Source organism: Callospermophilus lateralis, chromosome 15 (assembly GCF_048772815.1).
Source record: "Callospermophilus lateralis isolate mCalLat2 chromosome 15, mCalLat2.hap1, whole genome shotgun sequence".
In the NCBI taxonomy this organism is placed as follows: Eukaryota; Metazoa; Chordata; class Mammalia; order Rodentia; family Sciuridae; genus Callospermophilus; species Callospermophilus lateralis.
Window position 1 is genome coordinate 21,816,076 of NC_135319.1, and position 53,551 is coordinate 21,869,626.

Consider the following 53,551-nt stretch of genomic DNA (forward strand, 5'->3'; position numbering starts at 1 on the left):
ACTAGGCCATTTCACCAGCACCGTTAGGCAGATACAGTGCTAACACAGTGTTCCAGAGGCCCTGCTGAAAGCTGTGGCCACTGAAGTCACTGCAAGCATGGGACACTGTAGCACGCTGCCTGAGGACAGCTTTATTTATGCTCTTGCCGAATGTACAAGCGGGCCTTGTTTTTCTGGGCCATTAGGGAGCATGCTGGCTCACACAGTGTCCATGATTCTACATTTAGAATTGTGTCTTCATTCACATTCTTTCCATGCAGCTCACGGCTCCTGGACTGGAAGAGAGTGGTCACTTTGCCTGGGCCAGGCCCCAGGAACGATGCCAGCTCCCCACTCTGCAGACCCTGAGTCCCTGGTCTAGAGCCCAGCTGCACTCTTCACTAGGGGTGGTCCATGCCAATGTGCCCACTGTAACTGTGGGACCCATGACTTGGGGAAGGCGGAGGCATTTTCCAGGGGAAATTGGATTCTGCAGTGGTCAGCTGGGCTTAGGTTAGCTAGATGGAGCCTTGAGCCAAGCTCTGAGGGTCTTGCTGGGACAACTGTGCTTTCTTGTTCCATCCCGACCCCTCCTGCTGACGTTATTGACAAAGCTGCCTGCCACTGCCCAGCCCCCTGAATGTTCCTTCCCCTGGTCACCCTCGAGATTTTCTTTTCTCCGTCAACAGCGTGAGACAAACACCACCAGCTCCAGCTGCACGGCTCACCGGTACTAGGATCCTAAACCAGACATGAGGTCATGCTCTCCACCTGTGAGGAATTAAAAGTAAGCTGGGGAAGAAGGAAAACTGAGGCGGGGAGGAAAGCGAGTTGAGAAGGGGCCTCCCTGAGTGTGGCAGCTCCTGTCCCTAACAGCCTGTGTGACCTCTTGCGTAGAATTCAGTAATGCAAGATTTCCTAACATCTGGGACAAGATGATTTGAGTCAGACACAGATGACATAGGAACTGGCTATAAAATTGTTTCCATGTTGTAATAGGGGGGAAAAATTAGGCACTGTTGTTTTTCAGGTTTTATTGTTTACCATAAAGCTCTGTTCAAAAGAAAAATTGACTTAAATGTTCTTTAAAGGACAATAGTAAGCAAATGATCTTACAGGTGGTTGAGACTGCAGCAAAAGTGGTGAAAGACAATAAATAAGTGGCTAACGTTTGGGAAGCTTTGTAATACATGAGCATATTTGTGTTCATGAGCAACTGTGACTCTCAATCCCACAGAGCCTGGGCACCCCCTCGACTAGGGTAAACTGACCCTCAAGAGCTGAAGTGATTTGACTGGTGCCAAAATGCTAGGAAATAACGGAGCCCAGATTCCAAATCCTATGCACTATTTTTTAATATTGGTTCATGTCTCAAGTTGGCTAATGTTTGTTTTGACAAGCAGGGGAGGTGGGTGCAGTGGGTAACATTAAGGGGTTCACTCTGGGCCTCTCTGAGTCATCTCTGAGTGCTGAGCAGGGAGCAGGTGCAGAAAGGCAATAGACAAGCCTCGCAGGAGGAGAAGGTCTGTACCTTCCTGGGAGATGGGGTGGGGGGGGGCCTGACACCTCAGTCTGCAAGACAATGAGGAGCTCTTCTTTCTGACTTGATTCAAATAAAAATATATAGACCAGGGTCTCTGTGACCCTGGCCACCAGCAGGTTTAAGACTGGAGGTGGTGGCAGGTCCCAGTTGGGGCTGGGACAGAGGTTGCTGCCCTTGAGGAGGCCAGAGGAGCAGGAGGGGCAGTCCACAAATAGATCCAAAGATACAGTGTGCTGCAGACTTCCAGGGGCTTTGAACACCACATGGAGTGGGACACCTGGTAGGGACTGGTCGCCTCTGCTTTCTCAGGCCACAGGGAAGGGGAGCATGAAAAAGAATTTTTGGAAAAAAGAAATAAAAGAAGAAGAAGAAGAAGAACTTCTTGCATTAAATCCTGACAGTGAGTGGATCCTTACAGGGCAGTTTGGGGAGGTGAAGGAGGGTAACCTGGGAGATGGCACAGCACAAGCAAAAAGCATGGCAGATAGAAGTTTGGGGTTTGTGGGCAATTTGGGGGACTAGTGGCCCCAGGCCAAGACAGAAAGCATCCATTGAGAAGGCAGGCAGCAGTTTGTCTCAGGGTTGTAGAGTTAGCTGGGCTTAGGTTAGCTAGATGGAGCCTTGAGCCAATGGTCCTAGAGATGGAGAGGGGAGCCCTTGCTTGGCAGAAGGGATTTGTCCTCTGACACTCAGGCCTTACAGACCAATGGGCTTGCGGTGGCCAAGCTCCCCAAGCGAACACTTACCTTGCCTCTTCCCCGATTATTTCATATCCTTCTGCAACCCTCACCCTGAAACCCAGCCTGGCCTTCCTCCAGCCTGCAGCTGGGCAGATTATTTTGCTCCAAAAGCACGGCAGAGTACGGCTCCTTACTCGAGGAATGCAGGCTGTGGTCGTCCAGAGCCGATGATGAAACGGGCTATTTCTGCTCTGGGACATCAGCAGGCCTCCGGGCGCTGGCTCCAAGGCACACACTATCGTGTTTTTACTGTTTCCCTAGACAAATGCTTTCTTTCCCACCTTGAGACATTTTTATTTGAATCTAGCTGCTGGAATAGCTTTAGAAAACATTGTGGATTGAAGTTGGAATCGTGGGGAGGGTCCAGCTAATCGGCAAGCAATTTCTCACTCCCCAAGTTATCTATTACCCGTGGCTGATCTGGATGTAAAAATAGCCGCTGAGGCTGTTTGTTTAATCTGACTGTTACTTGACACCACGCGGGTGTTGCAGTGTGGACTGTTCGCCTCTTCCCCACCAAGAACACCATTTGGTTTCCCCCGTCCGGGTCTCTATTTAGGTAAGCTTCTCAGACTTCCAGTGTCTGGCCAACTTCTGGTCACTGATTTTCCTCAGGTGGGCAGGTTTGTGAGCCATAGGAAGATTGGGTCTTCAGTCCACTGTCCTCCCATCTCCGGGCAGCCCAGCTAAAGAGAGAAGAAGAAGTTCAGGCTGCTGGGCAGAGCCCGACCCCTCTCCGTTCCTAGGGAGGCCTGAAGAGCAAGCAGCTGAGACACGCGGAGAACGGAAGGTACAGTCCACGCTTGCCCGGCTCCATGGCGTAGGCAGGGAGTCTCCAGCTCGTGGCAGGAGGAGCATTTGCTCTGGGAGGGCCGGTGGTGTGTTGGATGTGCAGGGCAGTGTGGGAGGCAAGGGCATGCTGAGCGCTGGGGTTCCCAGCATGCTAGATCGTACAGAAGAAGTGGTATATATATATGCATGATTTTGCCCTTCCGTGCCGGCTGTCGGGCACTCTGCTCCTTCATGGCTGAGGGAGCACATGCCTGTGGATGGGTCCCAGTCCTTGTATTGTATGGCAGTTGGAGATGGAGGTGGTGGCTCGGCTCCCTGGTCTCCCCCAGTGCTATGCCAGGCAGGATCATACCTGCTGTAACAAAGAATGACAGTGGTTTTTGGAATATTCTGACCTGTGGACCCTGAAAGCACTTGTATGCCCAACCCAAAGCCCTCCACCTATTGCCTGTCTTCACGCACTGGGGCCCAGTGTAATATTATCCCATTTTCTTTTTTCTTTGTTGGAGAATTGGTGTGTGAAAAGAACAATTTTGGATATGTGTGAAAAGCTAGATAGCCTTAAGAAAAATTATTATTTAGGACTTTAAAATACAAAATTATTGGAATCCCAGGGAGTAGATTAAACAAATGTGCATGTACAATGAAGTCCAGATTTCCAGCATTTGAGAATGCTTTTACAACAGTGGTTGGTGAACTCTGTATGCCCTCTGGGCTCGGTGCCTGGTTTTGTAAATAAAGTTTTATTGGCACACAGCCATGCTCCTTCATTTACATATTGTCTCTGGCTGCTTTTACACCATACCTGCAGAGACCATATGGTCTGCAAAAGTGATATCATTTTCTATGTGGCCTTTTACAAACAAAGTTTGCAAAATGCTGTTATACAAAAAAAAAAAAACTTCTTGAGATAAGTCAATTTATACACTCACACCTCCAGCCCCCAAATAAAGCAATAAGTTTCTGCAGCCAGTAAAGCCTGTGAAGAGGACCCTTCAGGACCAGTGGCTGCCTGGCTCTCAGACCTCCTACCCCTGGGGCCTGTATTTCAGGTGTGGTGGCTACAGGAAATATTCAGTCTACTCTAGTGGCCCTGGGAGGGTAAGCTGTGCAGTCACCAGACGGACAACGTGTCTGTGTGGCCCAGGCTGAGCAGGGCAGATTGTGCTTATCGGGTAGTTTATAAATAGACACCTCCGGGTGACCCAAGTCCAACCAGCGTCTGCCCCTGGGTCCTTGGGTTGGAAACAATTGTGCCTGCTCTTGGTAACCAGAAGCTCGTTGGAATGAGAGTGAGCATGCTGGGGAAGAAGCGGGGCTAGTAGAACGCTGTGGCTTCCTGGAAGCAAAAGGGCTCCCGCCCCCTGGAAACCCAGGGAGCCAGAGCTATGCAGGGGAGGCAGGGAAAGCTCGCCTTCCATCCTTGGAGGAAGAGTGCATCCGTTCTCCTGCCTCTTCCAAACAGTGTCTTGGTGTTCCCTGTCCCTTTGCTTCTGACCCTAAAGAGACCCCGGAGACCTTTCCTGAAGAGGGGAAGCCCCATGTCTTGAAATAGCCTGTTCCTCCAGTCTGCCAGTGTCCGTAACCGAGACCTGCCCAAGGCACCAAGTCTGGGCTGCCTTCCTTGTTGGCCCTTGGGGTTTTGCTCTGTCTAGGGTTAATGGAGAGATGCAGAGGGCTCTGAGGGAGGGTACCTGGTTAGAGGCACACAGTGCTCACATTCACCAACAGGGTCCATGGAGGCTGCTGGGTCTTGTTTTGATTTGCAGTTGAGGATTTAAAGCCCATTTCACCAAACCAACGAATCCAGAGCCCTATAGCTCAACTTAAGTTTCATTTAGTTAGTTGGAAAACCCCCCAAAGCCTCTTAGTTTCTGCTTGGTTCCCAGGGGTTCTGTGACATGAGCTGATGGGAGTGGCCAGAGGCAGGAGGCCAAGGGGTCAAACAAGGATCACAGATCAAGACCTAAAAGTGGAGCACGCGGAGCATAGGCTGATGCTGAGGTGTGGCCGCCCAGCGTAAGGCATGCTATTGTGGAACACAGCTGGATGTATGAACGGTGCAAAGTAACGCACAGCTCCTGAAGTCTGGTGGAGGGAGAGGGACATTCTCTGGGAACATGGCTCATGAGAGTGGGAAGAAGCTTTCCATTCTCTGCTTGGCCAACCCTTGAGGGTCCAGCCCAGACAGGACTCAAGCACAGCTCAGACATCCAGGCCCCAGTAGGGCTCCCAACTCCAAAAACCATGGAACTTCTTCAATGGGGGTCCAGGGCTTCTTTGAGCCTCATTCTCTTCTTTCCCTGCAACACCCCTTCTCCATTAGGCTCAGCTGCTGGGGACAGCAAGGCAAGGCTGAGGAAAGGATTTCGTCTCAGCCATCTCCCATCTCCAAGTCTTCACCTGAAGCTGGAGGAAGGCAGTGGGTAGGGAAATGCTTAGATTTGCTTGAAACGCCTCTCGAGGGGTGTCTGAGGCCCATGTCACTCTTTCTCACTCCTTACCATGTCTGAGGCTGGTTTCAGACCTGTTACTGCTAAGCCCTCTCTGCAAGGACCTGGTCACACTGGTGCTGCCCCTTGGCTCTGTCCTGGGGCCCCTGGGCCACATGCAGCCCCACCAGTTCATCCCCTTATGTGACCCTGTCTGGCCCTCTGAGAGGCAGATCAAGCCTGAAGGCTGCAGAAGTCAAGGGAGCAGAGTTCAGAACAGGGTTAAACCCACCACATCAGAGCCATTTCTTGCCCTCAATCCCCCGCCCCTACCATGTCCATCACAGCAGTCACTGACTACATTCCTCCTATGGGCAAAGCCTTAGCATGTCTAGTTTTATTTTTGAGGTTATTCAGCATAGTAGGCTTTGTGATACTCTTCACAGGGGTGGGCACTGGCTCAGAGAGATTAAGTAACCTGCTCAAAGAAGCACAGCTAGAGAGAGGCTGAGATTAGAATTGGAGATGTGAGTCCAGAGCCTGTATCTTTCCCAACTGCCTTCCTAGACTAGAGCTCACAGCAGCACCCAACGGGCATGCTAGAGAGGAAGCCATGCCGCTCATCCAAGAGTCAGAATCTTCTTAGAAAAAGCCAGGTGTGCCTAGGAAAACACACAGGCCTCATCCTGTCTCCTGTACTTCAGAAGCTGCCCAGGGCAGAGCAAGATTCCACACAGTGTCTCCAACGCCTGTGCTGGCTGTACAGGGTCACAGGACAAACAGATCTGAGGCACAGGCCAGCTCTGCCTCTTCTCAGCAAGACTCCTGAGCCTCGGCTTTCTCCTCTGCAAAATGCAAACAATACCAGCCCCCATCTCAGAGGCACCTATGAGCATTAAATGAACAAATGCATGAAAAGCACCAGCCACATGAGAGAAGTTCAAGAACTGCTTTCTGCCCCCAATTGTCCTTTGGTAATTTTTTTTTTCTCCTGCTTAAGCTCCAGCTTGGATCTCCACCTTCCAGAGGTCACCCAGGAAAAATTCTGATGCTTCAGAATTTAGCTGATTCATGCTATTGCTCAGCTGGTGAGCAGCTGGAACCAGGAAGGACTGACCCCATATGTCCATGGTGACCACTGGACATTTGCACACAACTATCCATAATTTCCTTCCCTCTGGTACTAAAGAAGGTCATGGATCTTTGTACCTTCAGTACATGGGATGGATGACCTAGTCCTAAGTGATCATGATGTTCCCACCTATGTAGCAATGCTTCAGAATACACAGCCATCAGCCAGGATACCCTACTGTGCCCCCAACATCCACTCCCAAGGACAAGAAGAGAGTTAAAACTTCAGGGTCACATTTACAGAAGTTGAATCTTAAACCTGAAGAGTAAGTGCAGTAGTCTGCATTTTAACTGTGCATACAAGCTTTCCTGACGTTGGTTAGGTGATCACCTAGGAAATTCAGACATGCATTTCAAGGGGAGCATCATTCTAGATGCACACATAGGGGTCACTGAGCCATGGAGGAGGAAAAGTGTGTTCTAAGCAGTGAGGTGGATGAATGGTTCACCAAGACAGAGGAACCAGACCCCAGAGGGCAAACCCAGGAGGAGCTTCCAAGGCAGGAAGCCCTCTAGGGCTCTAGTCAGTCCCAGTCCAGGGACTTTTCCTGGTTTCTCTCTTCCTTTCATGTGGGGAAAGGCACAGCTATCCCTGCGACTCTCATGACCCCCTTGGCCCTGGATTAACTGTGTCATATGATGATAACAACAATGATGTCTATTCAAGAGTTGCTAGGAGCTTGTCTACTCCACAGACACAAGGATCCAGACACCTCACCCTCATGACAACCCCATGAAGCAGGTGCTATTTTTAGTCCCACTTTGCAGATGAGGAAACTGAGGCGTACACAGCTAGTTTAGCCAAGATCCAAGCCCAACAGGGTCTGGCTTCAATCCAGGTCCTTCCCACTAGGTTATATTGTCCCCATCTGGGGTTACAAATGATGAGAACTGACATTTGGTGAGCAGTTACTATGTGCTTCATACACATGAGCTCCTTTGACACATGTGACAATCCTGTTGGCAAATGTTATTACTGCCATAGGAGATATGGGATTCTTCCCTGCGCTGTCTGCTTCAAAAACCCTCGTCTATTCAGGCTGCAGTAACAAAAATACCATCAACTGGCAGCTTTTTTTCTCACAGTTCTAGAGACTGGGAAATCCAAGATCAAGTTGCCAACAGCCCCAATATCTCATAAGGGCTTGTTCCTCATAGATGGTGCTTTCTTGCTGTGTCTTCCCTAGGTGGGAAGAAGGCAAGAGAAAGGAACTAATCCCGATCATGGGGGCTCCACCCACATGACCTACTCACCCCTGTAAAAGGCTCTATCTCGTGACACTTTCGTGCTGGAGAGATTAGGGTTCAACATATGAATTTGGCAGGGGACCATGTCAGACCCCAGCAGTCTCTAACCGGGGAAGTTTCCATATATCAAGTCCTCACTCTGCGAAAGTCTCTCTGGGTTCTTGTCACTTTTTACTTGTGTCCTTCACAACTACCCAGGGAAGTAAGTACCAATTACCACAGATGAATGAACAGAGGCTGGGAGAGGCCATATGAGGGGCTGCCCAGGGCTGAGAGGTAGGAAGCTGCTCTGATTCTAAGCTTCACACTCTTTCCACCACCACCCTCTGCCCTGTGCCCAGGCTGGGCCCCCCTGAGTGCTTGTGCACAGACTGGGAGCTAACACTCTCCCCTAGCTCCTACCTGCATAGGAACAAGCTGTCCCATGAGTCCTCTGTCCTTCCGTCCTGTGGACCCCTTCTAGAGCACAGTCCCTCAGAGAGGGAGGCATTTCTAATTCATCTCTGCACCTCATGTATACATTCTCTACCCTGAGTCAGGCACAGGACAAGAGCAGACAGGGCACAAGCCACAGTGGACAACAACCACTGCACCAAGTGGCCCAAGCAGCTATGACCAGTTCAAGTTCCATTGCTAGAGCAGCTTTCTTCAGGTGTGACCTCAGGCCTTGCAGCAACTTGGCCCCTGGGACTTACTGGAAATGTGAATGCCCTGGCCCCACCCAGAGGCCCTGGCAAGGCCCAGCAGTTTAACAAGCCCCCAGGGCCTGACCTGACCCCTGCCTTAAGAAAGGAAAGGGGACAAGTTTCTGTTGTTCTCCAGTTCAAGAGAAAACTCTCCAAGGAACTTGTTCACATCAGGGGGGACTACTGTTTTAAGTTACTTACCTGTCTTTCAGTTTAAAATCTTAGGCAGGCAGGCCTGGGTAGCCATGTCTGAAAGCTTGTACCTGCTAGGAGAAAATCCACAAAGAAGACAGATGTCATTCACCTCTCATGGCCATGTCAGTTACAGCTCTGAGCCCCTTCCGCCGCTTCTTTTACCCCACCCAAACCCACCCTACCGTCACGATCACACAGGTTGAAGAAGACAGTCACCATCTACCCACAAGTCCTCCGCCATCTCCTTCCCAGCCTCCAGCAGGGAGGTGAGAGGCTCTGACCCTGTGTGGAAGGGTTAGAAATCCCCAGAGGTGCTCTGGGTAGGGTCCCCTTCTCCTCATCCCAGAGATGCACAGCTTCTAGGGGCCAGAGCAGCTCTCCCATCCATGGGAGAGCCAGGTCCAAAGACACCTTCTCTAGCCAAGGCTCCTGGTGAAAAGAATAACTGTGGGAGATAGAAGAAAGGAGGTGCCAGGAGAGAAGCTGCCACCCACTCCCTGCCCTGTGTGAACAGAGCAAGCACCCACCGACTCTCTCGACCTTCCCTGCAATCAGAGGGGCACAGCTATGCAGCCCAGAGACCTGGACCTGAATCCTGACTCTGCTGTTCTTTGCCTGTGTGATCCTGAGAGAGTTCTTCAACCTCTCTGATCCTCGATTTTTCCACCTAAAATTCCTTTGGCACCAGCCCCGCCTAACTTCCCACTGTTATACCTTTGAGTGAGATTATGGATAACGGAGTGTGAGATGGGGATCAGGAGGTCAATAAGCAGGATGGATACCTGGGAGCACCCCTAAGGTACTGATGCTCAATGACAGATCTTCCACCTCTGCTTCTCTCCTGTCACCCAGCTCTGGGAGCCGTTTCTCAGTTGGGGGAATCAAGTCCATAGACAGTGTAGAGAACTCTGCAGCAGTCCTGACCTCCCATGGTTCCCGGGAACCCTGCCTAGAACCTTGTCTCTCTGCCACACCCGACACACTACAGGGCTACCTGCCAAGGGTCCCCTCCCCACACTGATTCCCTTCCCAGAAGCTAGAGAGAGGATGATTGATGATGGACAGTCCTGCTCCCACCAACTGGGCTTCTCCCTAGACAGGGCTCTTCAAGATGGAGTCCATCAGGTACAATTGTCCTTGCCTACCAGAGGGCTTTCAGGGAGGAACAAGCTGCCTGGTTGGCCACTCCACTAGGCCCCAGGTGTCCAAAGTAAGGCTGAAGCTTAAATTGAGTGGCTTGTCCAAATTCTCTCTGATTGTGAAGCTTTTAACCAGAGATTCCTGTGTCCTAGTCAAGGGTTCAAGGTCTTACACCCTGTGCTATGGAGTCCCAGGTGTGTTGAGTGGGATGCAGAGAATAGAAGGATATCTGTGGTCAGACATCTTAAAACAAGCTCCAAGGAGACCTGAGGGTAAGAACAGGGGCTACAGGGCATGTTTGGGTTTGGATGGGAGATGTCCCCAAAGGTTCCTGTGTGGACGCATGTTCAGAAGTGGGAATTAGGGATGTGATTGGAGGGCTCTGGCCACATCAGTGAATTAACCCATTGACAGGTTCATAATTGGACAGCATTATTGGGAGATGCAGGAGGAGACAGGATCTGGTTGGAGGAAGTGGGTCATAGAAGTCTTGCCCTGGAAGGATGTAGTGTGTCGTTGGCTCCTTCCTGTTCCTCCCAACTCCCGTGAGCACAGTAGCTTTCTCCTGCCAGGCCCTTCCACCATGATGTTCTGCCTCACCACAGGGCTAAAGCCAAGGAGCCAATGACCATGGACAGAAACTGCAGAGATACCTAAGGAGGCACCATGGTAACCCTGGTAGTGGGAGGCCTGGTCTCCTTCCCGATGGAGGGAGCACCCAGACACCCTGCCTTGGCCATGACCAGCCCCCTGGCCATTAGCACTGCAAGGAGTGATGGTGAACACCACCTTGCCTCCAGAAGTGAGCAGAAACAAGATGGGTGGCCTCATAGCTCACAGGTTAGCCTTTGTGGGTGAGATGATACCCCAATTAAAAGCAAGCATAGCCAGAGCCTGCTACCGTTCAGGTGTGCCCCAGAGCCCACTGCACCTCAAAAGAGCCACCACCCACACTTCACCTCTACCTCAGGGTGTCAGGTTGGCTTCAGAAAATTGGTCAGGGCTACAGACCAACACCTTTGCCCCAGAGATCTGGATTAAACATTGCTCAGCCTGCCGAGATTGTCAGGGACCAGGCACAGAAGCTACAAATGGGTGGGTATTAGAAGACCTGAGCCAGACTATTTTTCTTTTCTCCTGTGACTTCTCATTTGTCTGGAGACTAGGTCTTTCCCTGGGTCTGTGATGCTAGGAACCAGGCATCCTTGCACCCACATTAGATCAGGCCTGGCCTTCCCTGTGCCCTGCTCCCTGGCCTCTAACTTCAGATTCTGCCCAGGTCTCAGCAACATTCAGGAACTAATGGGCAAATGATTCTTCCAGACATACAGACTGACTACCCAGGCAGAATCAGCCCCCTGTGAGACTGAGCTCCACACGAAAGCTCTTCCCAATGGTAGCAGAAGATGGGCAGCCACAGTGCCATGAGCCGCTTTCTTCATCTGAGATCCCTGGAGTGACCTGGACTCCAAACAGCTGCAGAGTTTAAAGGGCCCTGCACATGCAACATTGTTTGTGGAAGACTCAGACTCTTATCAGGCTGTGCTAACATTGGGGTCCCCAGGACCAACCACCTTATATTCCTGGGACTGGACAAAGCCAGCCTTGCAAAGGAGCCTCAGGGTCAGTTTGAAAGCCCTTAGCTTTTGCACTCCAGCTCCTGCCTCAAAGGTTAGTCAAGTCAGGACAACCAGGACAGCCAGGCCAAGTTGCAGGCTGATGAACCTCCCCTTGGGTGCCAAATACCAGATCAGTGAAGCAAAATGGCTCAGCCAGATATGAAATGATACAGGTGCAACCCAAAGCTGCATTTTATGTGGCAATAGAAGACAATTTGCAATCAGAGGCCAATGTGCTTTAACAAATCAATACCAGGATTCATCCAGTCCCACAAGGAAAGGGCACATCTTGCACGTGACTAATCTCCAGCACCAGAACAAGGTGTGTGTGGGTGGGGGGCACATAGTAGGTTCTCAGTGAGTAGTTACTGAATAAATAAATACATGAAATATCTTCAAGTTCAGTTTGTGAGAGCCCACATTTTCTTCCAGGAGAGTCTTAATGAACTAGAATTTTTTTTTAAATTTATCTTTTAGTTTTAGGTTGGCACAATGTCTTTATTTTATATCTATGTGGTGCTGAGGATTGAATCCAGTGCCTCATACATGCTAGGCGAGCACTCCACCACTGAGCCACAACCCCAGCCCAAACTAGATATTTTTGATTGCCAAAATCAAGAGGGGTTTTAAGGACAGTGAAATCACCATATCAGGTGAATAGCCAAAGCAGAATCATCATGGGGCCAGAGAGCAGGACACCAAGGTCACGGTGAGGCATTACCCAGCTCGGGCACTGGAGGCCTCTATCACTCACTTATCCCTTGCAAAGGAAAGGACAAACAACTAAATGAGGAGGCCTCAGTGTCCCTCTCTGTAAGATGGGGAAGGAGGCTTATTTTACCAAGTTTTACTGGTGAACCAATGAGAGCCTGTGGACCCAAAGCCTACTGCTCCATAGACAGCTACCTGTGTCTGCTCCCTTCTCCTGAAGGCCCCCAACTAAGGAAGCCAATTTTGCCATTTTGTCACTCATTGCTGTGGACCTTTTGTGTCCCCCAAATTCATATACTGAGATTCTAATTTCCAACAGAATGGTATTGGGAGGCAGGCCCTGTGGGGGGTGATTAGGATAGCAGGGTGAGTCCTTATGATGTCATCACAGCAGGAAGAGCGAGATCAGCAGACAGCAGATCTGTTAGTGTCTTCATCTTGAACTTTGCAGCCTCCAGAACTTTGAGAAAGAAATGCTCATTGTTTAAGCCAACCCGTCTATGGTATTTCAGCTCAAGCCAACTAAGATACTCGCCTCCTAAAATACAGAATGAGGACAAGGACATTCCCTTTGAAACAGGAGGGCTGATGGCCCTTGAACGCAGAGGTCAAGAGCTTGGCCCAGGACTGGCCACCAAGTCCAGAGGAAGGGGCTGGCGTGGTGTGGGGTGATGGAGGCTGTGTGTGTGTTCACAGTTAGAACGAGGCTTCAGGCTGCACAGAGGAACCACCCCAATTCACTACACTGAACCCCTTCTTAAGGCATGCCCAAGTTCCTGCCTCAAAAAAAAAAAAAACAAAAAAAAAAAAACAAAAACCACCCAGAAAGAACAGGAAAAGAAATCAAAGGAATCAATTCCAATTTGTTAGGGCCTTCTGGGTGTGATAAAGCCAACCTCTGTCATCTCCACTGTCTTCCTGCTTCCCCTTTACTGAGAAGTGAAAACACCATTCAATTAATGTAATTAGACCTACCCAGAGATCTTGGGCTCAAAACCACACCACAGGCAAGTGGTCAAACCCAGCAGCCAAGCAAACCCCAATGGCTTCCTGTGGAAAGGCAGAGAGGGACGAAAAGCAGCATGAAATGGCAGCTCAGAAGCATGGCCTGGGCCAGAGAGACAGCCCTCCCAGCTCTGCAGGGTCCAGCCCTGAGGCCGCAGAGCATCAGAGCCCTCCTAGGACCACTTGTCAAATCAGTACTTCCACTCCGGGAGTTGCCACAAAAAGCTGAGCAGAGAAGACTCTTGGGAGGTGACATGACAATGAAATTAACACCCTCCTTTCGTCCACCAGGCCCTCCAATTCCTCATGCACTCCAGCCCAGAAGCGGAGAGCTGGTGGAGGGTGTCTCCCAGGAAACACCCTCTGAATCCTGAGCCCAGGGGCCAGAAGTTCAAGGTTTCCTCCTGGAGAAAGTGCAGGGTAGTCAAGCGGCTAACCCCAGCTGAGTTTCAGCCCTAATTCTTTTTCTTTACATGCTCTGTGACACAGAGCAATATTTGGTACCTCTCTGTGCTTCATTTCTCCACTAGAAAACGATGACAAGGCACACTCCACCCTCCTAAAAGGGCTTGTGAGAATCAAACAGGATAGTGAATGTCAACATGGGTCATGAGCCATCACTGTCACTGTGTCATCTCAGAATTGACACATCTTATTGGCTTCTACTGAGGGTGATCCACTTTGGGTGCTAAGAGTTGATGAGGCCCTTGGGTTATCAGTTTTGAAACAAAAATAAACAGGAAGTCCAGTGGAATTTGAATTTCAGATGACTAATTTTTTAGTGTAAGTTTATCCCACACATTGCATGAGGTCTCCTAGAGTTTTTAGAATACTTGGTATACTTTTTAAGAATGTATCATTTATCTGAAATTCACACTTCACTGAGTGTCCTGTATTTTTAACTTTCTCAATCTAGTGAGGACCCCAGGACCACAAAGTCCTGGTCCCAAGCCCTGCTCTGTCACTCACCAAAGACAGAAAATATTTTTGTCACCTCTCTGGGGCTCCATTGTCTCATCTCATAATGATAATGCACAGTCACATCAGGGGATGGTGCCTGACCTGGACCCTCCAGGGTCACCCTTCAGGGCTTGGTCTATGGGACCACCACTCCTCAGTTGGAGGGCTCAAAGCAGTGGCTGTATGGGATGTGTCTGGAATGGGGCCTGGCACAGAGGGGTTGGCATGCAGGAGTCGTCTCCCATGGCCACTTCCTGCGCTTACAGCCTGGAATGCATGAGGGTCTGGGACGGACCAGCAGAAATTGGCCTGTGTGACATTCTCTGGCCTGAGATGACAGGCGGCCGAGAGCCCCAAGGGAGACGTGGAGAATGAGGAGTGGCTGAGCTCTCAGCCCTTCCTCCATCTGTATGCCACACACTCCAGCAAACCTCTGTCATCACGTCCTTGTGGCCCGAGAGAAGTACTCTCAGCAACAGCAGCTGGACACCTTTACAAAGGACTACCACACAGCATTCACCATGTCAGTCAAAGATGGACGAGGCCAGGGCCCCCTCCAAAGGTCTCAGAATCTAGTTGGAGTGATGGAGTCATAGCAGAAAAAAAGTAGAATTAAAAAGTAATTTTAAAAAAATAGACTCTACCAGGAGGAAGTGGTCAGTAGCAGAGCCAGGCACATTCCAGGCAGAAGGACTACCACTCAGAGGAGCCAGTCCAGGACACATCCAGTGCGTCACAACTGGAAGTAGAGAGCATGGAGGGAGGTCAGGGTCCCCTCCAAGAAGCTCTTGAGGTCATGCATATGGTTGGGAGAGAGGGGAAATACCATATCTGCAAAAAAACCACCCACACTGGTCCATGACAGTACACCAGCACCGTGCAGTATGGCATTCCAAAAGAGCATCACATGAGAAAACATTTTGGAAAAGTGATAACTATGCAAAGGATATTTGGGTGCTCATCTTGAGAAAAGGCTGGTTTGTGGGGAGGTGGGCTCAGATTTGGCTTCTTTGACATACTCTGATTCACAAGGAGAAGACAAAATGTGTTCATCAAGTGTGGCTCTCCCACCTCAAGACTCTGTCCTCAGTGTCCCCCCCCCCAGCACATATTCACCACGAGTGTCACCAGTCCACCCATTTCTCCCAGGGATCCTGTTTCCCCTTGTGTACTCTGAGGTTTTGTTAAAGCCTGCTCGTCCTGATGCTGCTTGCTCTGTGTCCCGTGTCACAGCATGGGGGACTGGAAGTCTGTAGAAAAGAATGCTGTTGAGTACGGCAGGGTTGGGTTTCACAGGGCAAACATCTCATCTGTTGATGCCCGTCATTCACATCATGGATCATTTGATGAGCATGTGCAATGGCGCTGTAAACAACCCCATTAACCCATGAAACTCCAAGTTGCCAATTCTACAAAGATTTCAATGAAAGTGATACAGTTGCTTTGCAATAGGTTACAAGTAATAATCTAGAGCTTATATGCTAACTAATAATATTAACAATTAAAATTAGTACATCAAATCATGAATAACATACAATATTGAAGTTTTTATAGTGTTCTACATCTGGGATGAGGGACAAAATAGGGTGTATTTAATAGTAGTTATTAGACACTGGCCCTCAGAGCATCTCAAAACCACTTCCCAATTGGAACATGGAAAACAGAGAAACAGGGAAATGGCAAAGTCATGAAATTGCTACTTCTCCCTGATATGAATGTTAATCAATATTGAAACTCAGTCCTAACTTAGCGGTACGTGGTGTGGTGTGAATGGAGTTCTTCCACCCAGCCAGCCTGTGAACACTCTATAAGAATAATCAGGTTCACCCACTTCCATCTTTGACCACAGATAAATTTTATGTGTTTTAGGACTTGGAAGCAAAAAGTAATTAAAATTCATTTGGATTCAAATTCACTAATTTGGAATTTGTGATCATGCTACAATTACTAGATTATATTTGACTCAATAAAATAAATCCTGCTAAGTCAATTAATAGCATGAATAATATCATGGGGGAGAGATTTTCTCATGTATTTAAGAGATATCTCATGCTGTGTATATGAGCTAGACAGATGAGCACCCAGGCTAACAGGACAGATAAGTGTCAAATAACAAATCAATAAGTTAAGTAGCTGCAATTTTGTTAAGTGCTGCAAAGGAGATGGCTATAACCTATTTTAAAAGTACTGATGGGAGCACTTGAAATAGCCTGAGGAGTTGAAGGTAGCCTAGGCTTTGAAGTATACGTAGGAGTTAACTAGGTAACGGAAAAGAAGGGGGTAAACCAGGCAGAGAGAACAACATGTGCAAAGGTCCTAAGACAGGAAGTCCTATAACATGTAGAAGAAGCTGGAAAAAGGCCTGTATAGCTGGAAGCCAACCATAAGGGGAGAAGAGTTCAAGATGGGGAGGAAAGGGAGATTCCTTCTTAGGAAGATTAATTTTCACTCTTGAAAACTGGGAAGACATGGAGAGTTCTAAGCAAGAGGTTGGCAAGAGCAGATTTGATTTCTAGAAGTTACATCTGGGTGGATGAATATGGGCTCCTGCAGGAGTTCAAGGAAGACACAACAGCTGCTTGGGCCACATGGTGACCATGGAGATGGAGACCAGCATAGTGGGGCCAAGAGACCCTTAAAGATGAAACTTGCAGAACTTGGAAATGGTTTGGGTAGGGAGAGGCTTAGGGAGGAGAGAAAGGGAGAAGTTGTAGGAGATTCTCAGATTTGTGAGATCTCCAGAGAGAGAACAGGCTGATGGGAGTATGAAGGCCTAGAAGACACCGGCAGAGAGCTGTCCACTGGGCAGTCGGAGATGTGGATGGCGCCAGACAAGTGGCCTGGGTGCAAAATCAGTGTGTGGATGTGTCTGCTAAGACCAGCTGTGGGTGAGATCACCCATGTCCACACTGCAGAGCAGGAAGAGAAGCCTGAGTGCGGGGAGCCAAGGAAACCCAACCATCAGGGAGAGGAAGACAAGAGGCTGACCAGCCGGACAGGGAGGGAGAAGTAAAGAGTCAAGGTCCCTCACAAGAGGACAGTGCCCAATAGTCTTGACTGCAATCGAGAAGTCATTCAGCAAACATGAGTCATTGGAAGACTCATCTGGGCCAAGCAGAGGGGTGATGATGAGTGGTACCAAGCAGAGCAAGGAGGGTTAAGTAAATAATGAAGGTAAGAGTGGGATAGGAGTTGAGAAGAAAACTACTTTTGAAAGCCACAGACACACGTAAGGAATTTATCATGCTTGTGTTTAAGTATTTACTTTTGTTTCTGCGTGTTCATTGGATCACATTTCAAGACCTTGTTTCTTACATGACTCAGCCCTATACAGCTTTTCCTCACTCATGTCATCTGAAGGTACTCGCACCCTCCTACCTGCAAAGGGCTCTGTAAGCCACCATTTCACCAACTCAGGTTGGCTTCCTTCAAATAGCTCAAAGTAGCGAGCAGGACAGGGGAGAGCCCAAGCACAAAGCAATAGGTACGCTGAATGTCCACAATATAACTATCACGTCATTCCATTCCTGTGGAAATGTGTCCAAATGTGACACAAATTGTCCAATTATCCTTCTTCTTCAGTCATATCTCAGTGTGCAAACGTGTCAATCTGAATTTTACAAATGGCCTTAAGATCCAAGGTCATGGTCTTTTTCACTAAAATTTCCATTATCTTGCTCCTTTGTTTCCTGTGCCTCCATTTTCCATCCAGGAAACACTAATCAGAATTAAGATAGCCAATTCAGAGCATTGCCACAAATATGGAGCTTCTATGTTGATATGCTCAGCATACAAAGACATGTAAGACCCTCATCCAGGATTCAAGAAACTTTCTAGTTGAGGAGAAAAAGAAGCAATCATCAATTTCTAAAGCATATGGGTTCTGATATGTGACCTGCAACAATACAGCATGAGCTATGGGAAAGGTAGCCCCAGTATGATGTGGGGACAGGAAGGAGCCCATCCAAGCCAGTCTGGGGAGTCAGGATGGGGCCTCACCGTATGGTGGCAGAAACATAGCACCTCTGTAATTCTCTAAAGAAACATACTCCCCAAATTTGAGTTATTATGATTATTAATATTATTAATAAACTATCTTAGACTAGATTAATATCCAGGAGCTACAGTCTGGGGAAGGTCTTGTGAAAGCCCCAAGGGTCTGCATTTAACATTTGCATAGTGAGTTTATTTTAATTAGTTTACACTTCATCCTGAGCACTCTGAAAATCCTCCTGGGCAGCTTTTTGGTTCTTTTAGCTGTCAAAATAGATACTCAAGCCTCTTGCCAACAATAAATCGAACAACGTGCTGCTTCTGGCTGAGTGGACTTGAGTTTGGCCATTCTAGTTTCTATTTCCTGTAAAACCTAAGTTATTCATTCAGTGGGAAAAGGGCCTTTGCTCAGATTTTACTAGCAAAAAAAAAAAAAAAAAATCACAACTGGGTCAAATACATTAGAAATCCCAGAGGTTTAAAACCGTTTTTGAAAATTTCTTGGGCCATCAACAAGTTCATCAATATTAGAAGAAATAAATTAAATTTGTGTTACGATTTTTGCAAAAAAAAAAAAAAGCCTATGTTTGGAATTTTGTTGAGTTCAAATATGGATTTGAAACAAACAAACAAAGAAGAGATTGAAGGCCAACTGCCAGCTATATTACTGACATTTAAAGATAGCTTTTCCACTGAGCATGTTACTGGCCTCTGGTCAATTGGGTTCCACTAAAATTATTTTTCCTCCTCTTTCTAGATGGGCAGTGATGACACCAAATATAAGCTTAAAAAGAAGTTTTAAAACTACAGATCCTAAAACACAGCAAGGCAGGCACCCACAGCCCCCACTAATGTAACAGGTATGTGTGTTCTGTTACTGTAAGAAATATCTAAGACAATGAACTTAAAAAGATGAAAAGTTTATCTTGGTTCACCATTTGGGATGTTTTAGTCTGTGGTAGGTCGGGCCCCATTGCTTTTGTTCTATGGCAAAGCAGCACATTGTGGTGGGAGCACATAGCAGAGGAGGATAATCATCTCATCCTCCTATGCGAAAGGAGAAAGGAAGAGGAGGGGCCAGGATCCCAAAATCCTCTTTAAGGGCACACCCCCAATGACCTAACCTCTCATAAGCACCCCCCTCTTAAAGTTTCTCCACCTCCCAATAGTGTCAAGCCAAGGACTAAGACTTTAACACATGGGCCTTTGGAGAATATTTCAGATCCAAACCAAAGCAATATGGAACGAACCCAAAAGCCAGGAAACCACTTTCTGTGACACCAGAAACACTTTCTGTAGTTGGCCACTGTGCTGAAGGGTACCAATGTATAGTGAGGGAATGAGGCCAACATTATGACAGTCTCATGAGACTCCAGGTACTCCAAATCAGAACTGGCAAAATTACCTGAAGACACTGGAAGGGAAGACATCTCTCTTATTGCTGAGGCAGAAGTAAGGTGGCTATTTTCTGAATGCTCTATCAGTGAACATCCTTCACCACTATTTGGAATTACAATGTAAATCCAAGATCAGTTAGAGTTCTTTGACCACAGGCAAAGGGGAGGAAAGGTGAGGGACCAGGCAGCCCGAGTGCATACTGAAAGCTCCACTGCAGAGAAGAATGCCCAAGCCCATTTCCATCCTTGCATGACTCCCAAAGAAATGGCACAACACAGGGCCTGAGTATCACATCCACATGGGGAGCCCTGGCGGCTCCTTGACTTTCATATCCCAAGTCTAAACACAGGGGCAAGGAGAAGAAATGCCCCCAAAGATAGCAAGTGTTGTTACACAGAGAGTGATACAAGCTGAGTGTTCAAAAAATACAAAGAGTTCTTGTTAATATAATAGTAAGGGGCATTTTATTAGCTAGGGACCATTTACTTAACTCTAAGATGCTAGATGTATCTGCAACTATCTTATTTCCATCTTAATGTGGAAGTGTAGGAACACCAGTATTACTGAGTCCATTATTTATCATTACCAAAGTCCCAGCATTCGGGATACCAGGAGACTCCCTGACTGTATTAACAGGATCTCAAGGAGCAGAAAACCTGATTTATGGTAGCCACCATTAAGTTTCCTCTCAACCCTGATAACACAAACCTCAGAGTGTGTTTGTCACTCTGCAGTACTACTAAAGACCTGGGGCTACTCAACTGCCATCCTCAGCAAGTTGGACTTTGGTGGTCATGAGTTGTCCTTCAGGGTTGCAAAGTGGATGCCTCATGTTATGGTTGAATGGCACCCCCCCAAAAAATTCATATGTTGAAATTCCAACCTCCAATACTTCATATGGAAATAGAGCTATTACTGATATAATTAGACAGGATGAGGACATTGGGAAGGGTACTAAGGTACTAATCAAGTTTGGCTGATGTCCTCATAAAAAGGGAAATTGGGACACAGAGACAAGCATGGAGGGAAAACAATGTTAACAGACACAGGAAGAGGACAGCATCTAAGTACCAACAAAGGAGGTCAGCCCTCAGAAGGAACCAAACCTGCTGATACCTCAATTTTGGACCTCCATTTTCCAAAACTGAGAGACAATGTATTTCTATTTTTAAAAAATATTTACTTTTTGTAGTTGTAGTTGGACACAATAACTTTTATTTATTTATTTATTTATTTATTTATATGTGGTGCTGAGGATCAAACTCAGGGCTTTGCACATGCAAGGCAGCATTCTACCACTGAGCCCTAACCCCAGGCCCTGTATTTCTATTTTTTAAGCATCAGAATATGATACTTTGTTAGGGCATCATAGCAAATACACAGTTTCATTCAAAGAAGGAAGAATGGGAACCAACAGGGTTTATTCCTTTGATCAGAAAGATAGGGACATTCCCCAGATATCTGGCTGTTTCCATCCCTGTGGTCAGAACCACATACATACTCTAGCCATGCCAGCTGCATGGGAGTCTGTGCCATGAGGTTATATCTCATTGTGATTTTATTTCGCATATCCCCAATGATTAATGATCTTGAGCACATTTTCCTATACCTGTTGGCCACTTATAGTTTGTTTGCTTGTTGTTTGTTTTGAGAAATATCTATTCAGTTCATTTATCAATTTCTTGATCAGATCATTTGCTTTTGTTTTTTTATATTATTTTTACTATTGAGTTGAAGGAATTCTTCGTGTATTTTGGATATTAATCCTTATCAGATGTATAGCTCATAAATATTTCCTCCTATTCCACAGCTTGCCTTTTCATTTTGCTGCTTTCTTTGCTTCACAAAAGTTTTATTTGATCCCACTTTTCCATTTTTGCTTTGATTCCCTGGGATCTTTCAGTCATTTTTCTCTCTTAAGTCTTTCAAAGATGTGTCCGCCGATAACTAAAAAAAAATAAATATTAAAAAAAAATTCTCTCTCTCTCTCTCTCTCTCTCTCTCTCTCTCTCTCTCCTCTCTCACTCTCTCTTTTAAAAAAAAAGTCTTTCAAAGATGAGGCTCACCTGTATTATGGAGGATAATCTGCTTTACCCAGAGTCTATTAACTTTAATATTAATCACATCTAAAAAATACTGTCCTAGCAACATCTAGACTGGTTTTTAACAAAAACTGTGTTCAATGGACTAGCCATGTTGACATATAAAATTAACCATCACAGAATGTAGTTCTTGTCCAAAGCTATTAAGCTGGATGTCCTGTTCATACCATGCACTTCTTTCTTCTGCAGAGAAAAATTATCCTCACTTTGTAATTGTAACTGGTCAACAAGAAGCTCTAATTTTGTGGGAAGTGGTCTGCACCTACTCCTTGCCAGAATCATCACTCAAAGGCACCCCACCAGCTGGCAGAGACAATCTTCCTAGAGCCAACAGACGATGCAGGGGAACAAGAAGTGCACAGACGGATTCAGCGACTCCTCAAGTATCGGTAGCGTGTTGGATGATGCAGACAGGGAGGTAAGCAACCTCACAGACCGGGCGTTCCGGAGCTTGTGCATCTCAGAAGATGCATCCTTCCATGATTCCAATCTGTCCCCAGATATCACCCATCAGGTGTTTGGGACTTTCCACCAGGGAACAGTGAGTCACACCCACAGAAAAAGTGGCATTTGGAGCCAGCTTCCGTCACAAGGTACAGAGCATGCAGGCTGGGCAGCCACCTTCCAACAGCTACCCAAGTATGTTCAAGGGGAGGAAAAGTACCCCAAAAGCAGCCCCCCACCAACACCATCCCAGAGGAGACTGGAGATGCCAGTTTCTGGCTTGAGGAGCAGCAACAAGCCTGTTTCCAAAGTATCATCGCTAATCAAGTCTTTCGATAGGACTGAGAGCCAACACTGTGATAGCAGACCTCCCACCAGCAAGCCTCCAGCTCTCAAAAATCCTTCCAAGTTTGCCCCTCTTCCAGACAGTGGTGTCAACTTCTGCTTTGATTCTGCTTTTCTGACTGTCAGGAGGGTTCCTGCTGAAGTCTCCAACGCCCATCAGAACAGCCTCCAGCCTGGAAGGAACCATGGAGAACAAGAGTCGCCTAAGAATCCTGAAATGACCTGTCATGGCTCCGGCAGCTTCCTCCCCAAACCTGACAACTCAGCCAGCTCATTTGAGTCAAGATTCCCCTCTCCATCCCACAAGCCAGCCAAGGCCGAACCCATAAGAGGCAAGGAGTGGGCTCACAAAGGGACTTTTCTGCACAGTGAAAACAGTGCTTTTGAGTCATGGAACGCCCACCAACCAAAGCTGCTCGAGAGAAAGGACATCGCAGAAACCATCCCAGAAAGCAAAGTCCCCAAACATTATGAGGAAACGCCCTTGTCAAGAGAACCTTATCCCCCTGAGCACAAAGTCTCTCCCTGCCCTGTTCGGGCCAGCTGCACTCAGGAAGAGAGCAGATTAGCAGCAGGGGCTCTGTCCACATCTGGACCCTGGGGCTGCAGAGATCCAGGACCCCCAGTATTCCCTGCAGAGGGAAAAGCTTCCAGCTCACAGCCTGACCCTCAGCCGAAGTCAACCCAGCCTCCATGGAGGAAACCAAAAACTGGCAAAGGAGGTAAAGAAAGTCTTCAAGACACTTTGGAAGAAAAGAAACAGACCAGCAGGAGAGGCCCACCTCTGCACTCAAAGCACAACCTCCAGGGGCAATTTCCAGAAGATGAGGTTGTGGACATGCCTGGGGACCCTAATGAGCATTACAGTCCTCCTTTTAATATCAGTAAGCTCCTGACCCCCATTATACCCGCCAAGCATGTCCTGGAATCATCAGACACCCAGTCAGGGGAGATAAGCCCATCCCCCACAGGACAGCTGAACGGATACCAGGAGAAGGAGCCCAGTGAATGTCAGTCAAGAGACAGCTACAAATCCAAAGCACCCAGTCTGCTGTTCAACCTCAAGGATGTGCGGAAGCGTGTTAAGAGTACATACAGTCCCTCACCTCTCTTGAAAGGCTTCGATGAGAAAACCAGAATTAAGACTGATGGCAAGCAAGAACCTGTGAGCAATGGGGTCATCCTCTCCAATGGGCTTGAAGAAAGCCCTCCTAGTGAACTTTCTAAGGAGAGACCAGCCAATGTCCCTGGTGCATCACATAGCGGTACTCAGAAGGACCCTACCACAGACCCCAGTGAGTCCTCTGCAGACAATCACCTCACCCTCAGCTCACCTCCAACTGTCACCAAAGCCCTCTGTGTCAATGGGGAGGCTGTAGAAAGGAGCAGTGATGGGAAGGAAGATGCCAACGGAGAGGCAGAGCTGTGTCCCACCAGGCCAGGCTGGAGTCCAGACTCCAGGGAACGCCACCCCAGGAAGCACCTCTCCTTGAAACTTTGTAATAGGGAGCTTGAGGCCGGACAGGTTGCAGAGCAAACCAAGAGCCATCAGCTGGAGAACAGACTCTCAAGATCCATCTCCCAAGAGACAGAGCCAGAGAGAGACCTAAGACTTCAGAACCCACTCCTGAACCAGAAATTCTCCCCAGGGCCCCTCTCCCCCGAGGAGGAGGATGTGTTTTACAGCGACACCCAGTCCGATTTTATGCCAAGCCTCCAAAGTAAGGCCAAATTTAGCACCAGCTCTTCAGATCAATCCTTTGCCTCGTTTGATGATCAGCAGAAGTCGTGGTTTACTGAGAGCCAGCGGGAAGACAGGAAGAACCATGTGAGTGCAGGTGACAGTGAGACGGAAGAGAAGGAAAAGGTGATGGGGAAAGATGAGCTACAGCACTGTGCTTTAAGAAACGGACACGTGTTCATGGAGGAGCACAGTCAGGGGGAAGCACTGCAGAGAGAAGAGGAAGGTCTGTGTGGAGGGAGACCCAGGAAGGCATCGATGGAGGAAGGAAACTTCAGAGGCTCTTGGATTGCGGGAAATAAGGACACGGCCCTTTCACATGCCAAAGACCCCACCCCCTCTCCATCTTCTGCTACAAACAAGCACAAACTGTTTACAATTAAAGACAACACCCTTAGGGCCACCCCTGTGATCAAACCTATCATTCTGCCTCTTCTGCGGACTGTGTCCTCAGAGGACTCACTTGGCAGTAGCCACAAAGAAGAAGAATTACCAAGGCAAGAGTGCGGTGAAGATGCTGCTGGTCTCTGTGCCCATGAAAGCCAGGAAATGCCCAGCACCCTGACATCCACTAATATGCAGGGCACTTACTTGAAGCACATGGCCTGTGAAGGCCTAGAAGACCCTGGGCAGGTATTCAGTGCAGCCAGGATAGATAACTCCCAACCAGCCCTGAAGGGGAATTTCCCATCTCCATCACCGGTGGGAGAGGGGGACAGGATGAGGCCACCCCCAGAAGCAGCACATGAAATCATGGCAAGCGATGGCAAGAGCAGGCCCACAGCCTCAGGGAAGCTGGTTGCCCCACCAGATATCCCCAGGATTGCTCTACCTGAGGACGATTTAGAAGACGAGCGCCCCCTGCAGTCACTTGGCACTTGTTGGGAAGAGCAGGAACAGAGACAAGGCTTCCAAAGTCACTTTTTGTCTGCCCCCAGAGCAGGGCCCCCTGGGAGAAGAACGGTCCCTGGTGAGATGGTAACTTCCCCCAATCCCAGCTCCCTGGGAGAGAGCAGCGCGTGCTCCCCGGCCACCAGCAGTGTTTGGGATGATGTTTCCCAGGCTCCTGAGGAACTGGGTCCTCCGGAGGAGCCTCCCCGGGCCAGTCCCTGGGCGAGCCCGGGTCCTGCCAGGCTCACTCGGCGGGAGGACCTGACGCACGGCCTCATGTGGGAGGACAGCTCCGACCCGCAACTCGAGCCGGGGGCGGAAGACCTCCGGAGCATCTCTCCACGAGGTGCACTGCTGGACGTGGCCACCAGCTCAGCAGCCCCTCTTGAGAAACCAGAGCCACCTGCTCAGCTGGAGAGGGCCGCGGGCAAGCCACCGGCAGTCCCACCCAAAACAGAGAAGGCCCTGCGACGGGCCAAGAAACTAGCAAGCAAGAGGAGAAAGACCGACCTGGTGCAGGAGAAGCATGGCGAGTTCTGGGAGGGGAAACCCTGCGCAGAGGACTCACAGCGGACAGAGCGAAGGCCGCTGTCACCTGGAGAGAGGTCCCGCGCCAGGTTCCCTGTGGTCCGCTCCTTGCCTCCTCCCGTGCATCGCCACTCAGTGTCCGGGGTCTCTGAGCCTGTGGGGAGGCGGCCTTGGGGGCCCCAGCCCCTCACCCCGCTGCCCGCTTACCCCGCCACCCAGAAGGTCCTTCAGGATCCCCAGTCTGGAGAATACTTCGTCTTCGACTTGCCACTCCAGGTGAAAATCAAGACCTTCTACGACCCAGAGACTGGCAAGTACGTTAAGGTCTCTGTCCCATCCTCTGAGGGGACCTCCCCTGAGCCGCCCCTGCAGGATGCCCTGGCTGCTCCCTACCTGCTGTACCCTGGCTTCCGGCCCGTGCCAGTGACCGCCCTGATGCCTCTACGCTGCTCCTCCCAGCTGTCTGCCCCCACCTTCCTCAGGCAAGGCCCCCGCGCCAGGCCCCAGAGTGCCCACGAGGCTGGACTACAACAGATCCCTGGGCCTCAGGGCGACTCCACTCAGCATGCTGCTGCCCAGCGCCCCCGGGGACCGCCCCGGAGCCCAGAGGAGGAGGGCGCAGAAGCTCCAGGCCTGGGCATCATCTCCACTGACGACCTGGAAGACTTTGCCACTGAAGGCATTTCTTGAGAATTGCATCAGAGGGAATCCCACTCTCACCCCTCCTCCCCCCCAAAAAAACAAAAGAGCTTACATCCATTCTCCCAGCAGGCAAACACCCCCCCCCCACACACACACACACACACACACACACACACTTTCACTTATAGCCCTTCTAGATCCCAAAAACCCCAAAGGAAGTAGAGATCCCAAGAACCCCATGAGAAATGCTCTCTTGTGGTACCTCTGAGAGAGGGTCACTGCTGGCATGGCCAGGTCCCCTCTCCTTCACACACCTTTTCAGATCTTCCCACTCCTTTCCTCTTTTCCTGGTCATCCCTGCCCTTCTGTGGCCCTGAATCAGGGTGGCACAGGATGCTGTCCCCCTAACAGCCGCTGGGCTCCTGCACCACTCTCTCCTTCTCAAGGGTGGGCTTGCTTGGTGACCACCCCCCAAAGAAAAAATGCTGATCCCTGCTGGGAGCAGGAAGCACCCCAGCAGACTGCCCACCGCCCACTGCTCAAGGTCAGGCATGACACACAATGGCCAGGTTCCAGGTCACCCCTGGTGGAACAGGCTGAGGACTGTCCCAAGGTAACCTTGCGGAAATGATTATTGGCATGGAATGGGTTTTCTTCATCCAAAGAAACTTGCCTCTGGAAGTTATTTTCTGATAAGGAAAAGGCTACTATTTAAAAAGTGAAATAAGTTTGCCAATGTGGTTCTGTCTCTGGTCTTCTTGTCTTTCTTCTGTGGATGGGTGGTCTGGGCTAACGAGTAAAGAGCCTGTACCCTCCAGGCCTTCCATGGAGTCTTCCATGGCAGCCATGGACCACATGAGATCCTTATGTTTGAAGAGAGCTGCTTCCAGTGTCTACTGTAGCCCCAGAAGCCACCTTATTTCTTCAACATCTGTCCATGCATTTTTGGGCCAAGCCTGCTACACTTCCCAATAGGTACCTAGTGAGTGTGGGGGACAGGGGTCTTCTAAGTCATCCTCAGGTAGAAAATGGATCATGGGGATGTGCTGTGGAACTTCTTTCAGTCTGTGGACCTGCCTTTGCCATTGCTGAATCTGGAGGTGATTTCATCACACTAGAATGGCCAAAGGAAACTAAGGCAAGTCCCAGCTACCCTAATTTTGTGATCTGTCCCTGTGCCCTGCATTCCAAAGGAGACTGTATGTTTCCTAAGTCCCTGGTCTTTGGGGATTTGGAAGAAAGTATCTGAAAAGTATTTGAATCAACTTGAGGGAGCTGAGTGATAACCACCCTGCACTTGTGAGGTTTTGAGGATCTTAGTGCAGGCACCCCGCAGCTCTGTAGGCAGTAGTGCTGGGGAACAAAGTAGGCATGTCTTCCTGGACTTCCATGTGGAAGCTCTGCTAAAGCCTCTTAATTCTTGTTCTGGGAAAAGATAAGGGCTTACAAGCACCTCCCTCCTTGTTTAAAAACCCCAACAGCTGTCAGGATTGTGCTCCATAAGTCCTAGGGGACCATACAAACTGCATCATCCTGTTTCTATTCACAGAGGTGTCATTTCCACACTGAGAGGATGAGGATCAGATGCATGGATCAGAATCACTCAAACAGAGGGATTTTGAGCAATATTTTGGGTTGCAATTGGGTTCAGGGTTTTATATCTGTTTTCCCAGACAGTGTGGCCACGCCTGAATTTCATTATGAAAATGCTCCTCCACAGCCTGATGCCTTTAAGTTTCACTACACCTGGTCAGGCATCCAGACAACCAGCTTGAAGTGCAGGTCACCGTCCCATAGATTTGGTTCCCATCAGGCATTTACAGAGATACAAGCAACAAGAATGAAGTTGTTTGGATGCCACCAGCAAATCACCTTGAGAGTCTTCTCAACTGTGTTTTCATCTTACTAGGTGAAAACTAATAAGTAATTTAAAAATTAGGATCTCAAATCTAAAAAAAAAAAAAAAAAAATTCTAAGGCTCCAGGAAAATAATTGCCTAGCCTAAGAAGAGGCTCTCATTTCAATAGGAACCATAGTTATAAGAACTTCATCCCTACAAGGAAAAATACTTTGGGAATTTATTTTGGGGAAGGCAGTCACCTTCAGTCTGAAAGGCAATATTGGCAGGGCTATCTATAGAGGTAGACACTTAAGGACAGCTGTTTGGAGATCAATGTCAGCTTTCCAGTCTTCTTTGCCCTTGTGGATGCAAAAGAGGAGCAGGGCTCTGGCAGATTTCAGCATCCACTCACATCAGGTAATAGGAATGCTTTGGACTCCTGATCCCAGCAAGTCAGCCCTCACTTGCTCACAGCAAAACATCCATGTTCCTAAATCCAGGTAATGCCCCAGAGGCAAAAAAAAATCCTCTTTCAGTTTGTCCCAGAGGGTGTGGGGGGGGGCATTTATGCCTGCTTCCTACCTACCTCCCTTATTCCATTTTCCTTCCCCCCGCCTCCTTCTTGCCATCCTGCCTTCCTGCCAGACTTCCTCTCTTCCTCTTGTCCTCCCTCTCTCCTTTTTACAAACCAACACTGTGCCAGGCACTTCCATAGAAGAGACTATAATAAGATGAGATCTCTGCATTTGGGGAGCTAAAGACCATTACCATCCCATGTGTTCAGTAATTGACAAGGTTGCTCTGAAGACCTCCTTTAGAAGGTGGTATCAAGTCAAGAAACATAAAGTGGTACATCTGTTCATGAAGAAATCAGAATTTCCCCAGCTTCAATTTGCCTGTCAAAGAAGACACCAATTAAGTACTAATAGATTATCTTACCATATCAAAGTATATTGAGTTGGCTAGTTATTCATTAACATTTCTAATCAGCACAAGAGCTGAACCAGTGTAGACTCACAGTATAGATGTTTATTAATATGTACCTCTGCTTCTGAAATGGTGTTTCACTCATTTTGTGTCCCAGGAAAACCCCTACTTGTTGGTGGTGATAAATGGGAACACGTGTTTATGGAAACTGTAGATGTTGCCTAAATATTCTGTTTAGTGCCCTGGACACTTTCTATTACTTAGGGGCCCTTCAAAGTGTCTCTTAGGAGGAGACATAAGTGTGGAGTACCTCAAGGGAAACATCAAATATCCTACTCGGACTGTTCAGATAGAAACGATCTCACACTATGGCGTGGGTGCCACATGTCAGCCCTGAGCCAGGAGCACTGAGCCTAGTTTCAGTCCTCACAACAAACCCACCAGAGGTGCCCTCATCGGCCTCATTTTATGGTAACAGAAACCAAGTCACTGGGACTGAATGTAACTGCCCATACAATCACAAACAGAGGGGCCACACCAGGGGCTCAAGCCTCTTTCACTTCTAGATAGATGCTCCTAACCCCTAGCCTGTGCTTCTTTAAGTATGGTCCCTAAATCAGTCACCCGTACCTCACTGGGAAGCTGGGTAAGACCCCAGAATCTCAATCTGCATCTTCCAAGGTCAGCTAGGTGATTGTTCCATCCACATAATGAACTTAGAGAAGTGCTTCTGGCCACTCAGCATGGATAGAAAACTTCAGGGGGGTGCATGGAATGGCTTCATGGCTGTACAGTATTGTCACTTACATGGGAAGGAAGGCTTACCTCCCTGAGTGGAAGAGTTGCAGGGAGATCAGTTTATACTATGCATGAGGAAGCCAGTGCTAATGACCAGGAGTATAGCACCTGACATGAGGAGCTAGGGGTGCTGAGCTTCCCATGATTAGAGATGCGCCATGGAAGCTGATGATCCTTTTGCTAAGACACACATAGATATAGATATCATAAGTGACAAAACCGTGGCTTTGACCCAGGTCATGACCCAGGTTATGTGTTGGGTTTCCAGTAAGCCAATGGCAAGGATCCAAAAATCTAAGTGGGAGCTGACCATGTGCACATAATTGAAGAATCATTTGCATAGAAGAGGAACTCTAACTAGGGAGAACAGGCATCATGGTGGCGCATACCTGTACTCCCAGCTACTCAGGAGGCTGAGGCAGGAGGATCACAAGTTCAAAGCCAGCCTGGGCAATTTAGTGAGAGCCTATCTCAAAATAAAATTAAAAGGGCTGGGGTTATAGTTCAGTAGTTAAGCACCTGCCTAGCATGTGTGAGGCCCTGGGTTCAATTCCCAGTACACCAAAAAAAAAAAAAAAAAAAAAAGAACAAGAGAACCTCTGTGGCAAAACCTGAATTCTATATAGGTAGAAAATATTTCAACTTGGCACCATAAAATTGGATATACTTGTTTGTGTGGGTCTTCTGCATCATTCATATATGAAGTCAAAGCTGAATAAAGAGAACTCTGGGCCATATCACCAGAGTTTGTCACCATGAAGTTCAGCCTAGGCTTCCTCAATGTCACCTCTACAGAGCCATCTGAGCAGAAGGCTCCTCCCTTCCACCTGGTGTCTGGCCAAGTCCTCCCTCACCTGTCCATTCCCAATCAAGATGTCCAATCCTATCTGGGCTATAGAATCGTCAAGGCACTTGTTGAAAAACAGTTCCAAGCCCCACTTCCAATTCACTCCTCAGATTCTCCAGGAGTTGGGCAAAGGTCACTGTAGATACAAAAGCTCCCAGAGATTCTAGTGCATGCAGATTCATAAATGCCACTCCAGAACACAGTCCCAAACCTGGCCCCAACATACAAACAAGGTGCTACCATATCTAGAGGTCTGCCCAGCTTGCCTGGGGCAAGGAGAACTCAGAGGCACTAGCATCTCCACATCTTTGATTACCAAAACTGAAAGTGTCAGAAAGTTCAGTAAAGGGTTAATCCAATGGTTGGCTTCTAGCAGATTCCCACTAATGTTGCCATAGTAGAGGTGTCATAGCTTGTCTCCCTTGCAACTAAGGCCTATCGTGCCTCCCATGTCAGGAGTGAGCCACTGTATGGAGCTTCCCATCTATCCTGACCTCCTCAGTAACCACACCTACACCGTTCGTCCAGTATGCTACTTTCCCACAAGGTAAGTGCCTTCCAATTGAAAACTTTTGACCATGTTCAACATCACTAGTCATTAGGAAAATGTAAACCAAAACCACAGAGAGATACCACCTCATATCCACTAGGGTGGCTACTATAAAAACAACAACAGGAAAAGATGGAAAATAACAAGTGTTGATGATGGTACAGAGGAACCGGAATCCTTGTGTGCTGTTGGTGGGAATGTAAAATGGTGCAACTCCTATGGAAAAAAAAAATTTGTTAATTCCTCACAAAATTAAGCATAGAATTACCATGTGATCCAGCAATTCCATTTCTGGAGTATGTATAAAAAAGGGAAAGCAGACACTCAATTAGATGTTTGTCCATCCACGTTCATAGCATTATTCACAGTATCCAAAAGGTGGAAACAACCCAAGCATCCATCAGTGGATGAACAGATACACAAAACAGGGCACATTCATACACCATAATATTAATCAGCCTTAAAAAAAAAGGAAATTCTGACATATGTTACAATATGGATGAATCTTGAATATATTATGTTCAGTGAAATAAACCACTCGCAAAATAACATATACTGTATGGTTTTACTTATTAAGAGAAATATCTCAGTTATATTCATAGACAAAGAAAGTGGTTGCCAGGAGCTGAGGGGCCAGGGGAGATGGGGAGCTCTTTTTTAATATGTACAGAGTTAAGTTGGAGAAAAATTTTAAAAGCCTGGGGATGGATGGTGACGAATGTATTTAACATCATTTAATGAACATTTGAATATGGTTAAAATAGTAAATTTTAGGTTATGCATATTTATCACAATCCTAAGCAAACAAAACATAACAAAAAGCCTTTTACCCAGTACAATACACTCCGTTTACCCACTGAAATATCCAAGAGCAGGCTGGAGCCTCAAGGAGATGCCCTCCCCACTCCTGGCACTTCTGCTCCACCTTGTCCTGCAGAAGAAAGAGCAAGGGGAGTGAGGGGCAGGATTCAGGATTCTGAGCAAGAGAGCCTGCTCAGTGCTCCCCTGGTCACTGCACAGAGGGTGGTGGAGGGAGAAGCAGCTCCAGGGCCTGCCCCGAATCCTGGGCTTCCTCCCATGCCCAGTTCAGTGACTACTCTGCATCGTGGTCCAAGCTGCCTCCTGAGTTGCCTCCCCACTGCTCCGGTCTCTTGCCCCCAAATCAATCTCCCTTACAAACCATTCCCCACAGGGTAGCCCAGGGTCCTGACTAAAGCACCACCCTCATCCAGAAAGTTCCTGATCACCTCAGAAAAGAGCTGGGCTCCAGAGTGCAGAGTGCAAGGTGGTCATGTGCTGGATCTCTGCTTTCTGGCCTCATTGCCTGCCTGTCTCTGCAGCTCCCTGAGACCCCAAGCTTCTCTAGGTGGACCACACCTTCTGCACATGTTCCTCTTATGTCCACGCTGCTCTAATGTCTCCATCTGAAGATGGCAAAACACCATGCCACTCCACTGGTCCCCAGGAACACACAACCCTGAAGTCCCCAGCCACCATACTGGCAGTCCGCCATCCTAGGTCACCAACTACAAAGAAGCTCACACCAGCACAGTGGAAAGAAGGCCTGGAGAGGCCCTGAGACCATGTGGGGAGAAAGGGAGACATGCTCGGCCTCCCATCCAGCCCCAGCCATGGGCTGACAGAGTCCTTCTCAGATTCCTTACCCATAAAATTTATAAGAGATAATAAAGTGATTGTCATTGTTTTAATCCATTAGGTTTTGGAGGGTTTCATTACCCAACACAGATAGCCAGACCCTCTCTCCCAAGCTCCCTTCCCTCTCCACCCTCACCCTCTCCTTGCCAGCCTTCTCATGTCTACTTCCTGTGGGTCCTGAGCGTTCAACCTTTTCCTGTCTACTTCCTAGGGGTTCTAACCACACCCTTTTCTCATCTACTTCCTGTTGGTCCTAGCCTTGTCTGATTCCTATAGGTCCTAACTTTACAACCTTCTCCTGCCTATTTCCTATGGGTCCCAATCCTACCATCTCCTCTCACTACCTCCTGTGTATTAGTGCCCCATTTTAGACACCGTGTCCTCCAGAAGACTACCTCTGATGCCCTATCTCCTGGCCCTACCTGACGCACTGAGTCTGCCAGCACTGAGCACCATCGTTGCACATACTGTGATTAATTGCCTTATTATCCATTTGTTCCTCTTACCCACTCAATGGTCACTTTTGAAGAAAGGAATCATGCTGGTCCAAATTATTGCTGCATCCCCCAGTGGCTAAGAGTGCCAGGTATGCATTGGGCCATCCGTAAATATCATTATATTCAGTGGAATTTTTATTTTAAACTGTTAAGTTGAAGCCAATAAAAAGAATCTTTTTGATACAGCAAGCATTGCTATTTTTATTATTTTCTGAATTTTCCCAACTGGTTGTGGGACACCATGTAGATAAGCCCCAATCCCAACCCCAAAGCAGAGTGGCTACTCTGCTCCCCTAACCCTCTGTAGTGGGCAGCTGAGCAGGCCACACCCCACAGATGGAGTGTCAGGGACCCAAGGCCCAAGAACAGATGTCCCACAATGTAACCCCTAAGTAAGTACTCACATTTCACTAATGTTCTTTGATGAGAGACTCCACACCTGCCAACAAAAGGAAGCCAAAAGGCTGGTCCAGTCCTCATAACAACGTCCAAAACCCACGTTAGAACCAAATTATTGTTTGACTTTGTGATGGTGGAATGATGAGGACATTAGGCAAATTGTATTACATGCAAGTGGGTGAATGTGCCTGAATTCTATGTTTTTTACCAAGGGAGAGCTCGGCACCAGACGACAGTCTTCTGAAGTATTTCATCATGTTTGGTTGCCAAGTCAGAAGGCCAGGGTTTTAACTTTAAAGCAGATGGGTTTTAACTTTTAAGTCACCTAAGGAAAATCAAGAGTGCTATCCTTCAGGATCAGGAAGATTTATTAGTTATTTGGTCTCTCTTCCCATTTTCCCTCAAATCAATCCAACGAATCCGTCTAATTTTAGTTCCATAGATAGAGAAATAAAAACGATCACAGAAATGAATGGTTTTAAAAGACACATAGTACCCATATGTCCAGGTTTGGATTTGTAGTACAGTTTGAACACTATCAAGCACACAGGAGCTTTAGAAAACCCTAGAGCACCCAGGGGAGGCTCAACATCTTCATAATCCAGCCCATTTCTCTGTGAGTTTTTGAAACTGGTGTCTCTTGAGACTTCCTAGCAAGTCAGATCAGCCACTAAAGAATTTTTTTTTAATTGTTTTTGAATTGTTTTGAAACTTTTTGAATTGTTTTAAAACTTTTTGAACTTTTAAACTTTTTTAAAGTTCTGACATCTTCTTTTTTGAGTCTCCAGAAACTTGAAGCCAATCGACCTGGCTAAGTTCCTTTGCTAAAGGAACCCTGACCATATTGTCTCCCTATTATCTTCTCTGACAGCCCTGATGTTATAATGTGAGGTGTCCCCCAAAAGCTCCCGTATGAGACCGTGCAAGAAAGTTCAGAGGAGAAATGAAGTTTGTGAGAGTTTTAACTCAATCAGTGATTTAATCTCATGATAAGGATTAACTGAATAGTAACTGAAGTGGTAGGGTGTAGCTGGAGAACGTGGGAATTGGGGTGTGGCTCTGAGTATATATCTGTATCTGTTGAGTGGAGTCTCTCTCTGATTTCTGATCACTGATGTGAGCTGCTTTCCTCTGCCACACTCTTCTGCCATGATGTTCTGCCTCACCTTGAGCCCCAAGAAATGAAATCGGCATGGACTAAGACCTCTGAAACCGTGAGTCCTCACATAAACTTTTCCTCCCCATATAATTGTGCTAATTGGGTTTATTAGTCACAGCATCGAAATAGCTAACTAAAACACCTGGGAAAGGGACGGGATGGAGTGGGAGAAGGGCCATCAGAAGCCAAGAGGAAGAAACAAATTTCCAAAATGTCCATGTTATATTTGAATTTAATCTGAATCCTCTAGGCTGTTGGCAGAATATGCTGAGGGTAAGAGTTTTTCTAAGCAAACCTAAGTCCTATGCTGATGGCCCTCAAAAAGATTTTCCAGGTGCAGTCAAACTCTCAGTGTGATACCTCTCTTTTGGCCACTGAGACTCCAAAAAGCCACATAAGATAAGGCCCTCCAAAGTGACAGCAGTAAGCACATCTGACTATTCCATTCTGATTTAAACCAAGGGCCTTTTGGACATTCAATGGAAACTTGGTATCAAAAAGAATCTTCTTAGGAATAATTTTATTATACTCCATGAATAACTCTTAATTGAATCTACTAATCATTTAAACAAGTGAATCACACATTGAGAAAGCATACCTCTCTACCATCCCTCTTACCTACAGGATTTCTGCAAGAAACAAGTTTCTAGACATTGGACAACAGGTGGTTGGAGATCCCAAAGACAAGAACAACAAACAGGTGAGCCCCGTGAATTTTCTGGCTTATTGTCTGGAGGCAATTTCCAGATTACCACGCAGGGAAGGGGACCCAAACAGACCCTGTAAATCTGGGTTTGTGGCCACAGAGATCAGATTGTAGAGAGGCCAAAAAAGCCAGAATTTCCAAGGTTAAATATTGGGGAGAAATGAATTTCACAGAAAGAAAGCTCTGGAAATGTGCAAAGGGGTCCCCTCAAGTCTTCGGCTGAGCAGTTGTGTATATGTGTGAGGGGAAACTGCCAGTGCCCAGGAAAAGAACCACCAGAAATGCATAAGCAGAACAATCCCCAAAGCTCACGCACAGATCAAATAGTTCACGATCCACTCATCAGAGTGGAAACACCTACCAAGACACAGGCACTGGGTAGAATCTTCAGAAGGTTATCATCTTAGTGAGGGGCTAAATAAATCTCAGAATAAAGACGCACTGGATTTATCCTTAAAAAGGTTGAAAACTATCTTCTAAAGCTGCGAAGTCCTATATGAGAAACACAAAACTTGGTCCCTCAGTTGCACTGGCCCTATAGAAAGTTCTCAGGAGCCATGTGTGAGTAGCGACCACTTTAGCCAACACAGATTATAGACCATTTCATTATAAAGTAAGTTCTAAAGGATCCAACTGGTTTCACACAACTTAGGTTTTTGCAGGACAAGATATAACTCCTTTTAAATGAATATAACACAATCATCATTCAATAGAAATTGATACTTAAATGAAAGAGCAGGCAAGGACATCTAAAAGCTAGTCTAAATATTTTCTGTATATTATAGGATGTGAAGGAAAACATGGCATATGAGAAAAGAAAAATAAAATATAAAAAAAAAATCCAAATATAGATTCTAAGGATAAAAAATATAATATCTGAAATGAAAAATACCCTGGATGAGATTAACAACTGATTAGACATCTAGAAAAATATCAGTGAATTAGAAGATCTAGTAATAGAAACTATTTTAAATGAGACTCACAGGGGAGAAAAAGTTAACCGCATCAGTGACCTGTGACACAAATCAAGAATTAAATATGCATTTAACTGGAATCAAAAAGAGAGGGCAGAAAAAGGGATTAAAGAAATAATACCTGTGTTTTTTCCCAAATTTGATAATAAACATAAACCCAACAATCCAAAAAGTTCAACAAATCCCAGGCAAAATAAGTCTAAATAAAATCATGCCAGCCAATAATAAAAGGAGAATTTTTTAAACAGCCGAGAACATAGACATATAACAGTACATTTAGGACATCAAAGATAAGACTTACAATATATGTATGACTATATCACAATGAATTCCTCATTTATTTATAATGTAATGCACCAATTTAAAATAATTAAATAAATAAATGGATGTCAAATAGAGGAGAAAAGGGGAATCGGGGCAGGGAGGAGCACAGGGAGAGAGGAAGTACTGGGGATTGAAAAGAAGCAAATTACATTATGGGTACAAAGGAGACTGAGGAAGGGATCACACTTAATTTTAATTAAATGCGACTTAATTTTATTTCCCTTTTTTGAGCAGCTAATACACAGATATGCTCACATTGAGCTTTGCCATTATGAGTTATATGGTTTGCTATTCATGTGTTATACATTGTTAAACATTTTTATCAACTGTAGTGAAATAGTATTTCATGCTCATCAGTTTGGTAAAACATCTAGATATCTAGATGGTTATTGTCTTAGCCTTCTGTTGCTATAATAGAATACCTGAGAATGGATAATTATACAGAACAAAGGTTTACTCTGCTTAAAGTTTTGGAGACTGGGAGGTTCGAGGTGGAGGGACCATGTCTGCTGAGGGCCTTCTTGCTGGTAGAAACTCTTTGCAGAAGCATCACATGATGAGAGGGTGCAAGCCAGAGTCAGAGCCAACCTGGCTTTTTTAACAGATCCACTCTTGAAATAACCCACGAACCCACTGATCCATTAATCTATGAATAGTTTAATTCATTCACTAAGGCAGAGTCTTCAGAAGTCCCACCTGGTCCCATCTCTTAATACCTCATAATGAAGATTAAATTTCAACTTGGGTTTTGGTAGGGACATTTAAGCCACAGTAAGTAGATAGATGATATATTAAATGACTGATAGATGATAGATAGCAGGTGTGTAAGTTTGGACCTAGATACAGATACATAACTGATAATGCCTTGTTTAAAGAACATGGAGGTAAAGGCAAAGCTATGACATTGCTTGTAGAGTTTTCAAACAGCAACAATTTGGAAATCAGCAGGGTGCTGTCCAGTGATACAGAACACACCTAATATTGGGCAAATATCTGAGTAAACCTCCTGTGGAGGGACAAAGGGACATTCACTGAATGGCTCCAGACCCTGAGCTCGTGTCCATCATAAGTGACTGATGTGCTCCCACCTAACTCCCAGAGAAACCTCCCAGCATATCCTCTCTCCACACATTCTTCACTGGTTGGGTCTCTCATGTGGACATTTTATAACAAATAAAATGAAATAAATATCCATAGAAATACTCTCAAATAAAACTTCAGGTTGGTTCAGAAGTTGCTGAAATTAAAGTAAAATAAAATAAAACTGTAAATAAATAGGGCAATGGAAATGTATAATATAGATTATCCTATGGATCCCTCCATGCCCTCAAAGAATTGGTTTTGGGATCCCTGCAGATGCCGCAAGCCATAGGTGCTCTTCCTATAAAATGGCACAACATTTGTATATAACGTACACCTCTTCTCCTGTGACATCTCTAGGTGACACAATGCAATGTAAGTGTGTACATAGCACTATACATACTCTATTGTAATGGGCATAGTGATAAGGAAAAGAGTCTGTGCATGTTCAGTAAAGAAACAATTTTTTAAATATTTTCAATCTGCAGTTGCTATATATAGCAAGAAGTATGAGTAAACTTACTCATAAAACACAGATGACTCTTACCGGTTTAATGTTCACAGGAATAAACTTAAGTTTCAGAAGAATGAAATATAAAAATAAAGAAAACAGAGGTGGATATAATTAATATCAGTCAAAATGGTTTATAGAACAAGAAATAAATTGGGCCATTTTAGAATGATAAAGAGGCCAATTAATGAAGAAGGCATAATTCTAAATGTGTGTGTATCTAAAAGCAGAGTTCTAAAGTGTGTGAAGCAAATCAAAGTTATAATGAAATAATGTTACCTGCTCATCAGATTGGAAAAATCATAAATTCTGACAATCCCAAGTGTTGACAAGGATAGAAAATAATAAGAAATTTAGGACACCACCTGTCAGAATATTAATTGTATTAGTTATCTATTGATAAATAAATGGTACCAAAAACATAGCACCTTAAAATTTAAAAACCTTTTCTCATAATATCATGGGTCAGAAATTCAGGAATGGCTTTGCTGTTATATTCTGTTTTAAAATCTTGATTCAAAATGTTGGTTGGAGTTGAATTTATCTGGCCTTCCTTAGAAGGTAAAGTCCCTGCCATCACCAGAAAGACCTGAAATCAAAGCAGTCCAGGATAGCAAACCACTACCTATCAACAAATACACAAAGGCCTTCATGGGAATTACTAAAGACAGACCCCACTTATGAGAGAGCCCTGACCTAGAATCAGGTTGTCTGGGTTCACATACCCTTGGACCACTACATACTAAGTGACTAAACAGGTCACTGTGACCCTCAGTATCTTCATCAATAAAATCCCAGCCTCACAGAATGGTGTTGAAGATTAAGTGAGTTAGTACCCCTGTGTCTGGTGCCTACTAAGTGCCCATAAACATCAGGCAGTCACCATCACTCTCTGGTTCCCTTGGCCACAGCCCCTCACTGCTCAGCGTATGCCCCTTGATCCCAAAACAGCCTACTGTCATCTCTGGGCACTTGGCAGGAGGGCTGGGCCACCACGGCCAGCATTCCTAATCCTGGAGGCCATGGAGGTCACTGCTGGCTGTGCTTCCTCCCACCAAACAGGTCTAAAATTGCTACAAGGGAGAAATATCCAGAAGCTTGGGGTCACAAGGCACCAGGCGACAGCTCTGGATCTGCTGTGACAGCAGTCAGACTTGTCACATGCAGGGAAGGCCCATGTATAAAAAGGATAGTCCTAGAGGGGACGAGGGGGGGACTGGCGGGGAATTGGATTCAGATGACAAAGCAATGCAGCTTAATTGGAAAAAAGTTATTCAGCCTTTCTTGCTTCAACTCTCAGAACAGAAGCCAAAGAAGCCAGCATGAGCTTTGCCCCTGAGGCGCCCCCAGAAAGCACCCCGGGGCTGGCCAGAGTCTGCCTCTCTCAGAGAGTGTTTCCCACGACTGCACCAGGAGGTGTTTTTCCAAGGACTGAGCCCCGAGCACTGGATGCTGACCCAGAAGCTGGGCTTTGTGCTGGCCAGCCCTGGATGGCAGTGCCTGGTGTGAGAAAGGCCCAGGATCCTGGAGATACTGAGGTGGGAGCTTCAGACCAGGTCTCACCATGGCCCACAAGCACCCTCCACCCCACACCTGAGGCCAGAGTAGATGCTCAGTAAATAGAGGTAGACAGCAAGAAAGAGGGAAGTGAAAACTGTCAGAATCAAAACGAAGTCATTTGTGTCAACCTAGCAAAATAAAGCTAGGCGGTCATGAAAAAATGCCCCTCATAGATGATTTACCGGGTAACAAGAATTATCACAAGAGACTCTGCCAGAACCACAACCTTGTACAAAAAAGTACTTCTGCAAGGACATCTGCCCCTCTGTTGACTGTTCAGCTGCCTGACCACGTTACATGCCATTAATGCTGGAGCCAAGATAATTGTTTCAAAACAATCCTGTGACCCTCCTCACTTTACCTTTGAAAACCGTTGTCTCCCTTTGCTTCCCCAAAATATGTCTGTGATCCATCATGGCCGGCATAGTCCAGGTTTTAACCTTTCACTCACTCACTCCGGAATAAAATCATTGTGTTTGGAGAGTCCCTCTGTCCTTATTATGTTGGACAAAGAAGGAGACGGGGAGGAAAGAAGGGAAGGGGAGGAGGAGGGAGGCAGAGAAGCAGGAGCATGGAATAGCATCAGATATACCTCCAGCCCCAAAGCGGAGTCCAAGACCCTTTGAAGCCCCTGATGAGACCAGGGGCTACTCGTAGGCCAGCAGGACACTTACCCAACAGGGTCCTGGGCTAGGTGGAAAGTCAGGATCTGAGCTGAGTGGGAAAGGGGAGGCTGGGGAGCTCCGTGGGGAACTGCCAGAGCAACAGAGGAATTGGAGCCTCTTCTCCTTGTCATTTGCTGCCTGAGGACATAGCAGAGGACAGGGTCCACAGTCTGTAGGCCTAGGATGAAGGAGAGTCCCCTGCTGACCCAGAACTCCCTGGAAAGTGTAGATCACCATGTCAGGCCACAGACCTGCAGGAGAGCCCTTCCTCCTAAGCTGGGGGCAGGGCCTTTCCCCCATGTCAATCATGGGGAAAGGGGTGGTTCTTCAACAGGAAGTGGGATCCTGAACGGAAGGGCCCTGAGACAAGGCCTGCTTGGCTCTCAGACCTCACTACCTAGGGCCTCAGTGGAGGACATGGACTGTCTCCAGTGGAAATAACTGAGATAGAATGCTAATGTGGAGGTTATGGAGCTGGGCAGAGGGAGGAGGGATGGAGCCACGGTGGTCCCCCAGCTGAAGAAGGTGCTGTACCCTGGCTCTGGGGACTCCCAGACATAGATCTCTTTGCAGTCCATTTTCCCGTAGGATGAATGTGGCAAATGGTATTTTCTAAAACGCTGAAAAGTATTTCCCATCCTGTATGCTCTTCTGAAAACTTTCCATCCTCCCATTAAGAGGAGGAATCCGACCCTTTTCTTGCCCCTGAGTACGCTTTTGTGACAGTCCACTTACGTAGCATAGAAGGAACCCTATGTGACCCGAGTCTGGGTTACAAAAGGCAATCAGCTTCCAGCCAGCTGTCTCTCTCTCTCTGAATCCCAGGGCTGCCAAGTAAGCTGAGGCCACCATGCTGTCAGGGAGCGCAGCTGGCTCTTTTGGGCAGAGCACATGGAGAAGCCCTGATACATGTGAGGAGAGAGATGCCTGGCCACCTCCAAGCTTCCCAGTCCTCGCCCTCCCAACTCCAGCCACTACCTCAGGGAAATGATGTAAAAAATCTAGAACCAGAGCCACCTAGCTAGTCATTTCTGACTCACAGACCCATGATTAACACTGGACATTGGTATTGTCTTAAGCCACTAATGCTGAGGTAATCTGTCACTCAGCAATAGATAACTAAAGATATTCCAGCAGTCTCCACTAGGTTCCACTGTGCTATCAGGAGCAAGGAAATAATGGAGTGTCTGTGCTAATGTTAAAGGAGAAGCATCCCCCATCCCTTAGGGCCAGTGTGGAGGAGGCTGCTGGTTAGTAAAAGAGCAACTGAGGGTAGGAATTAAGTCTATCACCTCTGACAAGCCAGGCCTCATTGCCTCAAAGGGTTAGCTCCCGTTTTTAGGGGACTGATAATCCCCTTACAGGTAAGTGATTATTGTTTTCATTGTGCTGAAGAAAAACCTGAGGTTCAGGTCATTGACTCATACAGAATGGAACTGGAATCCCAACCCAAGGTGGTTCATCTGCAAAGCATGAGCTACATCACAGCCCTGTAACTCCTCGAGGCAGAGCCCAGCCACACTGTGCAGACTGCACCAGTACAGGAGCAAATGGGGTGGGGTTCTGAATGGAGCAACTTGAGAATGACTCTGGAGCTAGGCTTAGCAAGGTCATTGTCCTGCACAGAGGGCTGGGCCACTTCTGCCCAGTAATCTCTATTACCCTCACAAGTAGGCACAATGACATCCATCCATGGAGACATCCTCCTCCCCACAACTAACCTGCCTCACCCCTGCAGAAGTTCACACACTGCCCACTGCCCCCATAAAAACACCTTTATCATCAGATGGAGAACAGGGGCATTAGGGAAGATACCCTATGTCTAGGCAGGTTAGAGTGAAGGTGAGAATTTCATACCCCAGACCCCAGCCTTGGGTCCTGCAGGCTTCAGGTGATTCTAGAGGCCTAACTGTCATAGAGGGCCACTGCAACTGAAGGGCAGATTCACCTAACGTTAGAAAACTCCATTCCTGGGTCATGAGTTGGACAGGCAGCAATAGTGAGCCCAGCAATGGGGAATTTTAGACTGTGTGGTGACACAAGCAAATTACTCTTCTCCAAACCTGTTACAGAAACATCTTGCAGCTGTAAAAGACACCTGAGAATTTACTATTAGGAGATGGTGCTGGGGAGAGGCAGGGAGGGTAACTCAGAGGTTATCAAGAGTCTAAGTCCCTGTGTTAGACAATTTTTCATAACTGTAACAAATACCTGAGAAAATCAACTTGGGAAGAGCAAAGATTTATCCTGGCTCATGGTTTCAGGTTTCGGTCCACAGGTGGCTTGCTCCATTGCTGTTAGGCCTGTGGTGAGGGAGAGCATCATGGCAGAGAGGTCATGGTGTGGAGCTACTCACCTAATGACATTCAGGAAGCAGAAAGCCAGAGAGCAAGAGGCTGAAGTCTAGATGTAGTCCTCAAGAGCATCTCCCTCTACGATCCACACCCTTCAGCTAGACCCCACCTCCTAGTTTCCACCACCTAAAGAATCCACCGCGTCCCAAGAGTCCATTCAGCTATGACTCCATCAAGAGATTAAAGCATTGATAAGGTTAGCGCCCTCGTGATACATCACTTCCCAAAACCCCACCTCTGGACATTGCTGCACTGGGGACCAAGCCTTCAACACATGAGCCTTTGGGGGACATTTCAGATCCAAGTCCTAACAGTCCCCTAAATGGGAGCAAGGGGAGTAAAGCACAGAGCTGCTCAGGAGCTCCCTGCCTCCTGAGGCCTCCTGAGGGGTACTTGGGCCTAGCCAGGAGAGCAGAGCCTGAGGGGTATTTGGGCCTAGCCAGGAGGACAGGCTGATGCTTGGCATAGGCAGCCCAAGACTTTGGAGTCATTGGAGGGCCTGGAGCTGCTTGGTAAGGGAGGCCAGTAAGGGGCCAGTCTCTATCCCTGCAAACCTCCTCATTCCAAAATCATCCCACTGAGTAAACAGAGATGAATCTTCCCCATAAAGAGGGACTCCAACTGATGCCATTACTAATTGCTGGCAATAAAACTGCTAAATAAAGAACAGAGACGGAATGATGAATCTACGGGAGGCATGCCCGACAGAACAATTAGACTTGAGAGATGAACTTGCATTCAGACATCACCATCAAGCATGTATTATTAATAAAAGAGACATTGAGCTCAGTAATGAAAGGAAGGGAACCCCAGCCCCCCACCCCCACCCCAGTAAGGTCCTCCACGGCTTCTACCTGATGGAGCTCTGATAAGAAGTTACATGACAGCACCCCACCAAGGGGAAGCACCAGGCTCCCTACCCCATGCCTGGAGTCACAGACAGGACCTTGATGATTCCAGCTGCCAACTCACACCCAGGTCCAGCTTCTCTTTTCCAAGTCTTAATGGCAGTGTCCCCCCCCACACACACACACAGATGCTGCATAACAAATTATCCTAAAACTTAGCAGCTTAAAACAACTAACATTGATTATCTCAGAGTGGCTGTGGGTCTGGAGCTAGGCATGACTTGGCTGGGTGCCTCTGGCTTGTGAGGTCTCATAAGGTTACCGTGAAATTCTTGTCCCAAGCTAACCTGAAGACTACTAGGAAGCGGAGCCCTTCCAAGCTCAGGCAGGTGGGCCTCTGTTCCTCTGGGGCTGTGGGACCATGTCCCCCACTCAGTTCTTATCTCATAACATGGCTGCTGGCTTCCCCACTCAGGGAGCTGTCCAAGAAAGGGCAAGAACAAGCACCCAAGATGGAAGCTGCCATCTTTTCCTAGTCTAATTTGAGAAGCAACACCCCATAACTTTTGAGTTACAAGTCGACGGTCAAGGGGAGGGGATTACTGAGGAGTGGAGAATCATTGGATCATTTTAGGAGTTGTTGCCACACCCACTCTCTGGGAGCTACCTGCCTGGTGAGGCCTCCTGAGGGCGATAAGGCAGAGCAGAGCCTGAGGGGTATTGGGGCCTAGCCAGGAGGGCAGTGCATGCTGCCCTGTGACCCTGTGACAAGTTGAGGCTGACAGGCAGGTAGAGCTGCCCACTGAGAGTGAGTCACAGAGTCAAAGAAGGTGAAGGGAGGGTGCAGGGGAGGAAGGCAAGAGAAGATAGGAAGGAAGGAGATGAAGAGAAAGAAAGAGGAGGAGGGAGAAAGGGAAGGAAAGAAGGAGGGAGGGAGGAAGAAAATTTAGAGAAAGAGGGAGGCAAGAAGGCTGAGGGAAAGAAGAAGCGGGAAGGGAGAGAGGAAGGAGGGAGAGAAGGAAGGAGTCTCATCCTAGGTGTTAGTATTACGTTATTACAATGAAATACCAGACACAGGCTTCTTATAAAGTAAAAAGAAGTTTATTTTGGCTCATGGTTCTGAAAGTTCAAGTCCAAGATCCAGCAGCCCCTTTGCCTTGGGTCTCTGGCAAGGTCAGCACACCATGGCAGGAGCAGGCGTCAGAGCAAGAGGCTCATTATGAGCCAGGAAGCAGAGAAAGCCTAAGAGTCTGGGTCCCACTGTCCCCTTCAAAAACACACCCTCAGTGACCTCGGGGCCTCCCACTAGGCCCCAACTCAGCACCTCCCCAGAGCACTGTCCTAGGGACCAAGCCTTAACGTTCAGACCTTTGGTGGACCCAGCTCAGACCATAGCACCCTGGCACCCCACTGGGCCCTGTAGGGGAGTGTTACTGCGTAGCTGCCCCGTGGCAGGGTCATGCATCACCAGCACTATCTGGCCACTGCTCATGGTGAGCCTAGGACCACAGTGTAATTGGTACTTTTAGGACCACAATGTAATTGGTACTTTTTCTTTATATCAACTCACTTTTTCATTCAAATAAAATATTCTAAAAGGAAGCTTCATCTCAAAGGTCTACTGTGCAGTTATTTATTTCTTAATACATGCTGCTGTTAATACCTCCCCACATAACAGCAATGCTGCTGCACCAGCGTTCTAGGTGTTTCCAGTGGACCGGTGCAATGTGGCCCACACTCAGGAAGCCCTGCTCCAACTGGGACCAAGCACAGACCCAGTCTTATCACAGAGAGGGGCATGATCCTTGCAGCAGCCCTTAGAGATAGGAATTGGGATCTCCAGCTCCCCACACCAGCAGGAGCATCAAGCCATCTGTGTTGGAGTGGGCAGGACTGAGGGGCCCCTCTGCTTGGAAGCCCTGGGGAAGCTGTGGCATCCACTCTGACCTGAACTACAGACAGGATGCCTCTCTACAGCCAAGGGGTGGGGGGTCATAGCAGCCTCATGTGCACGAAGATTGTTCCTCTACTGTGAAACACCAGTGCCAGGAAAGCAAGGAGCCAGGGCTTGGGTGTCCCAAGTCCCAGGTAAGATTCTGGCTCCAACAATTAATGTCATCTGACTCAATACATCACTTAAAGTGAAAGACTTAAGTGAGCATCACTTAATTTTTTTTTTTTTTTTTTTTTTTTTTGGTACTGGGGATTGAACCCAGAGGCATATTGCCACTGTGTTATATCCCCAGATCTTTTTATTTTTTTTATTTTGAGATAGGGTCTCAATAAGTCACTGAGTTTGGCCTCAGACTTGCAATCTTCCTGCTTCAACCTCCCAATGCTTAATTTTTTTTACATGTAAAGTAGGACAGATACAATATCAGCTTCTATGATTAGAATATGCCCTCCAAAGTTTCTGTATTAGAAACTTAACTCTCAATGCTACAGTGTTGACACAGGGGGACTTTCAGAGGTGATGAGGGCTCTGCCTTTATCTTATGGATAGATGAATGTCCTTACAAGGAGTGGACTTGTAACAATGGACTTATTTATTTATTTATTTATTTATTTATTTATTTTTGGTGCCAGGAATTGAACTGAGGGGCACTCGACCACTGAGCCACATCCCCAGCCCATTTTGTACTGTATTTAGAGACAGGATCTCACTGAGTTGAATAGCACCTTGCCATTGCTGAGGCTGGCTTTGAACTCATGATCTTTCTGCCTCTGCCTCCCAAGCTGCTGGGATTATAGGTGCACACCACCACACCTGGCTAAATCGGCGTCTTATAAGATAAAGTCTTGCCTTCTCTTTTTCTTTCTTTCTCCTTCCCCTCCTCCTCCTCTTCTTCCTCTTCCTTTTCCTCCTCCTCCTCTTTCCTTCCTCCCCCACCATGTGATGTCTTCTGCCATCTAATGAAGTGCCAGTGTGGCCCAATGGATTTCCCAGTCTTCAGAACAATAATCAAATGAATTTCTGTTCTTTATATATTACTCAGTCTCAGGTATTTTGTTATAGCAGAACAAACAAATTAAGACATCAGACTTTAAAACTGATATAACCATCAGAAGTACTAGGTAAGAAGCACCTAGCAGAATGCTTGGCACATAGCATTCTGTCAGGTGCTTCTTATTGTATAATTTTTATTTTATAATCAAAAATAAAGTCGACCCATCAACAAAGAAGTATTGATATTCCAATGCTTCCTGCATCCTCTGCAGGGTATAATGCTCACACCCATAGCCTGGTTCACAAGGCCCCTCAGCATCTGGCCCCCGTCTGTGTTCCTGAGTCCTATTTCCTCACCCATATCCTCCAATCCCTGGCATTTTTGCTATTTTCACTTAGGACTACATTAACTCTTTATTTTCTTCTTTTTAAAATTTTTTATTATTTTTTATTTCTTAATTTTAATTGACACATAATGATTTCACATATTTATGGGTACCGTGTAACATTTCTATAATACCATGTATAAAGATCAGATCAGGGTCATTGACATATCCATCACCTCAAACAGTTATCATTTCTTTATGTGTGGATACAGGAAATCTTTTTTTAAAATTCAAATAGGTCAATTTAAATGTTTCTCTATATACACATTTATAGAGTGAATGTTAAAAGTTTACTACTGAAAATTAAAATAGCACATCCAAATTTCCTTTGATTGCAACACAAGTTTTTTTTTAAAAAAAAAAATCTGTTTACCCTAATTACTACATTCTAACCAAATTATCCAATATTCTCTTGACATTCCTTCCAGTTCTTGGGTTTCATCTCACAAATGCAGACTTCTAAAATACACAGGAAAATGTGAGACTTATTGACACTTCTTTGGGTGAAATCAGAAAGTTGAACTAAAGTATGTTGAAGTCATTTATATACATTAAAACTACACGGATTCCTTTTAATTTATTAGTATTAAGGTAGGAAGAGATGCAAGAAGAATAAAATATTATAGAACCCATTTCATAGGTTATTCAAAATTATTGTTATAGCCAGGCACGGTGGTACGGTGCATGCCTGTAATCCCAGCATCTCAGGAGGTTGAAGGAGGATCATGAGTTCAGAGCCAGCCTCAGCAAAAGTGAGGCACTAAGCAACTCAGTGAGACCCTGTCTCTAAATAAAATACAAAATAGGGCTGGGGACATGGCTTAATAGTCAAATTCCCCTGAGTTCAATACTCAATGCCCCCCACCAAAAAAAAAAAAAAAGCATTGGTATACAGTCTATCCTACCACAGGGTAGCTTTCTCAACCCTCTGCATAAAGTTACCAACAAAAGAGAATAGGATAAGATTTATGCCTAAATTTGATTGTGTCATATTCATTCCTATTCGAGCATTCTCAGAAGGATCCCATCCATGGAATGCACAATAACTGCAGGCACATTGGAATGGTACACTTCTTGGTTCACTCCAACTCCTTTATGGCCAATGTCTCTTAGTTATTCTCTTTCAAGCTAGAAAAACTCATTGCTTAGAAGATATCTCCGTTGACCATCTGTTCTTTCCATGAGGACAACCATGTCAAGAGGCCTTTCTCCCTCTGGGGGAAAGCATCCTCTGATCTCCTGTAAGATCTTTCTATTCTGCCCCATGGTTGGTGCAGACCTTCTGGTAGAGGAGAAGGGAACTTGGTACCAGAGTTGAGACTCAAGTTACAGAAGTCCTTAATTAACATTTCGGAGAAAACTGAATGCGAGCCCACTGAATCTTTTGGGAAGTTTTCTTCATAAGACATCAGAAGAGACTCTAGGGTCAAGGTTGGCTTGACCCTTTGCAAGGGGTCCATTGGCCACGTGCTGAACTCTCAAAAAGTTGTTCCAAAATAATCTGGAAAAAAAAATTATATAGCTTTGAAAGAGCCTAAAATCCCAAACTCCAAAAAAAAAAAATGGTAGTAAAACAAGCCTACCAGGATACAGGGACTCTTGACATAGATACAGAATTTCCGAACATTATATCTAAATCAACTTCTCAAGCCAAAGTAAAACTTTGGAACATCAGTCAATAAACATTTTAGACAAAAAAAAATCAGCACTTCAGTATTACATTTATCAATACAACAGTACTTGTGTTATATAAGACTAATGGAACTTACATTATCTTTTGAAAAAAAATAAATAAAGGTAGAAAGAGGGATGTTAAGTTCCTAACTAAAACTAAAGCAGAAAAAAAAATGAAAAAATCATTAGGTACAGCGCTACCATGAATCTCTGCTTTCACTCCATGTTCACGGGACAGCCTGGGCACTGGGTGTTCATCGTATGTGGAATGAACCAACTGAAAAGCACCGGTCAAATACTGGGGGGAAAGAGGAAGTTTCTAGAGACTAGGTGCATTGACAGAGGGAGGGGAGACGCAAGGATGGAGAATGAGCTTCAAAGGACATTATCGAAGCATATCCATATGCCCCATATGCCCTGAGAAGGAAAAGCTCCCCAAAATATTATTTAAGAGGAAAACAGAAAAGACCAAACAGCGTGCGTAGCTTGCTACCATCTGTTTGAGAGAGAGATATGACTACGTGTGCATCACAGAACCCTGTAGCAGTGAGTGGGCAACGAGAGAGAGAGAGAGAGAGAGAGAGAGAGAGAGAGAGACCAGAGGAGGGAAGGTCAACAATGTTTTTTCTTACCATGTGGGAAGGTTGTAGTACAAGGATCCAAGTGAGGAGAACATTGACGAGCCCATATGTTATGCTCATGTCTTGCCACAGATTCCTTTGCCAAGACAAGCTGGCTGGCATCCCATCGCCTCTTGATAAATTGTTTCAAAAAGTTAATAAGACATCTCCAAAGTCAATTTTGCATTATCCTTCTCATCTCTGGCAGAATCCCCATCAGCAAAGCTTTTTCCACATTGAAAATAATTTCCTCTAATAAGCACATGAAAAGATGCTTGGCATCACTAATCATTAGGGAAATACAAATCAAAGCCACAATGAGATACCGCCTCACACCCATTAGAACGGTCACTTAAAAAAACAAACAGAAACGTTGGTGAGGATGCAGAGAAATTGGAAATTGTGCACTATTGGAGAGAATGAAAAATGGTGTCGCCAATATGGAAAATGGTATAAAGATTCCTCAAAACAATAAAAATAGAACTGCCATATAGTCTAGTATTCCCACATCTGGGTATATATACCAAACAACTGAAGCAGAGACTTGAACAGGTATTTGCATACCCCTGCTCATATTAGCACTGTCCACAGTAGTCAAAAGATATAAGCAACCATGTCCCTTGAAAGGTAAGTATATAAACAAAATGAGGTAGATAGGTACAACCGAATTTTATTCATCCTTTAAAAGGAGGGAAATTCCAACACATGCAACCACATGAATTTACCTTAAAGACATTATACTAAGTGAAATAAGCCACATTATACTAAGTGAAATAAGCCAGTCACAAGGGTCAAGTACTATATGTTTCCACTTTCATGAGGTACCTCAAGCAGACAAATGTATAGAAACAAAGTAAGAATGGTAGTTTCCAAGATATGGAGAGAAAAAAAAATGGAGGGTCATAGATTAATAGGTATAGAGTTTCGGTTTTATAATATGGAAAGTCCTGGAGGTGGGTAGTAGGATAGATGGACAACCTGGATATATGGAACACTGCTAAACTGTACACTCAGAATTAACTAAAATCACAAATTTTATGTTATTTGCATTATACCACAATGTTTAAAATTCAAAAATAAACAATTTCCTCTGTCTCCTAATCTTCATTGTATGTTATCCAACAGAACTAGATTCAGGGGTAAGAAAAAGTTACATTGCATCATGTTGAGGTTGAGGTTTAGACTGTTGTGAAATCCTTCAGAAGTTACGTTTGTGTGCCCCCAAAGTTCTCATATGCAAGCCCTAACCCCCAGAATAGCTCTATTTAAAGCTGACATCTCTACAGAAGAAATTAACATCAAATGAGGTCATAAAGGTGGGATGCTGATCCGACAGGATTAGTGTCCTTATAAGATGACGCAGTGGAGGTATTTCTCTCTCCTCACACTCTCCCCTCCCCTCACCCACGCCTCTGGGCACACAGGAGGAAAGGCTATGTGAGGACATAAAAAGAAGACAGCTACCAGCAAGCTACAAAGAGCCTTCACCAGGAACCAACCCTGGCGGCACACTAATCTTAAACTTCCCGACTCCAAACCAAGAGAAGATAAATTTCTCTTGTTTAAGTCATGCAGCCTGTGGTATTCTGTAATGTCAGTCTGAGCTGGATAATATACACTGTACATAGTTGGTGTTTACTCTCTGTATTTAATTTTTTTGGGGGGAGGGGGTTGTATGGTTGTTTGGTTCTGTGAATTGAACCCAGCCCAGGGATTCTTAACCACTGAGCCACAGTGTTTATTTTAAGACAGGGTCTCCCTGATTTGCTTAGGGCCTCAAGAAGTTGCTAAAACTGGCCTTGAACTTGTGATCCTCAGCCTTCTAAATCGCTAGGATTACAAGCATGCACCATCGTGCCCAACTGTATTTAATGGTTTAAACGATCACAAATAACAAATCATGTTTAACACTCTTAAAAAAAAAAAAAAGTCTATAGCCCCTGCATGGTCCCATGTAGGGATCCCTAATTGTCTTAAAACAATTCATTTTTAATCATAGTGATGGAGAACAGATCTGTTAGGGTCAGGGTAGGCTATGACGACTATACAGGGGAGCATAAGAGTCTCCTGGGACAGAGAGGGTAGGGTGGGACATTCTGTACCCTGACTGAGGGATGGTTTGGGGCACAACGATGCTCACCATCTCATCCCACCTAATCCTCATTGCTTCCACCTTACTGAAGCTGAGGATCAGAGAGGGTAGGGGCCTTGCCAAGATCCTACAGCCATCGGGTGGAACAGGATCCCAGAATCCAGGCCAGGTCTGGTGCCACCCAGCTGGGCTCCTGTTCTTTCCCTGTGGGCCACCGTGGGCTGCCACCTGCAGGCTGGCCCCTGGCAGCAGGTGTGAGGCAAGCCAATGGGGACACGGTGCCAACTCCAGGCGGCAGGCAGAGCAGCTGTTCTCTGAGTGCCAGCGGCCTGGGGCCGTGTCACTCCTCTGTTCCCGGGTAGATAAAGTGCTCCACTTAGGGAAGCTCTCTCCAGGCTGCAGGGCCATTAGCTCACAGGCTCCTGGAAAAACCATTTGGCCAGTACTGACAGATGTGGCCATTACACAATCACTTAGCCCCGCTCCCTGCCCCGTCCAGACCTTGGGAGGGGAGGATCCATGAGGCTCACAAAGCCTGGGGGAGGGCCTACACCACTCACTTCCCGGTGCTGCCTCCTCTCCAACCTTAGGCTGCATTTTTCAAGGCCACACTGAAGCAGCAGGAGGCAGTTTCGACAGCAACGATGTGCTGCCATGACCTTGCTCTTGAGAGTTGTTCACAAACTGCCCTTATTTGCACCATCTCCTTTACTCATCACAACAACCCTATGCCCTCAAAATTAAGATTATTAGATCCCCTATACAGATAAAGAAGAGGCACAGAGAGGTTAAGTGGCTTGCTAGAGGTCACACAGCTAATACCATCAAACTTCTGATTTTTCAGACTTGTGCTGCTTCCTAGACCCATGCAATCATGTTGGGGTGTTACTGGTGTGAAGAATGTAACCTCAAAGCAAGGGCAAGAGCAAAAGCTCCTCTCTCCTGAATAAAGGCATGAGGCTACCAAAAGCTACAGCCTTCCCCTGAAGAAACACCTGGTCTGTCCATTGGCAGCTGCCAGGTAATCCTTGAACTGGCAGGCCACTGCCGGGTCATTTCCTCCTACAGCCCTCCCTGTGTTCTCTGGTCCCTTTGCTCAGGTGGATCAGCACTCCCAGCCATGTGGTAAGACAGGGTTCTAGGCCATCTGGCAAGTCTCTCCCATCCTGGGATGGGGCACTATGGCACCTGGGCACCCTGCTGCTCCAGGTCAGGACTTGGCAGCCACAGCCCTCACCTAGATCTGAACAAAATTCCCAGGGCCCTGTCCCGGCACCAGAGCCCTGATGCACCCAGCACAGAGGGAGGGGCCATGCCCCAGTCCTAAGAGAGATAGCCTGTCCCCCACACACAGCCAGGCTCAAAATGAGGCAGATGAGCCCAGCAGGGGCTGTCCTCTCAGCTGAGCAGCCTGAGAGCAGAGGGCAGGCAGCGAGGAGAGAAGGCTTAACTTCCAGGCCCAGGCTCCTTCTGTCCGTCAGAGTAAAAAAGAAGACCTTGGATATTTCTCGGGTGCCCCAGTAAGTAGATTCTGCCTTCCACCAAGATGCCTTGCTTTGACTTGAGGTGACTCTGAAAGAGGTGGTTTAAGAGTCCATGTTTGAAGTAGAATTGGAGAACATCATGCTAAGAGAATGTAAGCCAATCCCAAAAAACCAGAGGCCAAATGTTTTCTCTGGTAAGGTGGCAGGGGGTGGGGGCATTGGATCGGGCAGAGGAGAGGGACATGATTACCCTCTGTATGGGTATGATTGCACAAATGGTGTGGCTCTACATCATATTCAACCAGAGAAATGAACAGTTGTGCTCCATTTGTATAAAAAATAAAATAAAATTTTTTAAAAGTCCATGGTTGTATAGGGCACAGCCCCT

General features: G+C 46.7%; 1 protein-coding gene and 1 long non-coding RNA gene across 9 annotated transcripts; both read left to right on the plus strand.

The window, feature by feature from the left end:
* Nucleotides 1-512: 512 nt before the first annotated feature.
* On the plus strand, nt 513-27,428 carry C15H10orf71 (chromosome 15 C10orf71 homolog). 8 transcript variants are annotated; one of them, XM_076834860.1, is made up of 5 exons: nt 513-766; nt 1,832-1,922; nt 2,878-3,052; nt 18,932-19,034; nt 21,864-27,428. In XM_076834860.1, the coding sequence occupies exon 5, from the start codon at nt 22,012-22,014 to the stop codon at nt 26,311-26,313; it is 4,302 nt and encodes a 1,433-aa protein (XP_076690975.1). In that variant the 5' UTR covers nt 513-766; nt 1,832-1,922; nt 2,878-3,052; nt 18,932-19,034; nt 21,864-22,011; the 3' UTR covers nt 26,314-27,428. The 8 variants fall into 8 exon arrangements, with proteins under 8 accessions (XP_076690975.1, XP_076690976.1, XP_076690978.1 ...); XM_076834866.1 differs by lacking the exon at nt 513-766 and having other exon boundaries at nt 1,745-1,922; nt 21,864-22,092; nt 22,590-27,428; XM_076834861.1 differs by lacking the exon at nt 1,832-1,922.
* Nucleotides 27,429-34,928: 7,500 nt separating this feature from the next.
* Nucleotides 34,929-39,964, plus strand: LOC143381645 (uncharacterized). Its single transcript, XR_013088831.1, has 3 exons — nt 34,929-34,993; nt 35,563-35,638; nt 39,834-39,964. It is a non-coding gene; the product is annotated as an uncharacterized LOC143381645 (long non-coding RNA).
* The last annotated feature ends 13,587 nt before the right edge of the window (nt 39,965-53,551 follow it).

Excerpts from the sequence above, each read along its gene's own strand:
- C15H10orf71 (XM_076834860.1), top strand. The coding sequence starts at position 22,012 with ATGCAGGGGAACAAGAAGTGCACAGACGGATTCAGCGACTCCTCAAGT.